The sequence below is a fragment of the Thamnophis elegans genome, chromosome 16, assembly GCF_009769535.1.
Source record: "Thamnophis elegans isolate rThaEle1 chromosome 16, rThaEle1.pri, whole genome shotgun sequence".
NCBI lineage: Eukaryota > Metazoa > Chordata > Lepidosauria > Squamata > Colubridae > Thamnophis > Thamnophis elegans.
Window position 1 is genome coordinate 31,542,273 of NC_045556.1, and position 72,089 is coordinate 31,614,361.

Sequence of the window (72,089 nt, forward strand, 5' to 3'; positions counted from 1 at the left end):
GAAAAAAAGGGCACCAGGTGGCAGATCAGGTGGAGGTGGCACAGAGCAGATGGTTTCCCTCGGGAGACCTTGAATAGTAAGCCAGAGGAAGGAGAAAGGGCAACTGAAAAACATCCAAGGACTTTGTTGGTGGCAAATCCTGGCTGAAGCTGAATCGTTCTACCTGCCTCCTAGGCGCCACCTGGTTTGCCTTTAATTTTTTTTTTAATTTTGCTTGCCAATTCTGTTCTCTTGTCTGTGGCAATTTTCAGTCAGCCAAGTCAGGTGTCAGGCCTGCAATTATATTCCTTTTAGAATTTTGGCCTGCCACACTTTCTCTTATTTCATTATGCTGTTTCATTAGCATAGTTGATGGGAGGGGGGAATAGACAGGAGTAGGATTGTGGAATGTATTGCTGTCATTCTTTACTAGAAGCCAAGGTCATCCTTTGTCTCCGCACTTTTACACCTCACTGGAAGCAGCAGGGTGGAGACACCAGCATGGAAGAAGATTGGACCATGTGATGGATTGGGGGTGTGGGGACAAGATCATGAACTTTTAACTGGGTGGGATTCTGATGTCATTTCCAGAATTGGGATTAACACAGATGTGCCTAAGATGTCTGATTTATTAAATTGGAACTTTAAGGATCATTTTGCCTTGAACTCTGATTTAATTCTACATGATACTTTGAATGCTGACATTATCCCAATTCTGGAAATGACATCAGAATCCCACCCATTTAAAAGTTGGTTCGGACTTCTTCATTCAGAGCTGAAGAAGCTTCTCGGGTGGGAGGGGAAATGCCTTCAAAGAAAAACAAAGAAAAGTCCAGTTGCCTCTTGAAAAAGCACCTTTGGATTGGAGAACCATGACCTGGATGATTGAGAAACTCCAGAGACAATGAATCCTAAAAAAACATCTTCCAGGGAAAACAAAATCCAGTTGCCTTTTGCAAATTTTTTTCCAAAAAGCATTCAGATTCATATTAACAGAGTTGGAAGGGACCTTATAGGTCATCTAGTTCAACCCTCCCACTCAAGCAGGAGACCCTACACCATTACTGACAGATAGAAGTCTAGTCTCTTCTTGAAAGCTTCCAGTGATGAAGCTCCCACAACTTCTGTGCCATGGGTTGATTGTTCTCACTGTCAGAAAATTCCTCCTTATTTTCAGGTTGAATCTCTCCTTGGTCAGTTTCCATCCATTATTCCTTGTCTGGCCTTTGCGGGCTTTGGAAAATAGCTTGACCCCATCTCTCTTCTCTTGGGCAGCCCCTCAACTATTGGAAGCTGTTATCATGTCTCTCCTGGTCCTTCTCTTCGCTAGACATGTCCAGTTCCTGCAACCGTCCATCATATGTTTTGGTCTTGAGGCCTTTGTTCATATTAGATCAATTCATATTAACAGAGTTGGAAGGGACCTTATAGGTCATCTAGTCCAACCCTCCCACTCAAGCAGGAGACCCTACACCATTACTGACAGATAGAAGTCCAGTCTCTTCTTTAAAGCTTCCAGTGATGAAGCTCCCACAACTTCTGAAGGCAACTTCTGTTCCATGGGTTGGTGGAGTTCACTGTCAGGAAATCCCTCCTTATTTCCAGGTTGAATCTCTCCTTGATCAGTTTCCATCCATTGTTCCTTGTCTGGCCTTCTGGTGGTTTGGAAATAGCTTGACCTCCTCCTCTCTGTGGCAGCCCCTTCGGCATATCCTTTTCTCTTGCTTTCCTAAACTCCTTCCCTTCTTCCCCCAGCTCTAGTGGCTCCCACGCTGGGTTGGAGAAGATGGTTAGAAGCAAATCTATATCCAGAAGCTCTACCTGATGATTCCTTGCCCTGCGGTTTGAACCTTCTCAGCAATTTCCCACTATTCTTGCCTGGTGCTAATGAGCATCCGGATTGCCTCCGGGTGACTCCTTCCGTTATTTATTTTGGGGAGGGAGGGGGGAAATAATCTGTATTTCCTCCGCCTTGTGCTCATTAATCAACTCTGCCTTTGGGTGAAATAGATAGTTATCGCCTTTTTGCTCCATTTCAAAAGCAGGACAATTTCCTCTTTTTTTTTGCCTTCTTCTCCTTCTTATGAATGCCAAACATTCCCCCCGTGACTTAGTCCTAGAATCACAGCAAAATGGCTTTCTGTATTTTTCTCCCCCCTTCTTCTTTCTCCCCTCTGGCTCTTTTCCTTTGATCTGATGGAAAAGAATTTGCTATTGAGAAAATTGTCTTTGTGTGTGTTTGTTTTTAAAAGGATGGAAATTGCTGAGTAAGTACGGATGTCCTGTCTGACCCTCACACAACCTTCTGTCTAATATTCTGCAGCTTTCTTGGCTACCAAATCTCCCAGTTCAGCCACAGGGTGGGTTGGGGGAGCTAGCCTCATGAACCCCTTTTCCAAAATAGGGGCAATGGGAGGACGGGGTGGTGAGAGAGTGGGCTTGCTCAGAGAGCAACGAAGAAGAAAAACACACACACCCTCCCGCAATCTTCCAGGGAATAAAACGCAAGCTTGAAAGCTCTGATAAATAAATTTGAATGTTGTCCTCTGGGAACGAATGTTCAAAGGAGAACAGGAAATGATTCCTTCCTCAAGGAAGCAACCCTCTAGCAGCTGTTCAACACCAGAAGCTTAGATTCACACTAGTCTTATTAACTAGGTTTATTTAACCCCCCCCAAAAATGGGTTAAGTTACAAAATCTTGGAAGCTGGAGAAGATGCATATTTCAACTGCCCATGTCTTGGGAAGTTTAAGGTGGACATTTGTTGATCTTCTTCTCCGAAGATGTCAGGAGATTCCTAGATCCTTGGGAGGGGAAATCCAGCCACTTGTTATGGCTTGCCAGCAGCCAGCAGAGCTGGCAGACAAGTCAGACGGTGAGGAGGTTGGGGAGGAACATGGGCCAGTCCTGGAATCTGGGGAAGGTTCTGACGAGGGCTCTGTGTCAGAGGCAGAGATGGGGTCAGCGCCGTCTGGCAGTTATCAGCTGCCTTCGGGGTCAGAGATCAGTGAGGCAGAAGAACAGCTGGAGCCTGTTCCCAGAGTATGCAAGCGCAAAATTGACAAAGGGAACAGCTAAGGAACAAGGGTCAACTTGGGAGTAAGTTCACAGGTGGATGGAGAATGGCCCCTCCCATAGGGAATAAAAGAGGAGCGAAAGGGGAGTGGAGTTTGCAAGGAGACGGTTAGTTCATTCCTGCATTCTGCATCTGAAAGATATCAGCCTGGCCACTCTCCAAGGTCAGTAATTGTAAACTATCTTGAAGGACTGTGGGCGAGGAAAGACTTTGCTGGAGAGGAATTCACGGTCAATTCAATAAAAGGGGTTTATCAGGACCAGGACTCGGCTTTGTGCTACGGGGGAAGCCTAGGTCAGGACACCATTCTCCTCTTTTTTCCCCCCTGGAAGTTCATTACATTTTGGGAAACGAGAGGACATTGTTGATCAATAGGATCATTTGCTTGCGATTTGAAGAAATACAGGAGTTGGTTTTGCAGGGATGTTGTTAGCGTGAACACCATGTGGGTTTTCCCTCTTATTTATGTCAGATCTGGTCCTCCTTTGTCACTTTTCTTCCTCCATCTTCCCTGAGTCTTTGCGCCACCTGGGATTGGGTCAAAGCTGGGGCTCAGGACTTCAGACAGCACCCCGGAGTTCTTTCTAAAGAAGATTTGGGTTAACGTCAGGGTTCCAAGGAACACCCCTAAACAAAAGAAGACTCCGAGACTTGAGATTCCTCAACATTCCGTTTTATTAGAGATGTCCTATTGGCACATCTGGGGAAACCCAAATCTGAAAGTTTCCAGGTTTTCCCCACCCAAAAGCAAGTCCAACTCCCTGCCCAGTACCCACAGGTCCATCACATGGTCCAATCAAGTACCATCCAAAACTGGAGATGCCTCCCTGTCTAATCACAGCTGCAGGGAAAGGTGGCCTTGACTGTCTGAGAAAGGAATGTTATTTTGACTACATAACACTCATACTCTGCCTAATCCCCTTTCTCCCAGTTTCCCACAGTAGAAAATGTGGCAGGCCTATATGTAAAAGATGGCTTCCAGGTGTGACACTCTTTCCATCTCCTTGTCAGCTACAGCCATCTTTTGACCTGCCACACTTTCTAATATTCTACTATGAGTTTTCTATGGTGGGAAATGGGAGGGTGGGACTGTAAGGAGTGAGATGCTATGTAGTCATAACAACATTCTTTCTAGAAAGCCAAGGTCATCCTTTGTCTGCACCTCACCGGAATTGGATGGGTGGACTCTGTCTTCATGGCAGTGGGAGATTGGACCATGGGATGGACTTGTGGGTGTGGGGGCAAGATCTTAAACTTTCAATTGGGTGGGGAAAACTGGGAAGCTTTCAGATTTCACATGGCTCTCTTAATAAATTGGAACTTGAGCAATACTTTGCCTTGGACTCTGATTTACTTTTGGATGCTATTTGGAACCCTGACATTACTCCTTTTCCATTCTGCTTCTCCCGTCCTCTCCTCCCTTTCATCTTTTCCCACAAAAAACCCCAGAAGTAGAATGTTCAGAACATCTGGGGGAATGTTCCTTCTCTCCAGCTCTTCCCTCCTGACCATCTCCTCGTTGACCCGCCTGGATTCAGAACCTCACCCCATGTCTGTCTTGCTTTCTTGTGGTCCAGGGAGTTTGCCCGTTGGAAGGTGAGGAACACTGCCATTGAACGGAGGGATTTACTCCGGAACCCCGTCCCCTTGATGCCTGAATTCCAGAGAAGCGTACGCCTGCTGGGCAGGAGACCAACAACACAGCAGTTCATCGATACCATCATCAAAAAATACGGCACCCACATCCTCATCTCTGCCACTTTAGGAGGTAAGCGACAGTGGGCTCTGCTCCTCTTTCAGGGCTCGGGTGTGACGGGTGACTTTTCGACCTGGGTTCACTTTGACCTTTGTGTTAGAAATACAGGTAGTCCTCACGCCACAACTGCCTTGTCTAGTAGCAATAGCATTCAATAGCACTTAGACTTATATACCGCTTCACAGCCCTCTCTAAGCGGTGTACAGAGTCAGCCTCTTGCCCCCAACAATCTGGGTCCCTGTTTTAATAACTTTGGAAGGATGGGTCAACCTTGAGTCGGTCAGGATTGAACACCTGGCAGTGGGCAGAGTTTGCCTACAATACTGCATTCTGACCACCGTGCCACTATGGCAATGGAATGGAATAGAAAATTAGAATAGAATAGAATATGGAAAGGAAAATAATAGAATAGACTAGAATAGAATAGAATAGAATATGGAAGGGAAAATAGTAGAATATGGAAGGGAAAAGAATAGAATAGAATAGAATAGAATAGAATAGAATAGAATAGAATAGAATAGAATAGAATAGAATAGAATAGAATAGAATAGAATAGAATATGGAAAGGAAAATAATAGAATAGAATAGAATAGAATAGAATATGGAAGGGAAAATAATAGAATAGAATAGAATAGAATAGAATAGAATAGAATAGAGGTGGCGCAGTGGTTAAATGCAGCACTGCAGGCTACTGCTAGATCAGCAGTTCAGTGGTTCAAATCTCACCGGCTCAGGGTTGACTCAGCCTTCCATCCTTCCGAGGTGGGTAAAATGAGGACCCGGATTGTTGGGGGCAATATGCTGACTCTCTGTAAACCGCTTAGAGAGGGCTGAAAGCCCTGTGAAGTGGTATATAAGTCTACTGCTATTGCTATAGAATAGAATAGAATACGGAAGGGATACAGTAGAGTAGAGTAGAATAGAATATGGAAGGGAAAATAGACTAGAATAGAATAGAATATGGAATATGGAATTCCATACGACGGGTTGCAGCATCTTGTGATCCCATTTTATGACCAGCTGACATGCATTTGGACACTGGATTCACTTAACAACCATGTTACCAATTTAACAACGGCGGCAATTCACATAACATTTTATCTGGTGAAACGAGCCAAAAATTCACTTAACCCATTTCTCACTTAGCAACGTGACGTGGTGGCTGAGTGGCTAAGACGCTGAGCTTGTCGATCAGAAAAGGTCGGCAGTTTAGGCAGTTCGAATCCCTAGCGCCGCGTAACAGAGTGAGCTCCCGTTCCTTGTCCCAGCTTCTGCCAAACCTAGCAGTTCGAAAGCACATGAAAAAAGCAGGTCAAAAATGCAAGTAGAAAATAGGAACCACCTTTGGTGGGAAGGGAACAGCGTTCCGTGCACCTTCGGGCATTGAGTCATGCTGGCCACATGACCACGGAGAGTCTTTGGACAGCGCTGGCTCTTCAGCTTTGAAACGGAGATGAGCACCGCCCCCTAGAGTCAGGAATATGAGGGAACCTAGCAATGTAAAAGTTGTGGTCAGTTTGGTCGCATGTTGAGGACGGCCTCAATACCTTCCTGATTAATGTATTTATTTATTAAACTTTCTCCAGTACCTTAAAAGCTTCCGCTATCATTGAAACAGATTGAGGAATCGTTACGGAAATATCTCCGAAGTCTTAACCCAAGAGGTTGACGGTTTGCTAGTTTTAATTAATTTTCTACCAAATGAACTGCTTTTCCTTGGAAACATACCTTGTTAGTTTCTTGACCTGGTCTCCCTCTCTCTATTTTTTTTTTTTTAAATATTCCAGACCACATCATTCAAAAGTCTGGTTTGGTCACACACCGTTGGTTGAAAAATGGAAGTAGAAAGTGGTAGAGCAGGAGAAGCTAATTGAAACAGGGTCAGTAAATCTGTTTCAACGGGTTCGGCAAATACATTTTGCCGTGGAAATAACATGAACCCAGATTTCAGTTCATACATCACAAAGTCTCCCAAAGTTATTTGGGAGGAGGTGTTTTTAACCCCCCGAGGACGGGTGGCGAGAACAACAGAAGAGTACAGCATTTTTGTGGTCTCAAACATGGCTGGAATGCATCTTAGCTCTCCTCATCGATGGATTAATGCTGATTTTTTCTTATTTTTCTCGGAGTGTTTGCAAGGAAACAGTCAAGCTCATAGAGCACCAAGGAGCCCACAATCCTTCTCCTCCCTCTCCTCCTCCTCCTTTGCAGCACTGAAGAGGTTACGTAGCTGGGTTATGAAATGTCTGCAAGGAAATACCAAGGTCAAAGAACACTAGCAACCAGTACTTCCTCCTCCTCCTCCTCTTCTGATTCTAATTCTTCTTTCTCCTCCTCTTCTTCTCCTTCTTCTCTTCCTCCTCCTCCTCCTCCTCTTCTTCTTAATTCTTCTTCCTCCTCTTCCTCTTCTTTCCTCCTCCTCCCCTCCTCCTCCTCCCTCCTTCTCTCTTCTTATCCCTCCTCCTCCTCCTCTTCTTCTCCTCCTCCCTAATTCTAATTTCTTCTTCTTCCTCCTCTTCTTCTTCTCCTTCTTTTCTCTTCCTCCTGCTCCTTTTCTTGTTCTAATTCTTCTTCCTCCTCCTCTTCTTGTTCCTCCTCCTCTTCTGATTCTAATTCTTCTTTCTCCTCCTCCTCCTCCTCTTCTTCTAATTCTAATTTTCTTCTTCTTCCTCCTCCTCCTTCTCCCAACCTCCCCGTAACACTGATAATGTTCCCCCAAATGGGTCATGAGATGTCTACAAGAAAACAACCAAGCTCAGAGAGCTCCAAGGACCCCCCAAAAGTTGCTTTAGTTCAGCAAATAAATGAGGAACAAGGGATCCCTTTGTGTTTCAGGTTCTGGCAATTCCAGAACTCTATTCACAGTTTTACTTATTAAGATTGTGACATGTACCTTCTTTAACTGTGAGTTAAATCCACAAAACGAGGCACCGTTTTGAACAAAGGGGCAGAGGGGAGAGCGTTGAGATAGCGAGTCATAATTTGGGTTTTGTTTATCTCTCTTTTCATTCCTTCCCATCACCTGGGCTGGCTTGTCCCTGGCCTTTCCAAATCATGCCGACCTTTGGAACCATGAAATATATTTTTAATTTCGCCCGGGTCCGCTGGTAAATTATTCATCCTGTGCTTTTTTTCCCCCTCCGCGCTCCTTCTTTTTACGACGCTCCGCTTTAAAATATGCGCAGGCATGGAAGGGAGAGCGAGCGAGGACGCCTGATGCAGGGGGGAAAGCTGCCAGGAGAATAATGCTGGAAGAAAAATTTCTCTTGACAGCAGTAAAAGTGGAAGACGCTCCCCGAGAGCATGTATTGTTCATGAATGAGAGTGTTTTCCTGTCTCGGTCCCATCCCAGAGCCGCTCCAGCAGCCTCAACTCAAGAGACTCAGCTGATCTCAGAGACGAGGACTTGCAAGGACGCCTTAAAATTAAGCACAAAAGTAACCCATTTGGAAATCATTGGCCGTTTGCTCAGCACCGGTGGGATCCTAGAATACCCCCGAGGACCATTTGTGGGAATCCAAAGGAAGCGATGATGATAATTCTCAGTGCATCAGACGCTCAAGCCTGTAAGGCAACTTGTTTATAGCAGGAGCTTCGCAGAAACGACAAAGCTGTTTAAGATGCTTTATTGGAAGCAGGAAGGAAGACATATATGTCTGTGGTGGTAGCTGCAGACCAAGCCAGCTCTCCCTTCTTCCTTCTCTCTCTCTCCTTCTCTGTTTTTTGCCTCTATCTCTGTATCTATCTATCTACCTCTGTATCTATCTATCTTCATCATTATCTATCTATCTATCTATCTATCTATCTATCTATCTTCTATCTATCTTCTATCTATCTATCTATCTATCTATCTATCTATCTATCTATCTATCTATCTATCTATCTATCATTTATCTCTACAGTATCATTCTCGAACTATCTACAATATCTGTACTCTATCTATCTACTAGTATCTCTGTCTCTGTCTCTGTCTCTCTCGTCTGTCTCTCTCTCTCCAGTATATCTCTCTTCCATCTACAATATCTTGCATCTATCTATCTACAGCTAGCTACCTGTCTGTCTCTATCTCTCTCTCTATCTCTCTATCATATCATACTCAAATCACCATCCATCCATCCATATCTATCTATCTATCTATCTATCCATCCATCCATCCATCCATCCATCCATCCATCCATCCATCTATCTATCTATCTATCTATCATCTATCTATCTATCTATCTATCTCTATCATATTATCCATCCATCCATATCTATCTATCAGATATCTATCTATCTATCCATCTGTCTATACTATCTATCTTTACAGTATCTCTCTCTCCATCTATCTACAATATGTCTGTCTGTCTATCGATCTATCGATCTATCTAATCATCCATCCATATCTGTCTGTCTGTCTGTCTCTGTCTGTCTGTCTGTCTGTCTGTCTGTCTGTCTATCTATCTATCTATCTATCTATCTATCTATCTATCTATCTATCTATCTAATCTATCTCTATCATATCATCCATCCATTCATCTCTCTCTCTCTCTCTCTCTCTCCTCCGTCTATCTACAATATCTGTATCTATCTACAATAGCTGTCTGTCTGTCTGTCTGTCTGTCTGTCTGTCTATCTATCTATCTATCTATCTATCTATCTATCTATTTATCCATCCATCCATCCATCCATCCATCCATCCATCCATCCATTTATCTGTCTATCCACTCCATCCATCCATCCATGCATCTATCAATTATTTATGTGAACTATCTATCTGTTCTGTCTATCATTTATCTATCAACAGGTCTCTCCCCTCCTCCCTCCCTCTATCTGGGCCTATTTTGATATTCACAGCCAAAGATCTCTAAATACCTCCAATGCCTTCTCCCAAGCCCTTGGTGATTTCTACTACCACGTACCCCCAACTGTTCCTGCCAATTTAACTAGCAGCTAGTGAGAACGCTCTGCAAAGCTGCTCCTGGCCTCTCATGGAAGTGGGTCGAGCAATGGTGGCCGGGCTTAAAAGGACAGGAAACACCCCAGTGGGATTGGGAAAGCCTCCTTTGCCGTGGCCCATCCAACCCTCCAGTTTTAATCCCACGGCCACTAAAAGGCCTCTCGGTTCTTAGTTACTATTCTAAAGATACTACTCCATTCCTCCTGCTAATTTGGAGGTTTGGCGAGAAGCATCTCGCGGAGAGCTACTTTGCATGGAATACACCGAAGGCAAGATGACTTGAATGTTTTAATAAATGAGAATTAGGACTTCAATAATGCAGTGGAAAAGCTATTAACCCTCCTTGATTGCTGTAGCTGGCTTTTATTTCCAGGCAATGTTTTCGCTCATTCGACTCAAGTTGCTTTTTTGCAAATGGTGTCGGGGAAAAGCGCCGTCGTTTTAACACCCGGTTCTCCACTGTTTAACTTTCTCATTCGCACGGTTCCAGCCTCCCCGTGATTCGTTGCCAAAGCGAACATTTGGCACTCTCCCTTGGTACTCAAAGAGTTTTGGCGGAATTGTATTGAGAGTTTTAATTTTAGCTCGCGGCTGGGCGTATCTTAACGCGTTGCGGTAATGCGTGCCGTTATTAAATTGTCCATTCAACTGGGTTTTTGCCTGATTTGCACAGAAACAATAGCAGTAACATAATCACCATCAGCCTCCCTCTAGAAGTAGGGGGCTGCCACCCCAATCTATTTAGGAAGGTTGTTAAAACAGGGTGATTCCAAGGAGCCTGTAATAAAGGGGAATCCTTATACCTCAGGGTTGCAATGAGGTGGTCCTTGGTGCTCTCTGAGCTTGGATGGTTTTCCTTGCAGATGTTTCATGACCCAACTAGGTAACTTCATCAGTGCTACAAGGGATGTGGGGTCACTCACTTTTAATAGAGTAGAGTATGAAATAAATAATAAATAGAATAGAATATAGAAAGTAGAATAAAATAGAATAGAATAGAAAATGGAATGGAATATAGAAAATAGAATAAACATAGAAAAGACAATGGAATGGAATGGAATATAGAAAATAGAATAGAATATAGAGAGTGGAGTGGAGTGGAATAGAATAGAATAGAATAGGAGTGAAAGAAAAAATAGAATAGAATAGAATAGAATAGAATAGAATAGAATAGAATTTAGACTAGAATATAGAATGGAATAGAATATAGAAAATAGAATAGAAAAGAATATAGGGAATAGAGTAGGGTAAAGTAGAGTGGAAGAATAGAATAGAATATAGAAAGTGGAATGAAGAATAGAATAGAATAGAATAGAATAGAATATGGAATGGAATGGAATATAGAAAATAGAATAGAATATAGAGGTGGAGTGGAATGGACATGGAATAGAATAGAATAGGAGTAGAGTAGAATAGACAATGGAATAACGAATAAAATAGACATAGAATATAGAATAGAATAGAATGGAATGGAATTAGAATAGAATAGAATATAGAATAGAATATAGAATGGAATAGAATATAGAACAATAGAATAGAAAAGAATATAGAGAATAGAGTAGGTAAAGTAGAGTGGAAGAATAGAATAGAATAGAATAGAATATAGAAAGTGGAAACGAAGAATAGAATAGAATAACAGAGTTGGAAGGGACCTTGGAGGTCTTCTAGTCTAACCCCCCTGCCTAGGCAGGAAACCCTACCCCACTTCATGGTCATGAGTCCCTTTTTTCAGTCCTGTCGTAAATGAACTGTGTAAGTTGAGGACTACCTTTATGGGGAATTGCTCCCCCATGGGTATTATTATTATTTAATTTTCTCTCTCTCTCTCTCTTTCTTTAATTTACAGTTGCCATGCTTAGTGTTTTTTATGGCTGAAACCATTCGGCAATATGTCATTATAGAATTATATTTAAAAAAAATAAAATAAAGGAAGAATAAAGCTATCTAATCATGGCAGGAATAAAAGGAGAAAAAAAAGTTTCATTCTCAGGTGAAGTCCCTGCTCACCATGGCGTGGCGTGTGGGTGAGTGTGTGTGGTGTTATCTACACACACACACACACACACACACAACACACACAGCACAAACTTGCTGAAATAGGGCAGCCTATTTCTCTCCTCTCTCCCTCCCTCCTTCCCTCTCAATCTATCTATTGATTGTCCTACTTCTACAAGTATTTTAAAGGGGGGAAATAAAAGCCCTCGCTTCTACCACTGCTAGCTTTGCAATTGCCGTTCCGTGTCAAAGCATGAAATTAATTATCCCCTAATGACCGGAGTGTTAGACCAACAGAAGATTTATTTTATTTTATTTTTTTACCCCCACGGTTTTTGGCACTGGCTATGCTAAATGCCCTAATTGAACAACCTCGCTGAATCCGTTCCAAATGAATCCTGTGAAAAATTACATTCGGCGCCTTCTTGGGTTGGAAATGTCGAATGATCCCCTCCCTTTGAAAGAGATAGCTCTTCGTGCTTACCTGCCTGTGGGTCGCCCCTTTATTTCTTCGTTTTGGGGGTTTAACTTAACGGCCAGAGGTGCGAGGCAGAAGGATGGAGAATGGAACAGAGATGCAGGTGAGGGAGGGAGGGGGGAGACGTGCGCCAAGGTATTTACGCCTCTCGGCCTGATTTTTAGATTTGGCAATGCTTGTTAGCTTGGTTTCTTGGAGGATGGAAGGGATTTGAGGGGTTTCGAGGAAATATCATCACTGGCAGAGAAGATGCATCAGCCTTGAGGTCTTCTGGTGTGAAAGTAAAAAAACTCTTGATGGCATGGCTTGACGTGACGTTGAAGTGTAAAATGGCTCGCAGCTCAAATCCAAACATCGATTGTATATTTGTTTTTATCTGCGTTGTTGCCCCGCCGGCGGACAGGAGAGCTGGCAGCAGAGTCAGATAGGGAGGAGGTTGGGGAGGAGCCCCTGGAGGGCTCTGCGCCGGAGGCAGAGACGGGGCCAGAGCCGTCTGGCAGTGATCAGGTGCCTATGGAGCTAGACATCAGTGAGGCAGAGGAACAGCTGGAGCCTGTTCCCAGTGTGTGCATGCGCAGAACTGCCAGAACAAAAGAACTCAGAAATCAGGGTCGACGTGGGAGTAAAGCCACAGGTGGACAAGGGACCCCTCCCAAAGGAAATAAAAGAGGAACGAAAGGGGGGGGGCTTTTGCAGGAAACAATTCAATGAGCCGAGGTGGTGCAGTGGTTAGAGTGCAGTACTGCAGGCCACTTCAGCTGACTGTTATCTGCAGTTCAGCGGTTCTAATCTCACCGGCTCAAGGTTGACTTAGCCTTCCAGCCTTCCGAGGTGGGTGAAATGAGGACCCTGTGGGGGTGATATGCTGAGTCTGTAAACCGCTTAGAGAGGGCTGAAAGCCCTATGAAGCGGTATATAAGTCTAACTGCTATTGCTATTCGTTCGGCCGTTAGATTAGTTTCAGGAGTGTGAAGATCTGTCTGTGAATCTCAGAGACTCTGTGCCCAGCCTTTCCTTGCACAGCATCTCATTGGGAAAATATTTACATGGCCGCTTTCCAAGATAAATAAGGTCTGTGGTCATAAATGCTTCTATGAAAAACTGTCTGCCAGGCCTTTGCTGAATGAGAATGAGAGGAATTCCACATTCGTTTAACAAAAGGGGTTCTGTCGGGACCAAGAATCTGCTTCGAGCTTTTTGGGGAAGCCTTGGTGAGAACAATCTGTTGGCACCAGCAGCAATTTGACTCTGATCTCCTCCCATCCTTCCTTCCTTTTTCTTTCCTTCCTTCTCTCCCTTGTTTCCCTCCGTCCTTCCTTCCTTCTCTTCCTTTCTGCCTCCTGTTTCCATCTCTTTTTTTTTGGTGCCTTGCCAGGAGAGGAAGCGCTGACCATGTACATGGACAAAAACCGACTTGACCGGAAATCAGGCAATGCCACCCAAAGTGTTGAGTCCCTTCACCAGCTTGCCTCTTCGTATTTTGTGGACCGGGATGGAACCATGAGACGCCTCCACGAGATCCAGATCTCCACGGGAGCAATCAAGGTAGAGCTTCGTTTACAAACGTAGTTAGTTTGATTTGAGCAAAATGAGTGCGGGATCCTTCCCAGAAGGTTGATCTCCTTTTCTTTTTCTTTTATTCAAATTTTGCTTCCACCACCCTGATCTTTCACCTTTTAATGACCGCCCATAATCCCTTGTGGGATGAAGTCTGGGCAACAGAATGGAGCTAACAGAGTATTTACTGGCCAGATGCCCTTCCTGTTGCCAATGTGGAGTTTTGTCCAGCATATATTTTTCGGAGTATAAAACACACTTTTTTCTCCAAAAAAAGAGGCTGAAAATCTGGATGCATCTTATACATTGAATACAGCATTTTTTGCTTCCCGAAACCCCGCCCTCTTCACCAAAATGGCGTGCATAGCCTTTAGGAGCCTTGCAGAGTGCTCCTAGGGGTTGGGATGGCAGAAATAAGTGAAAAATGGGGCGCTTTGTGCTCAATTTTGCCCCCTCCAGCTCCCAGGAGTGCATTATAAGCCTCCTAAAGGCTATCCATGCCCCCACTTTTTTTTTTACAAAAAACAGGCTCATTTTCTCAAAAAATGGACCATTTTCTGTTCGTTTTTGGGAGGCTCACCCCCCCCCCCCCCGGAGCACTCTATAAGCCTCCTAAAGGCTATTCATGCCCTTTAAAAAAAAACCACGGGCCATTTTTGGGAGGTCTGCAGAGTTCAAAAACTTTTTTAAAAAATTTGCCTCTTCAAAAGCTTGGTGCGTCTTATAAGATGGCATGTCTTATCCTCCGAAAAATACGGTACATATGTATGTATGTACGTATGTGCCTTATATCTCGAAGAGTTTATAATGTGTAAATATGCACGTGTCACAGGTATAAGAAAGATAACAGAATAATAGAGTTGGAAGAGACCTTAGAGGTCTTCTAGTCCAACCATCTGCTCAAGCAAGAAATCCTATGCTGGACAAAGGGTTGTCCAATCATCTTTTTTTAAGGACCCCGTAATCCCTTGTTGGGTGGCGTCTCGACAACTGAATGGAGCTAGCAGAGTATTTACTGGCCAGATGCCTTTCTTGTCACCATTGCAGAGTTTTGTTCAGCAGATTATATTCTCTCATTGTGCCCAGAAAGAGAAATATCTGCCTCTACCTAGGATCGAACTCATAGCTTCCTGCTTGTGAGGCGAGAGCTCCCCCTCTAGGCCACAGCACCACTCTTTCCACCCTGATGTCAGTGCCTAATTTGTCTCCCCTCCACTCAACACCTACATAAAGTCTAGATGTTCTGGTTGACCTTCTAAGTGGTCTTAGCAGAAAGCCTGAGAACATATTCTGAATTTTTTTTCTCCCGGAGGTGTGCCTGATAGTGTCCAAGTTGCAGGAATTGGGTATGGCTAGTCCAGAGAAAAGAAGGGGTGACATGATAGCAGGAGTTCTGTATTTGAGGGGCTGCCCCAAAGACTAGGAGGTCAACTTCTTTTCCAAAGCACCAGAAGGCAAGGCAACAAGCTTTTTCAGTTCTTCAGAAGGCAACTGGATTTTCCTTGAAGACGGTTCACTTCTCACCCAAGAAGGTCCTTTGGTTCTGACTTCAGAACCTCCATCAGAACCTGAAGACGTTTCTTGGATGAGAAGCAAAACATCTTTAAGGAAAAACAAAGCCCAGTTGCAAGAAGAAGAAGAAGAAGAAGAAGAGAAGAAGAAGAAGAAGAAGAAGAAGAAGAGGAGGAGGAGGAGGAGGAGGAGGAGGAGGAGGAGGAGAGGAGGAGGAGGAGGAGGAGGAGGAGGAGGAGGTGGTGGTGGTGTGGTGGTGGAGGGGGAGGAGGGGGAGGGGGGGGAGTGGGAGGAGGAGGAGGAGGAGGAGGAGGAGAAGAAGAAGAAGAGGAGAAGAAAGAAAGAAGAGGAGGAGAAGGAGAAGGAGAAAGAGGAGGAGGGGGAAGAGGAGGAGGAGGAGGAGAAGAAGAAGAAGAGGAGGAGAAGGAGAAGAAAGAGGAGGAGGGGGAGAAGATGAAGGAGGAGGAGAAGCTGTTTCACTTCTCATCAGTTGAGAATTAAAGGCCTCCTTCATTCTTGACAATCCGTTTCTCCTGCAGACCTGCTCAGAAGTCAGCTAAGTGGCTTTCTGGCGTGTGAGTGAAGGGAAAGCACTGTGCACCTAGTCAAAAACCTCAGAAGTGCTTGGTAACACAGTTCACAGGATGGGATAATGGCCAGGGCAAAAGGTCCTTCAAGAGCTTCAAAGTAATCTTAGTTGCACTGGCAAAGAGGAGGGAAAACTATTGGAGCTCCTTAGCAATTGACCTACAAAAGAGTGGATGGAAGAGAGTTTCCATAAAGGGATGGCCTTTGTCATCATATCGGAGATCAGGATTTTTTATTTCTGAGCCCGAGAGCGCTTGAAGGTGCCAGGGAGGTGTGCTGAAAGCATCCGAGGTTTGGGAAGAGGGGAGTTGGGTGCATTTCAATGGTTGATGTGCAAGGTTTGAAAATAGACATGTCCCTTTGATCTACTTTCTACAAGTTATTCTGCTCAGAATGTACCTTTCCCAACTGCCTCAAAAAGCAGCACAATGATGGTTAGAAGCATGGTCGCAACTTCAATGCTTTCAGCCAAACTAGCACAAAATACAGGGGGAAATGGAGAGAGAAAGGCAGAGGGGGAGACAGGGGGGAGAGAGAGGAAAAGAGAAGAGAGGGAGAGAGACATAGAGAAAGAAGAGAGAGCGTGGGAGAGAGAAGGGGGAAGAGAGAAAAGAGAGAAAGGGAGAGCAAGAGAGAGAGGGAGAAAAAGAAAGAGGGAGAATGGAGAGAGAGAAAGAGGGGAAGAGAGGGGGAGAGAGAGGGAGAGGGGAAGGGGAAGAGGGAAGAGAGAGAGAAGAGAGAGGGAGAGATGAGAGGGAGAAAGATGAAGAGGAGGAGGAGGGAGGAGGGGGGAGAGAGAGGGGGGTTAGAACTTATAGTCCACCATTTATGGAGATTCTCAACCATCAAGGCCATGGTTGCCCCAAAGGTGCTGAAGAACTGAAGAAGCTTCAGAGAAGAGTAGGGATAGCATAATAGCCATGTTGTCATATCTCAGGGGCTTCCACAAAGAAGAGGGGGTCAACCTATTCTCCAAACTACCAGAAGGAGGAAAAAGAAACAAAATAAATAATCAAGGACAGAAGCAACTCTGGAATTAGGAAATTATCTATCAGTGAGAACCATTAATCAGTGGAACGACTTGCCACAAGAAGTGTTGAGTGCCCCAACACTGGATGTTTTTAAGAAGAGATTGGGCAACCATTTGTCTGGAATGGTATTGAGTTTCCTGCATGAGCAGGGGTTGGACTAGAAGACTTCCAAGGTCCCTTCCAACTCTGTTATTCTGTTAAGAGTACACATACCTATCCCTTTTTAAGTCTGCAGCTAATCCTTTTGATCTGTTGCCCACCTTCCAATCCACGCCTTGGCCTTCTTGGGTTTTGGTTCCGTTCTGTCCATGCTTGACCGAAGTGGCTCGCTTGCTGCTCAGCCCACTGTACAATGGGACTGTCGTGGCACCCAGCAGCCAATGGAGCTGGCAGCAGAGTCGGGCAGTGAGGAGGTTGGGGAGGAACCTGGGCCTGATGTCTGGGGGGACGTCTCGGATGAGGGCTCTGTGTCAGAGGCAAGAGAGGGGTCGTGCTGTCTGACAGTTATCAGCTGCCTTCGGAGTCAGACATCAGTGAGGCAGAAGAACAGATGGAGCCTGTGCCCAGTATGCACAGGTGCAGAGTTTCCAGATGAAGGGAACAGCTAAGGAACAGGGGTCGACTTGGGAGTAAGGCCACAAGTGGATGATGCATGGCCCCTCCCAGAGGAAATAAAAGAGGAGCGAAAGGGGAGTGGAGTTTGCAGGAGACCATTCGTTCACTTCATTGGTTTGTGACCCTCTGAGACTCCTTGCCACGTTTTGCCAATATCGGCGTGTCAGCTCTCCAAGCCAGATAAGGTCTGTGACTGTAAATCCTCCCTTGAAAGACTTTGCAGGGTTGTGAATGAACAGAATTCCCAGTCAATGAATAAAAGGTATTGTTTTGCCAGGACCAGGAAGCTCTCAGGAAGCCTCAGTCAGAACAGGGACAGCTGCTATGATTTCTTTTCTTTTGATGTTCCCCAGGTCACTGAAACACGGACAGGTCCTCTGGGCTGCAACAGTTATGACAATCTGGACTCTGTGAGTTCAGTCCTTCTGCAAAGCATGGAGAGCAAACTCCATCTCCAAGGTAAGGGGGAAAAAGGGGAACCAAAGGCACAACTGCCCCAGAGTTGGTGGGAATGGTCTCTCTTCACTCTCTTAACATCTCTGTCCTTTACAAGTTTCAAGGAACTGGATCCAGGTGAGATACGGGGGGCTTTATCTTTGGCTGGCATCTTTCTTTCATGTCTACTGAGATTCTCAAATCATCCAAGTCGCAATTATCCCACAGTGCTTTTGCAAAAGGCAGCCAAGTTTCTTGGTTTTTCTTCCCTTGAAAACATTTCGCTCCTCATCCCAGAAGCTTCTTCAATTCATGAATTTCTTGGATAAGAAGCAAAAAAAATTTCAAGGGAAATTTAAAAAAAGGAAGTCCAGTTGCCTTTGGAGAAAGCTGTGCTGGGACATCATTGCTCTTGGATTTTGCTTGGTGTTTATTTACAATAAAGGAGAATATTTTTAGCTCATGGTTGAAATGAAGGGTCCCTGTGGTGCTTCTGAGCTTGGTTGCTTTCCTGCAGCAAGAGAACAAACCCCACTCCCTTTTAGCACTGATGATGTTATCTCATTGGGTTATGAAACGTCGGCAAGAAAGCCACCGAGCTTTCTCAGAGAGCATCAAGAAACCCACAGCCTCCTCCTCTTCCTCCTTTTCTCCTCTTCCTCCCTTTCTCCTCCTCGCTTTTTCTCCTCTTCCTCCATTCTGCAAACCCCACTCCCTTCTAGCATTGATGATGTTACCTAGTTGGGTCATGAAACATCTGTAAGAAAACAAGCTAGCTCAATGTCAGCGTTCCAAGTATCATGTAGATTAAATCAGAGTCCAAGGCAAAACGATCCTTAAAGTTCCAATTTAATAAAGCAGACATCCTACAGTCCTTCTTCTCCTCCTTCCCCTTCTCTTCCTCCTTCTCCTCCCCTCCTCCTCACTACTTCTTCTAGCAATGATGATGTTGGGTAATGAAACATCTGCGAGAACAAGCTAGCTCAATGTCAGCGTTCCAAGTATCATGTAGAATTAAATCAGAGTCCAAGGCAAAATGATCCTTAAAGTTCCAATTTAATAAAGCAGACATCCTACAGTCCTTCTTCTCTCCTTCCACTATTATTCTCCTCCTCCTTCCTCCCCTCCTCCTCCTCCTCCTCCTCCTCCTCCTCCTCACTACTTCTTCTAGCAATGATGATGTTGGGTAATGAAACATCTGCAAGAAAACAAGCTAGCTCAATGTCAGCGTTCCAGTATCATGTAGAATTAAACCAGAGTCCAAGGCAAAACGATCCTTAAAGTTCCAATTTAATAAAGCAGACATCCTACAGTCCTTCTTCTTCCTTCCCCTTCTCTTCCTCCTTCTCCTCCTCCTCCTCCTCCTCCTCCTCCTCCTTCCTCCTCACTCCTTCTTCTAGCAATGATGATGTTGGGTAATGAAACATCTGTAAGAAAACAAGCTAGCTCAATGTCAGCGTTCCAAGTATCATGTAGAATTAAATCAGAGTCCAAGGCAAAATGATCCTTAAAGTTCCAATTTAATAAAGCAGACATCCCCAGTCCTTCTTCTCCTCCTTCCCCTTCTCTTCCTTTCCTCCTCCTCCTCCTCCTCCTCCTCTCCTCCTCACTACTTCTTCTAGCAATGATGATGTTGGGTAATGAAACATCTGCAAGAAAACAAGCAAGCTCAGAGAGCACTAAGAAACCTCCAGTCCTCGTCCTCCTCCTCCTCTTCCTCCCTTTCTCCGCCTCCTTCATTCTGCAACTTCCACTCCCTTCTGGCACTGATGATGTTACCTAGTTGGGTAATGAAAGGTCTGCAAGAAAACAACCAAGCTCAGAAAGCACCAGGGCCTTTCAAATTATTCACAGTCAAATCTTGCCTCTAAGATGTGGCTCTGGTCTTACTGAGCTGAAAAAGGCGTGAAATTTAGCATGGCACATGAGATTCTTTGTCTTTCCTATTTAATGTTCTCGATGCAAACTTTCCTCCAGACATGTTTAGTCACAAGCTCCCTGTGGGATGCTAAATCCTCACATCTGTGCATGAGAAATCCTCTTTTTTTTCATTTTTGTTTGTTTGCTTGTGTCTTGCCTCTAATGCTTTCCTGAGGTTCCTGAGCCTGTTATTAAATCAATATATCGAAACAATCGAAATAACATGATAGCGCAAACCTCCAACTTGTTTCAAAAGCAAAGCAATCCATGGAAAAGTTAGACATTACAGGTAACCCTGACATTAAAACAATCTGTTTGTCAGGCCTGGAAGCCATCTTTTTCATTGGGCCACATTTGGCATTGGCATCCTTCAGTCTCCAAAGACGGTGCTGTTGTGCTCTGGGAAGTGGTCAAAGCTGGAGTGTCCTCTCCAGAGAACGAGCCCTGGGTAGATTAATATGGAGGATAGACTGTTACCCAAGCAGCAGATCCTCCCATCTCCACGTGGCTGAAATAGTCCAATGGAATGGCAGAGCCATTCAGCAGCATTGTAGGAGTTACCAGAACCTGGTTGTACACAGTCATGAACTGTTTCCGGGACTCCAGCTCCGGATTTTGCCTGGAGGTTGACTCCGGAAGCCTTTTCCAGTAATGGATGTAGCCACAAGGCAGTGGAGGTTTGTAACTAGAGTTTCCCTTCCGCTAGAAGATGGTTCTGCCGCTTGATCTGCCATTGGGGCGTAGAGCCTTCTTCCGCCTTCAAACCTGTTGAGCGTCTTCTCCCGTAACCCTGGGAAGGGGCCCTTACGATGTGCTCCCAGCTGGGCCAACTGGACCAAGGTTTTTTAAGGAGGTGTTACTCCTCCATCAATCACCCTTTGTCCTGGCTTGTGACAGGCAGAGCTTCCCAAATGTTGGGCCCAGGATGGCGGGTTTTGCCACATTTACTGCTGTGGGAAAATGGAGGGGGGGGGATGGGAGATATATAGTCAAAATAACATTCGTTTCTCAGAGAGTGAAGGACATCTTGTCCTGCACCTGGAGTGGCGTGACTGGGAGGCATCTCCAGTTGGGATGGTGCCTGATTGAGCCATGTGATTGACATGTGGGTTTGGACTTCCATTTGGGTGGGGAAAACCTGGAGCCATTCTGTCAGCGTATGAATATTCATGGACTGGAATAGATCAGCCAATGGGGACTGAGTGGTCAGCCAGGGAACAAGGTCAGCCAACGAATAGGCAAAGCAACTAAGTCAGCCAATGGGAGCTTAAACAGATCTGACTCTGTGCAGAGAATTGAAACAGAAACTTAAGCAGTCTGCTGCTGTGAGAAGTAAACTAGCAGCCTGCCTGGGCTTGTCTGCTGAAAGGAAGCTAATTGTGTTTGCCTGTAACTCTCCTGCCTTGTGTTTCCTTGGAAGAATCACTTGTTGGTATTGTACATTTATTCATCTTATGTATATAAAGAAGTTAATGAATCCAGCTCAGAATCAGTTATCTGTCTGTGCTTTCTAGATTTGAATTGATGCAACAAACTCTGACATTTTCAGATTCGGGTTTTCCCAGGTGTGCCAATATGTCACCTCTAATAAAATGGAATTTTGAGGAACTCTAGGCCTTGAAGTCTTCTTTTGTTGGGGTGTTACCTGAAACCCTGACATCATATAACAACCAAGTGAAGTTACAGCGGCACTCAAAAATGAGGACTTACAGCTGGTCCTTGAAAACACAATGGTTGCAGCCATCCCTACAAGCAAGTGACTGAAATTGGAGATTTGGTAACTTGCGTGTATTTTCAACAATCACAGTGTCCCGAGGTCATATAATTGTGATTTTGCAACCTTCCCAGCCTGATGACAACAAGCGTGAAGGAATCTGAATTCTCTCAAGGGTTGCATTGTTCCCTGAACAGCTTCAGTGATTCGCGTATCAACGCTGCTGAAAAAAATGTCCTAAAATCGGGCCTGACGTGCTGAACAGCCTCCTTGCTTAGTGATGGAAATTCTGATCGCCATTGTTTTTGGTCACCAACTTTGCAAAGAAAGATGTTGAGGTTTTGGAAGAAGATCAGAGAAGAGCAACTAAGGTAATCAAAGACCTGGAGACTCAACCATACTAAGAACGGTTGCAGGATTTGGGTCTGGCTAGTCTAGAGAAAAAAAGGACAGGGGGAGACATGATAGCAGTATTCCAATATTGGAGAGGTTGCTCCAAAGCACCCAAAGGCCAGACAAGTAACAATGGATGGAAACTCATCAAGGAGTGGAGCGACCTGGAAATACGGAGAGACTTCCTAACAGTGAGAACAATTAACCAGTGAAACGACCTGCCACCAGAAGTTGTGGGTGCTTCATCATTGGAGGTGTTTAAGAAGAGACTGGAATGGTGTAGGGTCTCCTGCTTTGGCAGGGAGCTGGACTAGAAGACCTCCAATGTCCCTTCTATTGAACCAATAGAATGGCTTGCCTTCAGAAGTTGTGGATGCTCCATCTCTGGAGTTTTTAAGAAGAAACTGGGCAGCCATTTGTCTGAAATGGTATACGGTTTTCTGCCTGAGCAGGAGGTTGCACTAGAAGACCTCCAAGGCCCCTTCCACCTCTGTTACTCTACTCTACTCTACTACTCTACTCTACTCTACTCTACTCTACTCTACTATTCTTTTTTTTATTCTATTCTACTCTACTCTACATTCTATTCTTATTCTACTCCTCTCTACATTCATTCTATTTTTTCTATTCTATTCTACTCTACATTCTATTGTTATTCTAGTCCTCTCTACATTCTATTCTAATTTTTCTATTCTACTCTACTCTACTCTACTCTACTCTACTCTACTCTACTCTACAGTCTATTCCATTCTATTCTATTTTTTCTATTCTACTCTACTCTACATTCTATTGTTATTCTATTCCTCTCTACATTCTATTCTATTTTTTCTATTCTATTCTACTCTACTCTACATTCTATTCTATTCTATTATTTCTTTCCTATTCTATTTTTTCTATTCTACTCTGCTCTATTCTACTCTACCTTCTATTCCATTCTATTCCATTCCATTCTATTCTATTTTTTCTATTCTATTCTACTCTACTCTACATTCTATTCTTATTCTACTCCTCTCTACATTCTATTCTATTTTTCTACTCTACTCTACTACTACTCTCTCTACATTCTATTCTTATTCTACTCCTCTCTACATTCTATTCTATTTTTTCTATTCTACTCTACTCTACATTCTATTCCATTCTATTCTGTTTTTTCTATTCTATTCTACTCTACTCTACATTCTATTCTATTTTTCTATTCTACTCCACTCTACTCTCTACATTCTGTTCTATTTATTCTACTCTACTCTATCTACCCTACTCTACTCTACATTCTATTCTATTCTACTCTACTCCACTCTACTCTGACTGCATTATAACTTTTATCTAAAACCATGTGTTGTATGCGTGCACAAGGGTGCATAGGGCCGTTCCTTCCTCCCAGCTTCCGAGTGGTTTCCAGTTGAAAATAATAGGTGTTGGTGAGCTGTGGGGATACCGTTATCCACCACAGTTCCTTGCAACATCTTACACCAGGTTGGCAAAGCGATCAGAGGAGATGGAAGTTGTTGCGATCCATTAGCAGCAGCCCTGTAAATAGTTACTAATGAAGGAGTTATACAGCAGCTGGGAGTACAAAGGTTTCCATTAATTATTCTGAGATGTAACTTCTAGATGGCGGAGGGAGTAGAAAAATTGAGGAGGTAAAAGGCAAACTTTTAAAGGTCGTTGGTAATGAGAAGGCTTGTTTATCCTTCTCTCCCGTGGACGACATTCCATCATTCTTGTCCATATACTTTTTGACTGATACGGAGTCACAATGTTGGTTGATTGTAGTTCTGGATTCCCCCTTCTGAACGTCACATTTTAGAAGGATCCGGGCAAAAGCTGACCAGGTTCAGATCACTTTAGATCTGCTTGAAGGCTGCCAAATGCAGTCGGGGTCTTCTTCAAGTGGTTGAGGGCAGCTTCAGACCACTCTGTTCTCACTGAGGCTTCCCAAGAGCTCATGCACATAGTTGCCAGATGAAGGGAACAGCTAAAGAACAGGGGTCGACTTGGGAGTAAGGCCACAGGTGGACGATGAATGGCCCCTGTTCTTTAGGAAGCAACCTCCTGGTCCCAACAAAAACTCCTTTTATTAATGACTGTGAATTCTGCTCCTTCACATCCAGCAAAGTCTTTCGAGGGAGGATTTACAGTCACAGACGTCATCTGACTTGGAGAGCTGCCAGGACGGTATCTGCAAAACTTGGCAAGGAGTCTCGGGGAGTCACGAACCAATGAACTAATGGTCTCCTACAACTTCACGCCCCTTTTGCTCCTCTTTTATTTCCTCTGAGAGGGGCCATTCATCGTCCACCTGTGGCCTTACTCCCAAATCGAACCCTGTTCTTTAGCTGTTCCCTTCGTCTGGCACCTCTGCGGCCTGCGCACACTGGGAACAGGCTCCATCTGTTCGTCTGCCTCACCTGATGTCCTGACTCCGAAGGCAGCTGATAACTGGCATGGGCTCTGGCCCCCTCCTCTGCCTCCGACACAGAGCCTTCCCGAGCCTTCCCCAGATTCTTGGACTAGCCAGTTCCTCCCACCCTCCTCACCTGGCCGCTGGCAGGCCACAACACACTCTTATATCATTTTGCATTCATTTTGCAACCAACCCCAACATACTGACATAGTTAAAGATAGTCTCTCTCTCTTCCCAGGTCATCTTTCTCAGTATTTGCAAGAGAAATTTGTGCACTTTTCATATTTTGTTTTCAAGTTCTCCAAACGAAGCAGCTACTTTTGGGCCAATTTCCCCTCGCCCAAGGGAGATTCTTGCTCCCCTTCCCATCTCCTTTTCCCTCCCCTTCTGTGTCCCAAATACCATTTCTATCGATCGGGTTGCAGAAAATTAGGTCAAGACAGCAAAATGATTTCCCAATGCAGGCGACAGAGATTTCTAATTCTGAAAGGCATCTCTTAAAGACTGTGACGACTTATTTTTTTATTCCCCCCTTAATTCCAAGTTGCCATGGATGAGGCTATAAATGGAACTTGTCACCAAGGACTGAGCTGTACGCGTTGGCATCTTCATCTATAAGGGAGCTCTCTTTTTCTGATGCTAATCTTCTACGAGCTGGAAAATCCATCCCCTTCCCATCCATCAAATGTTTCCTCCAGTCTTCCTATTTAATTGTTCATCGATACGCGGTGGCTCAGTGGCTAAGATGCTGAGCTTGTCGATCAGAAAGGTCCGCAGTTCGGTGGTTCGACTCCCTAGCACCGCATAATGGAGGGAGCTCCCGTGACCTTGTCCCAGCTTCTGCCAACCTAGCAGTTGGAAGCACGTAAAAAATTGCAAGTAGAAAAATAGGAGCCACTTTGGTGGAAGAGAACAGTGTTCGTGTGCCTTCAGCATTTCATAGAATTTATTCCCAATCATATAATATTCTGTATCTTCTTGATCTTTAATTTTAAAGGTTAATCTAACCATTTTGGCACAGTCATTTTTTTTTCAAATCACAGCTTCCTCTGGTGGGATATTCACATTTTTTCCAATACTTGGCATATATGATCCTTGCTGCTGTCAATAGTTTAGAACTAAATATGTGGCCCCTTTATCATAGCCCTCTGGTAGTGTACTAGGAGACATGTTTCTGGTTTCAACTCAATCTCTGTTTAATTATCATTTCCAGGCAGTTTTGTATTTTCTCCCAATATTCTCTTGCTTTAATACACGTCCACCACACGTGGTCATCGGTGCCTGGAGTCTGACTGCATTTCCAGCACTTAGCGGACAGGGAATACCGTATTTTTGGAGTATAAGACGCACCGGAATATAAGATGCGCAAGGTTTTGAAGAGACTAATTTTTTAAAAAAGTTTTTATACTGTGCAGACCTCCCCAAAATGGCCCAATTTTTTTTCCAAAAAAGGGCAAGAATAGCCTTTAGGAGGCTTGTAGAGTGCTCCTGGGAGGTGGGGGCCCAAATGAGGAAAACGAGTCCCCTTTTTCCACCTAAAGGCATGTATAGCCTTAGGAGGCTTATAGAGTGCTCCTGGAGGCTGGGGGGGGGGCAAATTGAGCAAAAATCAGACTGTTTTTCTCGCTCATTTCTGCCCTCCCTAGTCCCCAGGAACACTCTGAAAGCCTCCTAAAGGCTATGCACAGTCATTTTGGTGAAAAGGGGGGGAGGGTTCTGACAAAAAAAATTGCTGCATTCAATGTATAAGACACACCCAGATTTTCACCCTCTTTTTTGAGGTGCCTCTTGTACTCTACAAAATACAGTAGTTCTTTTCTATTCTAAGTAAGGGGAGAAGAGGGCATGAATCAGAGGCGGCGAGGACATCGTTCTAGCGCTGATAAGCAAACTGAAATCGTATAACAATGCACGGCTTTTTAATCAAGGCCTGTCACTGTGTCTGTGTGTGTGAATGGAGGCGTTCTTGCTGAGATCCGGATGGTTAAATTCTTCCTCCAGTTCTTGATAAACTCCTGCTCCTTTGGATAAGATCTGAATGATACGAGGGACAGCCTTCTCCTTTTTTTTTTGGCCTTTTTAGACTGTTCCTTTCTGCCCCAGTGAGGTTTGTCGAGTGACCTCTTTCCCTGCGGCTCAGGAGAGCGGGGAGACTGGGGATCACATGCTCCTTAGATGTTCCTCTTATACAGAAATTAGGAACAAAAACATATTCTGCCCATAACTGCTAGGTATCCTGGCCCTTTCGACACTACCTATCTCCGGTGGCCTGCTTAAGGTAACTACAGTCCATAACTATAGTGCAGGTGGCCAGTGTTGTGGTTCAACAGTGGCCAGCAGAACTGGCAGCAGATTCAGACAGCGAGGAAGTTGGGGAGGAACATGGGCCAGTCCTGGAGTCTGGGGAAGACTCGGACGAGGCTCTGTGTTGGAGGCAGAGAGGGGGCCAAGGCCATCTGGTAGTTATTTACTACCTCCGGAGCCTCCAGAATCTGACATCAGCAATATGTGCTTGGTAATTCTGCTTTACCTATAAATGGGTCTTCTTTTCAATCAGCTCCAGACCCCATTTTGTATCAAGTGTCTTTCTCCTACCTTGGAACGGAACCCGTGTCAGGCCTGCAGCCATATTCCTTCTGGATCTTTGGCCTGCCACACTTTCTATTATCCTATTTTTTGCCTTTTCTATGGTGGGAAAATGGGAGGGGGGAGTTGTACGGAGTTAGATGCTATGTAACCAAAACAAAGTCCCTTTCTAGAAAGCCAAGGTCATCCTTGTCTCTGCACCTGACCGGAACTGGATGGGTGGAAGCTGCCAGCCTGGCAGCGGGAGATTAGCAATAGCAGTTAGACTTATATACCACTTCATAGGGCTTTCAGCCCTCTCTAAGTGGTTTACAGAGTCAGCATATTGCCCCCACGGTCTGGGTCCTCATTTCACCCACCTCGGAAGGATGGAAGGCTGAGTCCACCTTGAGCCGGTGAGATTTGAACCGCCGAACTGCAGATAGCAGTCAGCTGAAGTGGCCCTGCAGTACTGTACTCTAACCACAGCGCCACCTCGGCTCAGATTGGACCATGTGATGGATTTGTTGGTGTGGGAGCAAGATCTTGAACTTTCAACTGGGTGGGGAAAACTTCAGATTTGGGTTTTCCCAGATGTGCCAATATGGCTCTCTTAATAAATTGGGAACTGTGAGCAATACTTTGCCTGGACTCTGATTTAGTTTTGGGTGCAGTTGGACCTTAAAATCAGATGGATATGTCTTCTCGTAGAAGAATAATTAACGAGGATTCGGGTGTTTCTGATGTTTCATCCGCCACACTGACGATTTAGGCCTGCATCTGCTGAGTGAGACATGCAGACCAATATTTCAAAGATCCGCAGGAAGGCTGGACTTTTGGCAGTCCCTTATTTCACCATCCTGGTTACCTCCGGGAAGCTGATGGGCTTTGACAAGCCGAGCTTCCTGAATGTGAAGAAACAGCTGCAGAGACACTACAGGCCTCGGGCCCTGCCCAGTGAAAACTGCCGACATGAACAGAAAGCATGGATTGTGAACGATAGCATTGCCAGCCACTCTGGGCACAACCATGGATGTCCACTTAGCCAAGAAAGTTGGTTTCTTGCAGCGATCCTTGCAAACATTCATTTTGTTCAGCTTCTGGGACCAGCGGAACTACCAAAACAGCAGCTGGAGGAGGCATAAAAGTCCGCAAATTTATAGATTGTGTTCTCACAAGCTCTTCAATGAGATCAGATACAGAACCTCACAAATTTGTCAAACAATGAGCCCCGTTTGATTAGGGGGATGGGTTGGACTAGTGTTAGACATTCTCTTTATATAGCACCACAGAGCAAACAAAGAGTACAGTCACCATGTGCTTTACTGCTCAGCTATTGAACTGTACCAGGAAACCGGAAACTCTACTCAGAACAAAAGAGCATAGAGTATTACCATAGATCCAAACCTGTAAATACTGCCATCTACTGGCTGAATACTACTGTAGTTGTTAAATGTCTATGGAGATTCTCAGTCATCCGGGTCATGGTTGTCCCAACTGTAGTTGTTGCCTAGAAATACATTCCATCAATGAACTCCAACAACTAGAAGACCTCCGTGGTCCCTTCCAGCTCCGTGATTCTATGATTAGAGCTTTCCGGATGTGAGGTTCAGCATGTTAGATCAATCTTGCTTGTTGGATTCTTTATGGTTCAATATTATTGTGGAAACCTCAAAAGCAGGTCAGCTTTACCACCACACAAGCTAAGCCCTGGTGAATCTGCTAGAGAAGTCAAGGGAGACTCTCTCTCCTTGTCCTATTTGATCTCCCTTTCTCTCTTCTTTCTCTCTTCCCCTGCAGGTCTCCAGGTCATCTTTCCTCAGTATTGCAAGAGAAATTTGTGCAGTCAGCACTGAGTTACATCATGTGCAACGGAGAATGGTGAATACATTTGCCGACGATAGCCAATTGCGGATGCCAATGTGCCGAAGAGTTTCCCCAGTGCAATTGTCCCATCACCGACATCCAATAATGGAATACCCTTGGCTAACATGGCCAAATCTTGGACATGAGGCCTACAAAGATCTAGAGAATTCAGGTAATTGTGGGGAAAGGCAAGAGTGTTTTGGTGGGATGTCATAGCAAGGGCTTTTGTTGTTGTTAGTCACTAAGTGATGTACCCACCCATCGCGACCCCATGGACAACGTTCCTCCAGGCCTTCCTGTCCTCCACCATCCTCTGGAGTCCATTTAAGCTCACACTGACCTGCTTTGGTGACTCCATCAGCCACCTCATTCTCTGTGTTCCCTTCTTCTTTGCCCTCCATCATTCCCAGCATCAGGCTCTTCTCCAGTGAGTCCTTCCTTCTCCTTAGGTGGCCAAAGTACTTGAGTCTTATCTTCAGGATCTGGCCATCTAAAGAGCAATCAGGGTTGATCTCCTCTAGGACAGACCGGTTGGATGGCCTTGCAGTCCGAGGGACTCATAGAGTCTTCCCAGCACTAGACGTTCAAAGGCCTCCATTCTTTGGCACTCAAGCCTTTCTTATGGTCCAACTTTCACAGTCCATCCCATTGCAACTGGGAAAAACAGCCTTGGCTATAAGCACTTGTGTTGGCATGGTGATGTCTCTGCTTGTTAGTCAGGTGTCTAGATTTGCCCATAGTGGTTTTACATCCAGTCAAATTAGCCCTTTGGAAGATACCAAAACTATGATGCTCAAAGAGGGTCCATGGAGATTCTCAGTCATCCAGGTCATGGATGTCCAAAGGTGGGTTTTTCAAAAGTTAACTGGAGTTTATTTTTCCTTGAAGAAGTTTCACTTCTCATTCAAGAAGCTTTTTCACACCTGAAGAAGCTTCTTGGATGAGAAACAAAAAAGTTTCTTGGAACGGATCAAGCTTCTTGGGTCAGAAGCAAAATGTCTTCAAGGAATGTCCAGTGCCTTTTGGAAAAGCACTCTTTCTCATCATTGGTGGTGAATCCTTGAGCTGGAGATCTCCTGAGCATAGTCCTTGGACTTTCTCTATAGGAAGTGGGTGTGAACTCTGGTTCTTTCTCATGGAATCCTAGGACTGGAAGGGGCCTTGGAGGTCTTCTAGTCCAACCTCCTGCCCAAGGGCAGAAGTTCCCTCTGGGGAATTCCTCAAACTGGAGATCCTGAGCATTAAGCCTTGCACTTACTCTATGGGATGTGGATGTTTAAACTCTGATTCCTTCTCATAGACTCTAGGACTGAAGGGGGCCTTGGAGATCTTCTAGTCCAACCCTCCACCACAGCCCAAGGCAGGAGTTTCTTATACCATCCCAGACAAATAGTTGTCCGACCTTTTTTGAAAACCTCAAGAATGTAGATATGCCCAATATTCCATTGCTGGGAAGTAAGATGATATATATGGTTTTTCCCGTCAAATGATCCCCTCTGGAATTACCTGCATGTAGATGTGTTTGTGCTGCATGATTTTCCTAGATGAATTTAAGTCCTTCATGAAGAAACTACCTAACAACCATTTCCTGACCATTGGGAGCATCCATCAGCACTGGGGGAATGACTGGGACCTTCAAAACCGCTACAAGCTCTTGCAGAGCTCCATGGAGGCCCAACGGCAGAAGATCCAACGCACTTCCGTAAACTCTTTGGCCTCAGCATCGTTGTCTGGCACAATCCACACACCAGCTGCCTAGGGAAAGGTACTGGCCTTCTGCTTTTAGCTGGTGGATGGGTGTCCTCTACTTGAGACCCACAATTAGGATCAGAATTCCTGCTCCTAAACATACCTGCTTAGTGACACAGCCAAGGTTAAGCAGATCCTCTAAGGCCATGCAGGTAGAGGGATGATGTTGAAGAGCAGGAACAGTGCTTAGACTTATATACCGCTTTTAAAGTGCTTTACAGCCCTCTCTAAGTGGTTGACAGAGTCAGCATCTTACCTCCCCCCCCCCCCCCAGTCTGGGTCCTCATTTTACTGGCCTTGGAAGGATGGAAGGTTGAGTCAATCTTCTAACTACTGTGCCAGCATAGCTTAGGATAGGATTGGGTAGGGTAGGGTAGGATAGGATAGTGTTAGGAATAGTGTTAGGGTTAGGGTTAGGATAGGAATATGATGAATTAGAATAGAATAAAATGAATTAGAATGGGAATGAAATGGGAATGGAATGTGAATGGAATGTGAATGGAATGGGAATGGGAATAGAATAGAATAGAAATAGAATAGAATAGAATAGAATAGAATGAATTGGAATGGAATAGAATAGAATGAATGGAATTCGATGGGTTGGGATAGGATAGGATAGGATAGGATAGAATAGACTGAATTGGAATGAATTGGAATGGAATGAATTGGAATTGGATGGGATGGGATAGGGTAGGTAGAATAGAATAGAATAGAATAGAATAGAATAGAATAGAATAGAATAGCCAGAAATGAATTGGAATTGGAATGGAATTGGAATGGAATGGACTGAATGGAATTGGATGGGATGGGATGGATAGGATTGGATAGGATGGATAGGATGGGATTAGGAGGATAGGATGGGATAGAATAGAATAGAATGAATTGGAATTGGATGGGATGGGATGGGATGGGATAGGATAGGATAGGATAGAAAAGAATGGAATGAATTGGAATTGGAATTGGAATGGAATGAATGGAATTGGATGGGATAGGATGGGCTAGGAATGGGATAGGATGGGATAGGATGGGATAGGATGGGGGATAGGATAGAATAGAATAGAATAACAAAAGCACTCTTGCCTCCCACAGTCTTCATCTTTACTGACCTCAGAAGGTTGAGGTTGGAAGGACAGAAGACTGTGTCAACCTTGAGCCGGTCAGGATCGAACACCTGGCAGTGGGCAGAGTTTGCCTACAATCCTACATTCTAACCACTACTCCGTCCACAGCTCTCTTTTTTTTTAAAGTTGAGAGTCCCATCCTAACAATCAGAGTTTGCTTGGCTCAAGTCTGTGTGGTTTTTTCCTCCCCTAAAAATAAGGAGCCGATTTTGCAACCCACCACCCACCCCCAATCGTTGCTAGAAGGTTACCAAATATCCTTTGCACCCATTAGTCCCGAGAAAGCATCGTCCCCCAGGGCATTTTGGGCTGCCTGAATGCTCTGGACAAGAGACAGACATATTTAATATGTGGGGCAGGCTTCCAAAGATTAGAGCGGGTAATATTAATAGTGGTGAGATTTCTTCCCCGTGCCATTCACAAAGCTCTAATAGAATAGCATGTTCTATATTCAGATTATGGCCTGAAGCAATACTCTGACACTCAACTACCCTTTATGGAAATGAAGGCAAATAGAACGGAAAGCAAAAAACAGAGGAGAGAGAAAGGGAGAGTGGGGGAGGAGGGAGGGAGGGACGAGAGAGAGAGAGAGAGAGAGAAGGAGAGAGGAGGAGAGAAGAGGAGAGAGAGAGAGAATTGTGTTTAACTTAGCTCAGTGGCTAAGACCACTGTGCTTGTCAATCAGAAAGGTCAGCAGTTCAGTGGCGCTTGTAACTGTCATAAATTGAAGATTAAGGGATGCGGTGGCTTAGTGGCTAAAATGCTGAGCTTGTCGATCTGAAAGATCAACAGTTTGGCGGTTCGATCCCTAGTGCCGCATAATGGAGTGAGCTCCCATTACTCGTCCCAGCTTCTGCAACTAGCAGTTCGAAAAAGCACGTAAAAAAATGCAAGTAGAAAAATAGGAGCCACCTTTGGTGGGAAAGGAACAGCGTTCTGTGCGCCTTTGGCGTTGAGTCATGCCGGCACATGACCCCGGAGGACGTCTTCAGACAGCGCTGGCTCTTCGGCTTTGAAACGGAGATGAGCAGCGCCCCCTAGAGTCGGGAACGACTAGCATCTATGTGCGAGGGGAACCTTTACTTTGCCTATTGGTTTGAAAAGGCATGCGTTTAAAAAAGAAGCTCTTTTCACTCTTGTTTTGCTTCTGGGTTTTTTTCCCCCTTCGCCTGGCACATCTAGAGTTTTGTTTGCAAAACAAGCCCAGTCAATGCATTAATTAAAAACAACGCCAGAGGTGACTTGGATGAAAAAAGGGAAGGAGCGGAGCTGAGGATTCGTTGCTGACCTGGTTTTATAATTTCTGAATGGGAAGCGTTGCATGATTTATAAAGGCCCTGGGCACAGCGGCTGACTGTAAGAAGCCAGGGTTGGAAGGGGTTGCCCTGCATATGTAAAAAAACAAACCACATTTTCCCCCCATAGGGATGTACCAGGCGCAATGGCTCAGACGCTGATGCTATTGACTAGAAAGTTCAAAAGCACATAAAAAATGCAAGTAGAAAAATAGGAACCACCTTTGGTGGGAAGCTAACAGCGTTCCGTGCGCCTTCGGTGTTGAGTCATGCCATCCGCAGGACCACAGAGACATCTTCGGACAGCGCTGGCTCTTCGGTTTTGAAATGGAGAGAGCACTGCCCCTTAGAGTCATGAACGACTAGCACTTATGTGCGATGAGAACCTTTTTACCTTACTGATAGCAGTTGCTAACAGATGAGAAACTGAGAAATGGAAGGGGGGAGAGAGGCTGGTGCCAAATTCAGACTAGATCTAAAAGACCAAAAAGCATATCGGGTTTATGGGTGTGGATGTGAGAAACTGGTCCAGGTTAGTAAGGGTGAGGTGATTTGGTCGAAAGCCATCCTTTAGGTTGATTAGAAGGCATGCAGTTGAGTTGGAGAAACAGAACTTGGGCTAACCCAGCCATGAGGTTCCTCAGAAGTACTTAGAGATGTGGTAAGAGGACGCTCCCTTATAGCCTATGCTTTTGTCACTTGTAGGACGATACAGCAGTGGCTCTCCCGTGTCCAATCTTTGCTCTACTGCAACGAGAATGGCTTCTGGGGGACCTTTCTGGAGAGCCAACGGAGCTGCGTCTGCCATGGGAGCACCAGCCTGTGCCAACGGCCCATCCCATGCATCATCGGCGGCAACAACAGCTGTGCCATGTGCAGCTTGGCCAACATCTCCCTCTGCGGCTCCTGCAACAAGGGCTACCGCCTCTCTCGGGGCCGCTGCGAGCCCAGAACGTGGACTCCGAGCGCAGCGAGCAGTTCATCAGCTTCGAGACCGATTTGGACTTCCAGGACCTTGAGCTGAAGTACCTCCTCCAAAAGATGGATTCCCGCTTGTACGTCCACACGACGTTCATCAGTAACGAGATCCGCCTGGACACCTTCTTCGACCCCCGGTGGCGCAGGCGCATGTCCCTCACCTTGAAGAGCAACAAGAACCGGATGGACTTCATCCACATGGCCATCGGGATCTCCATGCGCATCTGCCAGATGCGCAACAGCAGCCTGGACCCCATGTTCTTCGTCTACGTGAACCCTTTTAGCGGGAGCCACTCCGAAGGTTGGAATATGCCCTTTGGTGAGTACGGCTACCCACGCTGGGAGAAAATCCGCCTGCAGAACAGCCAGTGCTACAACTGGACTCTCTTGCTGGGGAACAGGTGGAAAACGTTTTTCGAGACTGTCCACATCTACCTGCGTAGCCGGACTCGGTTGCCTTCCTTGATGCGTAACGAGACGGGACAAGGACCTGTGGACCTATCCGATCCCAACAAGCGCCAGTTCTACATCAAAATTTCGGACATTCAAGTGTTTGGATACAGCTTGCGCTTCAACGCGGATCTGTTGCGTAGTGCTGTGCAACAAGTCAACCAGTCCTACACACAAGGTGGTCAGTTCTACTCCTCTTCCTCGGTCATGTTGTTGATGTTGGATATACGGGATCGAATCAACAGGTTGGCACCGCCGGTAGCTCCTGGAAAGCCCCAGCTAGATCTCTTCTCTTGTATGCTCAAACACCGTCTGAAACTGACCAACACCGAGATCATCCGGGTAAACCACGCGCTGGATCTATACAACACCGAGATCCTTAAACAATCGGATCAGATGACTGCCAAGCTCTGCTAACCCTGATTTTATGTACTCATCTATAAGAACTAATCCTTTTTTTTTTTTTTGCTGTAAACAGACACACTCGAACAAAAAAAAACGACAAAAGGAAAATCAAGCGACGTTTAAAACAACAAGAAAAAAAAAGATTGAAACAAAATACGGAGGGGGAATTAAAAATGTAAAATGTAATTAATAAAGGAAAGTGTGGGAGGGAAGAGAATCGGAGGTCCTCATTGACCGGGAAATGGATTGGGCGTCCGCTGTCAATGAGACGAGCGTGTTTGTTGAGCATCTAATCACACACAACACACACAAAGGAGGTCAGGATGTGAATTTCCACAAGGTGGTTGCTCCATTGGGTTTGGAAGCGGCAGAGATGGGTGGGGGAATAGATGGTCTTTGGAGAGCTCTTGTATGTAACTGTAAAGATTTCAGCTATGCAGGTGCCAAACAGAAGACGATAAGAGTGTGGAAGAAAGAGAAAATTCTGTGTACATGTACAAAGAATTGCCGTTTCTCCCAGTTGGGGGCAAATGGCCAAAGATAAACATATTTCTTTTGTGAAGTGTGGAGAGCAGTTTTATTCTCAATCATTTTGTCTGCCATCCTAAGATAAACTGGGTTTTTCCCCCCCTCTTCCATACTGAGATGAAGGAGTCAAATCGTGATTATAGGTTGGTCGGTTGTGCCGTAATCTCTTTTTAAAAAAGGAAGAAAATTGGAGTTAGGTGTATGCGGGGATTTGATTTGGAGATGGCATTATTGAGTTTCCAAACTGAATTGACTATCTGAATCAAGTTGATGCAGTATAAATGATCTCCTTGAGTTGGTGGCTTCTGGCATGGTCCCTCAACTGGATGGCCTTTGTCACATACATTTCCCCGCTAAACAAATTGACTGTCCAAATCAGGTGGATTTAATCTGATGATTAGATCTGAAAATACAGATTGAATGGATAAGAAGGAAACGGAAGCAAATTTCAATTCCAAATAGAGCTGGAAGGGACCTTGGAGGTCTTCTAATCCAACCCCCTGCTCAAGCAGGAGACCCTACACCATTTCTGACAGATGGCAGTCCAGTCTCTTCTTGAGAGCCTCCAGGGATGAAGCTTCCACAATTTCTAAAGGCAACTTCTATTGTTCTCACGGTCAGAAAATTTCTACTTCTAGGTTGACTCAATCAATCAGAATAGAGCTGGAAGGGACCTTGTAGGTCATCTAGTCCAACCTCCCACCCAAGCAGGTGACCCTATACCATTTCTGACAGAGGGTAGTCCGATCTCTTCTTGAAAGCCTCCAGGGATGAAGCACCCACAACCTCTGAAGGCAACTTCTGTCCATTGGGTTGATTGTTCTCCCTGTCAGGAAATTTCTCCTTAGTTCTGGGTTGCTTCTCTTCTTGATTAGTTTCCATCCCTTACTTATTATCCTGCCTTCTGGTGCTTTGGAAAATAAGTTGAGCCCCCTCTTCTTTCTGGCAGCCCCTAAATACTGGATACAAATTGTGCATTTGTATTAGTTCTCATGTTTTTTTTTCCTTTTTTTAAAAATGTCTCTAGTTTTGGGTATAATCCGATTTCAAGTAAATTCCCACGATTGTTTTCCTATCATTTGAAACAAAGGAGGATCTATTTTTTTACCTCCCCAATAGGATCATCAATATGTATGGAAGTGAATCTCATTGGATTCATGAGCTGACCAACAAACAATTAACCAGCATTAGTGATGTCCATAACCAAACATTATATTAAAATGCCTGTGGAGATTCTCAGTCATCCAGATCATGGTTGTCCCAAAGATGGTTTTTCAAGAGGCAATGGGACTTTCTTTGTTTTTCCTTGAAGAGGTTTCGCTTCTCCTCTAAGAAGCTTCTTCAGTTCAGACAACAGAGAATTGAAGAAGCCTCTTAGATGAGAAGCGAAACCTCTTCAAGGAAAAACAAAGGAAGGCCAGTTGAAAAAGCACCTTTGGGATTCCCAACATGGCAATACGTATCCAAAGAGGCAACCACATGAATGCCTCCATTTCGTCCTTGGGTCAAGATGTCTTCTGTGATTTCATAAATGGTGGCATATATGGGAGATCATCATGAAAATGTCATCGTTTGATTCTTCCCCATAAATGTTCATGACTTACATAGGTCAATTTCTATTTACTGAGAACAATGTCCCTGCAAGCAGCATAAATTAGATCTCTTACAACCTATGTAGTTTTGTTCCATTCTAGATAAAGAGGAATAACCGTAGCTATTGAAATGAGGGGTCTTTGGTGCTCTCTGAGCTTGTTTTCTTGGTCTTTTCTAGACCAAGACAAGTAAAAAAAAGGCCAGGGAATTTCTAGAAGCCTGGCACTCGGATACATAGCCATCAACAGACACATAGACATTAACAACATCTACAGACAATGCAAAAAAGTAACAATCAAGCAGTGGTGAGTTTCAAAACTTTTTCAACCTACTCTGTGGGTGTGACTCCTTTGTGGGAGTGGCTTGCTGGCCATGTGTTTTCTTCTTTCTTTCTTTCTTTCTTTCTTTCTTTCTTTCTTTCTTTCTTTCTTTCTTTCTTTCTTTCTCTCTCTCTTTCTCTCTCTCTCTCTCTCCTTCCTTTTGTCTCTCTGTCCCTTTTTCCTTTTTTCTTTCGTCTCTCACTTTTTCTTATTTATTATTTATTTATTTCTTCCTTTCTTTCTCTTTCTCTCTCTGTGGAGTCTGTCTGTCTGTGTCTGTGTGTGTCAGTGGTGGTTTCAAAATTTTTGGAACCTCTTCTGTAGGTGTGGCCTGCTTTCCGGGTTCACTGGTGGAACCTCTTCTAACCGGTTCGGTAGATTTGATGAACCGGTTCTACCGAACTGGTGCGAACTGGCAGGAACCCACCTCTGAATCAAGCGGCCCAAAAGAGAAGAAAACGACTCCAGCACCTCTCCATCGGCAATTGGCCCCCAGTTCATCATAGATTAACTCCAAAATTAACATCAGACCGACAATCAAGTAAGCAATACTGCCAAAGAATCCAACAGCCCGACCAAGGGATCTCCGAGACTACTGTCACCAACACTGACAGGACAAACCATTAGAATATAAATTGAGAGCAAACCCCATTCCCCGCTAGCACTGATAACATTACTAGTTTGGGTAAGGAAACGTCTGCAAGAAACAAGCAAGCTTCGAGAGCATCAATAACCTCTTTGTTCCATTCTGTCTTGAGTCCATCATCCATCCATCCATTAAATGCCTACTTATCAACCTAAATCAATCCACTGCAGGATGACACCTTGGTTGAAGATTATGGACCATAAGCTCCATCATGGTCCAGTGTATGTTGGTTGATTTATGGGTTTTCCTGACTACCCAGGGCTCAGACTGAGTGAGGTTGATTGGCTGAAGTCATCCAGCTTACTTCCATGGTTAAGGGAGACCTAGAACCTAGGTCTTTCATCTCTTAGTTCACCATCTTTAAGCACCATACCACATTGGGGTGAATTCTCTCTCTCTCCCTCTTGTCTCTCTTTCTGTCTCTCTCTCTCTCCCCCCTCTCTCTGTCTGTCTCTCTGTAGTCTCTCTGTCTCTTTGTCTCTGTCTTTCTCTCTCCCTCTCTCTGTTCTTCAGCACCTTTGGGCCAACCATGACCTGGATGATTGAGTTCTAACCCTGCCTTAGGCATAAAGCCAACTGGGTGACCTTGGCCCAGCCTGTCTCTGTCAGCCCTAGGAAGCAGGCAATGGTAAGCTCCATCCCAAATATTACCAAGATAGCTTCAGAAAATGTCCATGCAATCATCAGAACTCAACACTGATTTGAAATCTCTCTCTCTCTCCATCTCTCTCTCCTCTCTCTCTCCATCTCTCTCTCTCTCCATCCATCTCTCTCTCTCCCCCCTCTCTCTCTGATTCAAATACTGTCTAGCTGGTTATGTGCAGGAGCAACTGCATTGCATCTTATTGGTATGTCGATGTTAAAACAGCTGTTGAATGCCCACTCGGAGAAGGCCTGAGAGTGATGCCTGAGGTTACCATGGAAATGAGAGGAGTTCTTTAATTAGCACTTATAGGAAAGGCCTTGGATTCTATTGAGGGGAGTTGGGACTGTAGCAATTGTAGTCCCTTCTCCTTCTTAGTTTCCTCTCTCATTTTGTGGAGAAGAGCAGCAGCTTTCACATTGGTTAAACGCTACTGAAGAAAATTACATAGTAATAGCCATAGCACCCCTAAGTTTACAGAGTCAGCTTATTGCCCCCAACAATCTGGGCCCTCATTTTACCGGCCTTGGAAGGATGGAAGGCTGAGTCAACCTTGAGCTGGTCAGGATCGAACACCTGGCAGTGAGCAGAGAAAGCCTGCAATACTGCATTCTCACCACTGAGCCATCACGGCTTCTAATCCAACATCCGATTAGTTACAGCAATAACGTTTTAGACTTATATAACACTCCATAGTGCTTTGCAGCACTCTCTAAATCGTTTACAGAGTCAGCCTATTGCCCCCAACAATCTGGGCCCTCATTTTACGGACCTCGAAAGAACGGAAAGCTGAGTCAACCTTGAGCCACTCGGAATCAAACTCCTGGAGTGAGCAGTGAGCTAGCCTGCAGTACTGCGCCACCATGGCTCTCATTCTTTCTTTTGGCGTAGAAATCCACCCAGATCACCAAAATGGATCCAGGTTAAAAGTCCTGTAGAGGGGAAACCTAGACATTTCGCGATGGGTGGGAAAAATGCCCCGGAAATCATAATGATAGCTAGCTAAATTCCATGGTAGCCTCGCTATCATTAGGCGAATGGGTCCTACATAGCCAAGATTTTCACAAGGTCTCAACTGGCTCCTTGCCCATCTGTCAGCTTGTTCATGTCAACAAACCACAACAAGTGAATCACATCTCCCAGTTCCAAGAAAACAGAGCAAAGATGATTGATGATGACAGGGAGAAGTTTTTCTCTATGCGTATCTGCTTTCCAACACATGCACAAGGTAAGCTGCTCACTGAGATTCTTTTCTCCACATTCTGGGTTCAGGAGACCCTGGTTCTCCACATTCATGGAGACGAGGAAGGAATGGCCAGCGCAACTCCCACACCATTCAGACATTCTAGGCAAAGTCTCCAGGTTTAGTTCTAAAGACCACCTTTGTTTTAAGGGGACAACCGTCTTCAAGAGCAGGTCTGTTGGTTTTGGAGCACTTCTAGTTGATGAAGCAAAGACAAAAGCTTGAGGCATTTGCATTAAAAGGCCATCAAGAGGCTTTCTACAGATGGGTCAGAAGAGAAGGCTAATGGCATCACTTGTATGTTTGTATGTGCAGTGAGAGTTTATGCACCAGAGACAAATTCCTTGTGTGTCCAATCACACTTGGCCAGTAAAGAATTATGTTCTGTTCCATTCCATCCCATCCCATCCTCAAGCCAAGCTTCAAAAGAAATCCAGTTATTTATTAGAAGCAACATACCCCAAGTGAAGCCAGCGCTGCCCCCATATAATGTACGGCCCAATTATGACCCTGTTTGACCCTGATTCTCCCAGGGTCATAAATCACATTTTGGATGGACCACTTTTGCGGGCTGTAGAGGTCACACTCCTCTGGCTGTTGCAGGTAACCTGGGATACAGCCTTGAGAAAGGTATGCCTGGAACGTGCTTCTGGTTGTGGCTGTCCTGCTGCTCCATCAGTTTTCCCCCCCTCCTGACCTATGGCAACTCGAGAGCAGGCCAGGGATGCTTTGTGAGTTGACACCTCACCTATCTTATCCTATCCTATCCTATCTTATCACATTCCATTCCATTCTTCTTCTATTCACAAACAACTACCATGCAAGGAGCAAGGAGCACAGTCTGTAGTCCAGACCTGTGCTTCTTCCTTTAGAGGTTCTCATCGTCTCACAGCTCCAATTTGCTCGCTATCTCCTTACTCATCTTTGGAATCGGGGCCTTGCTACAGATATTACCGATCAGCTTTCCCTGGGCATTCTCCCCAGGAGATCCAGCCTTCTCAATAGGCTTATCTTGAGCAGGACGGCTGGGGAGCCAGGAACATCCTAAACTGGGAGGGAAGGATTTATGCCACAAGTCTATTTCAAGCCCAGTTGCAAATTGTACTGAAGGTAAGAGGTTGTGCTGACCATTCACATTATGCATCGAGCGATAGCAGATGGTGGGGCCTCTGCTTATAGCCTACATTGGAAGGGGGAGGGCTAATTGTTTGCCTCCCGCAAAGCAGGGCATATGGAAAAAGAGCTTTTTCACTCCTCCAACACCAGTTCTTTTGGAGAACACACTATCTGCAATACACAACCAGTCAGAGGTAGCCTCATTTCCCAGTTACAGCGCAAGTGTGTGTTTGTCTGTTTCATTAGTTTGTTGAATGTGTACAAGACAGCAGGATATAAGTATGAACATGGAGATGAGCAAAGGGAATGAGTAGAAATAAATGGGGATAGGAGGACAGGAACGGTAGGCACGCTGGTGTGCTTATGCAGGCCCCCTTTACGGACCTCTTAGGAATGGGGTGAGGTCCACGGGAGACAGTTTGAGGTTGAAGCTGTGGGGGTTAGAGGATGTGCGAGGAAGAGGAAGAGAAAAGCAATGGCAATTGTGTGGTCCTTCTATCCCTCTTAACTTGGTTGTTTTCTTGCATATGTCCCATTACCCAGGTAGGTAACGTCATCAATGCTAGAGAAGACAGTGGATTGTGTGGAGAGGAGCGGGAGGAGGAGGAGGAAAGCAATGAGATTTGTGTGGTCCTTGTAACTATCTTAACGTGGTTGTTTTCTTGTAGATGTCCCATTACCTGGTAGGTAACGTCCTCACTGCTAGAGAAGACCATGGGTTGTGTGAAGAGGAGGAGAAGGAGTAATATAGGGTCCTTGGAACTCATTGAATGTGGTTATTTTCTTGCGGAAGCTGCGTGACCCAACCAGGAGCTTCATCATTGCTAGGATGAGATGAATACCAATAAAGGGCATATTTGAAGTTCAGGGTTGAAATGAAATGAACAGTAGTGAAATATCTGTGAAAAATAATAATAACTCCACAAAGCTCAGAGAGCGGAAAGGAACCCACATTTCAAAGTAGGTTTCCAATGCCTCCTTCCTAGAGAGAATGTGACTGGCTTCCCAGTTTCTAGCTCGATGCCTTAAACAGATCTGCTGAGCTGCAGGCATGATAAAAGTCCATGATCCAATCTGATCAGCTGTGCAATTGCTATTTTCATGAGAAGTCCATTTCTCTCTGTGCATTTGTGTTTTTCTCTCTCTGTTTCTGTGTGTTTCTTTCTTTTCTCTCTGTCTCCATCTCTCTCTCTCTCCCTCTCTCTCCCTCTCTCTGTTCCTCTCTCCATCTCTCTCTCCATCTCTTTCTCCATCTCTCTTCCCTCTCTCTGTTCTCTCATCTCTCTCTATCTCCATCTCTCTATTTCTCTCCATCTCTGTCTCTTTCTCTCTCTCTCTCCATCTCTCTTTCTCTCTCTCTCTCCATCTCTCTCTTTCTCTCTCTCCATCTTTGTTTCTCTCTCCATCTCTCTCTCTCCATCTCTCTCTTTCTCTCCATCTCTCTCTCTCTCTCCATCTTTTCTCTCTCCATCTCTCTCTCCCCATCTTTCTTTCTCCATCTCTCTCTTTCTCTCTCTCCATCTCTCTCTTTCTCTCTCCATCTCTCTCTCTCCATCTCTCTCTTGCTCTCTGACTCTCCATCTCTCTCTCTCCATATTTCTCTCTCTCTCCATCTTCTCTCTCTCTCTCATCCCTCTCTTCTTGTCTCTCCATCTCCCTCTCCCATCTCTCTCTCCATCTCTCTCTCCATCTCTGTCTCTTTCTTTCTCTCTCTCTCCATCTCTTCTCTTTCTCTCCATCCCTCTCTCCATCTCCCTCTCTCCATCTCTCCATCTCTCCCCATCTCTCCCTCTCTTATTTCTGCTGGGCCCATCAATCTGCCTATTCCTATTTGGGAGCCTGACCTAAATCTGTCACTACAGAATAAATTTGTCTTAACACTCAGGTTTTTTTTTTTTTTTACTGTGAGATAACTGTGTTATTATGTAGGGGAAGCGTACATTAAGCTGCTTATAAAATACACACGAAAAACTCCTAAGTACACTTCTGACATCAGATAAGTTGTGGGGGCTGGAGACAGTTGGAGAATCAGATGGGCCATGTGTCAGAAGGAAATCCTGGTTCCACAAAAGGCAATTAAATATGGAATTTCTCTCCCACCCCACCTGTCTTCGATTGCCTGATGGCTCATTAAAAGTTTCCAAGTTGCTCAAATCCTGCCATAAGGAGAGAGCTTCTGAAATTCTTCTCATCCCCTGTTTCTGCTCCGCCTGAAGCAACCTCTGATGTCTACAAGAAATAGTTCAAGGCAACTAGAGAGCAGTTTTAGTATAGTTGAAGATTTAATTTACACTGTTCATAAGAAAATAGCAACAGGCCCACTGATATGGGTGATGGATTGGACTCCGTACACAAACTCAAAGTATTGTTGTTGCCTGAAGCAGGGGTCACCAAACTTTCAGACCTCAGGGACCACTAAATTCATAATTTTAAATCCCCTGGACCACTAATAGGACCTGCCTAATGACTGGCGGGACGGGCGTGGCTAGATGGACATGTGACTGGGTGGGCGTGGCCAACTCACTGTCACTCACATTGAGGGACGTCTTGCTGGCCTCTACTCGCCCCTCCCCTCCCAGCCACTCCTCACCTGCCTGGTCTCCTTAGGGCCCCAACAGGAAGCCGTTGCTGGAGCTAAGCAGCCACCAGGAGAAAGAGTTGGCAAAACAGCTCAAATTGGATCTGAACAAGAAGGAGGCTCAGCAGAAGCACCTCACTGAGGACTGGGAGCATGGGCTTCCCAAGCAGAGGGAAAACCTGCAGGAGTGCAAGACCAGGTGCCGGCGCCTGGAGGCTCAGCGGGCTGAGATGGTCGGCCAGTTCCAGACCATGATGCCATCCCACTGGAACAAGGCCTTCAGGCTCTTCGCCACCAGCGGTGCTTCCCTCCAGCCTTCGCCCAAAGCCCCCCACCAGGAGGCTGAAGCAGACCCCAAGTCAGAATTTCTACCCCCCCTCCGACCCTCACAAAAAGACCCCGAAGGGGGAGACTCTCTGCAGCAACATAAGCGTTCACTACACGTATCCATCCCAGGGGCCGTAGTTTGAGAACCCCTTGATTTAGTGCAATATAAAAATGCAAATAATTTTTCAGCAGACCACCCAAATTTTCTTGCAGACCATCAGTGGTCCACGGCCACCAGTTGGTGACCCCTGGACAGGAGTAATTGGCACAGCTATTTTTTTAAAAAAATAGTTTTGAAAACTCAATTTTGAAATTTGCTTTGCCACAGGACCCATAAGGAAGGCATGGAACCCAAAGGAATGGTGTGCGCAGCACATCTAAAGAACACGCAGAAAGGATGGCATGGTTAGAAAATGAAATTTTAAAAAGCTACGGAACCACAGAGGCACGCATGTTCTTTTAAAGGTGCAATTTATCCTTTAAACCTTGCAAAATGCCTGGCGTGATTTCCCCAAAGCTTAAATATGGATTTGATCTCCTCATGAAATCCCCATCGCTGGACGACTCTTTTTCCAGGACCTTTAAAACTTTAGATTGTTTTTTCCCAGCTGTCCCTTTCATTAATGTATAGTATAAAGTTCAAAAACACGAAATCAAATAATAGGAAAAGGTAACGGAGGGGAAAGGGGAGAATGTAGAAAAGAAGGGGGAAAGGTGCAGTAGAATAAGGTAGCAACATCAACCTCAACTTTTTTTACCTTTTACATAATACTATAAATTAATATACTATTTCTAAAACAACAAATCTATGAAGGTCGTGTGAAGTGTTGATACCACTTTACAATGCCTTAGTAAGGCCACACTTGGAATATTTAGTTTCGGTCGCCACGATGTAAAAAAGATGTGAAGACTCTAGAGAGAGTGCAGAGAAGAGCAACAAAAGGATTAGGGGACTGGAGGCTCAAACATATGAAGAACGGTTGCAGGAACTGGTATGTCTAGTTTAATGAAAAGAAGGACTAGGGGAGACATGATAGCAGTCTTCCAATATCTCAGGGGTTGCCACAAAGAAGAGGGGGTCAAGCTATTCTCCAAAGCACCTGAGGGCAGGACAAGAAGCAACGGATGGAAACTAATCAAGGAGAGAAGCAACTTAGAACTAAGGAGAAACTTCCTGACAGTGAGAACAATTAATCAATGGAACAACCTGTCTCCAGAAGTTGTGAATGCTCCAACATTGGAAGAAGACATTGGACAGCCATTTGTCTCAAATGGTATAGGGTTTCCTGCCTGAGAAGAGGGTGTTAGGATATCTCATGAGCTGCCCCAAAGAAGAGGGAAGCATTTGAAGGCAGGATAAGAAGCAACAGATGAAAACTACCATATTTTTCGGAGTATAAGATGCACCTTTCCTTCCCACAAAAAAGAGAGTGAAAATTTGGGTGCGTCTTATACACTGAATGTAACCTCACACACCCCCACCAGAGGCCGAAAATGCGAGGCATGGAGGCAGCGATGGTCTGTGGCCATCCCTGCAGCCTGGAACAGCTGATTGGAGGTATTCTGGCAGTCCGATCCACCCGCCAATCAGTTGTGCTGAATCAGGCTGCAACAAGTGCTGAAGCTGATCTGGCTGGTCAGAGTTTGCAGCAGCAATCACATTCAGAAAGCACACACAAGTAACTTATTCAGCAGGATTCAAATTAATAACTATCTACAGTACATTACCAAAAGCAGGTTTTCCAAGGTAGCAGTAAATGCAAGCAAAACACAAGCAAGTTTCACTTTCAGTTCTTGGCTAAACCAGGCTCCTCCCTGTCTCCTTGTTGCTCACACAGCAAATACTGTTTCAGAGTCCAAATAGCCCTCATTGGCTGACTTAGTTCCTATGCCTATTCATTGGTTGATCATGTGTTCCAAGCCAGGAAGCTAGCCAGCTGGATACCATGGATGCTGGTAGGCAGAAGCAGAATTTTTTATATTCTTATTTTCCTCCCCCAAAATTAAGATGTGTCTTATACTCCGGAGCATCTTATACTCTGAAAAATACGGTAATCAAGGAGAGAAGCAACCTAGATCTAAGGAGAAATGTCCTGACAGTTAGAACAATTAATCAGTGGAACAACTTGCCTTCAGAAGTTGTGAATACTCCGACACTGGAAGTTTGTCTGAAGTGGTGTAGGGTTTCCTGCCTAAGCAGGGGGTTGGACTAGAAGACCTCCAAGGTCCCTTCCAACTCTGTTATTCTATTCTAATCAGTAAAACCCCAAAATAAAGTTTCATATTTTTTTGGCCACCTCAGGCACAAAGTCCAGAAGTGGTTTCCAAGTAGAAATAAAAATACTTCTGCTTTTTCCTTCTTCTTTTATCAAAGCAATCAATTTAGCCAACTCTGCTAATTCCATCAACCTTTGCATCCGTTCGTCCATTGTCGGGATCGAACTGCCCTTCCACTTTTGTGCATAAAGTATTCGTGCTGCCGTCAACATATATAACATCAAAGTGTAGAATCTTTCGACTTTGAAGATGTTAGACCAGCAATTATCTACTCTGGTGCTCCATTGGGGGGGGGGGGATGAAATACAGAGTTATTGATATCTTGTTTGGGGTATTCAATTACTTTTCTTGTTCTTCTTGGAGTTTTCTTAGAAAATAAGCTGTTCTTTCTGCAGTTCAGAAATCTTGCTTGGCATTAATACTGCTTTGGAAAGCCATAGAACATAACAGAACAGCACAGAACAGAACAGAACAAAATAGAATAGAATAACAGAGTTGGAAGGGACCTTGGAGGTCTTCTAGTCCAACCCCCTGCCTAGGCAGGAAACCCTATAACTGTTTCAGACAAATGGCTATCCAACATCTTCTTAAAGACTTCCAGTGTTGAAGCATTCAGAACTTCTGGAAGCAAATTGTTCCACCAATTCATTGTTCTGTCAGGAAATTTCCTCAACCTTAATTCCAGGTTGCTTCTCTCCTTGATTAGTTTCCACCCATTGCTTCTTGTCCTGCCCTCAGGTGCTTTGGAGAATAGCTTGACTCCCTCTTCTTTGTGGCAACCCCTGAGATATTGGAAGACTTCTATCATGTCTCCCCTGGTTCCTTCTTTTCATTAACTAGACATACCCAGTTCCTGCAACCGTTCTTCATATGTTTTAGCCTCCAGTCCCCTAATCATCTTGGTTGCTCTTCTCTGCACTCTTTCTAGAGTCTCCACATCTTTTTACATCGAGGCGACCAAAACTGGATGCTGTATTCCAAGTGTGGCCTTCCCAAGGCCTTATAAAGTGGTATTAACCCTTCACGTAATCTTGATCTCTCCCTCTGTTGATGCAGCCTAGAACTGTGTTGGGTTTTTTGGCAGCTGCTGCACACAGCTGGCTCCTATTTAAATGGTGGTCCACTGGGATTCCAAGATCCCTCTCACAGTTACTATCATTGAGACCACAATTAGTAAGACCACACCTGGAATCCTGCAACCAATTTTGGTCACCACGCTACAAAACAAATATTGAGATTTCGGAAAAGATCAGAGAAGAGCAACTAAGATGATCAAAGCCCTGGAGACTAAAACATATGATGACGGCTGCAGGATTTGTATTTGGCTAGTCTAGAGAAAAGAAGATTTAGGATGACATGATAGCAGTATTCCAGTATTTGAGGGGCTGCCACCAATGAAGAGAGAGTCAAGCTATTCTCCAAGCATCAGAAGGCAAGACAAGAAACAATGGGTGGAAACTACCCAAGGAGAAAAGCAACTTGGAATTAAGGAAGCAACTTCCTAACAGTTTCTACTATCCAACTCTGCTGAAAAAGCCTTTGCTGCAGAATTACAGGCTTAGTATGAGTCACAAATGAAAATGCACAGTTGAAGAGAACTAATAAGAATGTAATTCCCAGATCTTAAGGGTGGTTATGCTAAAACTCAGACAATCTTTTCAAACATGCCGATTAACTTCTTGATAGGAATTGTTTTGAAGGGGAAATGTTACACGGGTGGGGATGTGTTTTAAATATTTAATTTCATTTTTAAAAAATGAATGCACATGTTGACAAGCTCAACCCTTCCAAGCATTAAGACTACAAGAAGACAGAGCAAAAATAAACAAAGGAAGATGATCCTTCTATATCTATCTATCTATCTATCTATCTATCTATCTATCTATCTATCTATCTATCTATCTATCTATCTATCTATCCTACCTACTACCTACCTACCTACCTACCTACCTACCTACCTACCTACTACCTACCTACCTACTTACTTACCTACCTACCTACCTACCTACCTACCTATCATCTCTATCAATTATCTATCTATGTTTATTCTCCCCTTCCCCCCTCTCTCTTTCTCCCCCTCTCATCTATCCAGCAATCATTTATTTGTCTCTGTCTATTCTCCCTCTCCCCCTCTTTTTCTTTCTCCTCTCATCTTATCTAGCAATCATCTCTCTCTCGCTCTCTCTCTCTCTCTCTCATCTATCTATCAATCATCTATCTGTCTCTTCTATTCTCCCACCCTTCCTCCCCTCCCTCCCTCATCTATCAATCTCTATCTATCAGTCTCTGTCTTTTCCTACTCTCCCCCCTCTCTTCTCTATCTCTTTCTCTCATCTATCTATCAATCATCTATCTATCTCTTGTCTATTCTCCCTCTTTCTCTCTCCCTCTCTCCTCTTTTCTCTCTCATCTATCGATCAATCATCTATTCTATCTATTCTATCTATCTAATCCTATCTATCTATCTATTATTGTATCTGTCTATTCTCCCTCTTCTCTCTCCCTCTCTCTCTCATCTATCGATCAATCATCTATCTATCTATCTATCTATCTATCTATCTATCGATCTATCTATCTATCTATCTATCTATACTTCTATCTATCTATCTATCTATCTATCTGTGTCTGTCTATTCTCCCTCTCCCTCCAGGTGTGGGAAAACCTGGAAACTTTCAGATTCAGGTTTTCCCAGATTTGCCAATAGGACATCTCAATAAAATGGAACTTTGAGACATTCAAGCCTCGGAGTCTTCTGTGGCAAGCTAATGGACATATTTGCAACATTTCCCTGCTACTATTATGTGCATAATTCTACTCTGCCCAGAATCCATCGATGTCAGAAATCCAGTATAGAAATAAAACATCCAAACATATTTTTTTTTAAAAAAAGCAGGACCAAAATTACATTAAGGTCATAGCTTCCCATTCTGAATCAATGATACTATTATAGTGTGCTAGTATCTCTGTCTGTGGTTATGCTTGGCATATGCGAATATTTAAAGCATCACTAAAATTAAGAATAATGATTCTGCTTTGCACAGGAATATTACCTAAATGAAGCAAACGAAGCTGTCTTTGCATGTTTATTGCAAAGTGGAGGAGGGAGGGGGAAACTGAACCAGTTAGGGAAAATGGCATGTAATTTGGAAAATCATTCATAAACAAGATATAAAATCTATTTCCCCTAAATGCCCAGTGAAATTCACTGAAAGCAGAGAGTAATTCTCAGCATTGGATATGGAGAGAGTCTGGTAGTAATATTTAGTTCTATTTTTCTACGACGAAATGCCATTGGAGTAAATGTTTGTAATGCTTTTCCCCAGCTCATCCTCTCTAGAACAGACATAATCTTCCATCTCTCTCCCTCTCCCTCTCCCTTTCTCTGTCTCTCTTTGTGTGTGTGTGTGTGTGTGTGTGTGTGTGTGTGTGTGTGTGTGTGTGTGTGTTCCAGCATAACTCTGGAACACCTTGAGCAATTTCAACCAAACTTTGTACACAGATTACCTACCCCTGGAAACAATAATGGGATTTTGGTTATTCTAGTTTTCTCTAAATATTGTTGTATTATCCCTTCTGGAACCGTCTCATGTTGATACAATGAATTGTAGAAGTTCTCAATTATTTCCCCCCTTTTTTTCATTTAAACGTTGTATATTCTCTTCTTCATCCACCCATTGACTTATCAGCCCTTTTTTCTCTCTTTCCCTTTTCATCTTGTAAGCCAGCCAACGTCCTGGTTTATTAACATTTTCAAAAAAAAGTTTTGTTTTGCCGATCTTATTTTATTTGACAAGTCCTCATTTTCTATCAGGTTCAATTTTGTTTTTGCCGTTCCATCATATTTTTTTACTTTTTTATTTTGTGGGTTTTTCTGCAGCTCTGTCTCCACATTTTTGTACTCTGATTCCAACTTCTTTTGAGTTTGCCTGTTCTGTCTATTCTTTTTCCCTGAGTATGACATTGCAAGGCCTCGGTATATGCTTTACGAGTGTCCCATATGGAGGCCAAAACGTATGAAGAATGGTTTCAAGAATTGGGTATGCCTAGTCTAGTGAAAAGAAGGACTCGGGGAGACATGATAGATGTGTTCCAGTATTGAGGTGTTCCTACAAAGATGGGGGGGGGTCGACCTATTTTCTAAAGCATCAGAAGGCAAGACAAGAAGTAAAGGATGGAAACTAATCAAGGAGAGAAGCCACTACAACTAAGGAGAAATTTCCTGACAGTGAGAACAATCAATCCATGGAAACCTTGCCTTCAGATGTGGTGGGTTCTCCATCACTGGAGATTTTAAAGAAGAGAATAGAAAGCCATTGTCTGGAATAGTAGGGTCTCCTGCTCGAGGAGGGGGATAGAAGACCTCCAAGGTCCCCTTTCAACTCTGTTATTCTATTCCATTATATTCTACTCTATTCTACTCTAGTCTACATTCCATTCCATTCTATTCCTTATTTCTCTATACTCTACTATACTCTACTCTACTCCTATCCTATCCTATCCTATCCTATTCTACTCTAGTCTACATTCCATTCCATTCTATTCCTTATTTCATTCTACTCTACTCTATCCTATCTTATCCTATTCTACTCTAGTCTACATTCCATTCCATTCTATTCCTTATTTCATTCTCTACTCCTATCCTATCTATCCAATTCTACTCTAGTCTACATTCTATTCTATTCTATTCTATTCTTCTATTCTATTCTATTCTATTCTATTCTAAAATTTCCAAGATCCCTTCAAACTCTGTTATTCTATGTTCTATCTAGGAACCAGTATTAATGGGTAAGTCCAGTTCACTTGAATTGCTTGAGCCAAGCATCCCTTGATAGTTTCCAAACTTCTAAATATCTTCACTGGAAATACGAGTGATACACAAAAAAGCCATTGGTTCCATTTAAAGAAACACCATAAAACTTTCTTGCATTTGTATGGAGATCTGTGCTTTATTTTACTTGAGCTGGTTTTATAAGGCAGACCCTTACAAGGCTTGTAAATTGTCTTCTATTTTTACAGCAGGAAAAAAGCCCAAAGACCACCTCTATTCAATCAAAGCCATCTACAAGGCTCTCAAAGGATTCCCTCCAGCTGGACTGGGGACAGGGCCTTGTCGATTGGAATATGGGCCTTGTGGTCCAAAACATGGGATTTGTGGTCTGAAGACAACTGGAGAACAGTGATTGGGGAAAACCTGGTTTATGCATTCAACACCAAACACACAATTCACCTGAAAACATTCCAAAAATTATGTTATTCGGTTTTCATTATGGACTCTAGCTGGAAAATCTCAAAGTGTTTCATTCGAACAAGTGCATTACCATGATAAAATGAGTATATTGTTTTAATTTAAAACCAGTGAGAAGCCTCAGTGAAATAAACTATATTCTTGTGAACTGATTTATCGGATCTCCTGGAAATGGATTGCTGCATTCTCAAAAACGTTGTTTAGTGCTGACCTTGATAATGTTTCTGTACATAGGGAGAGAGAATTAACTCCCTCCATCCCTTCCTTCCTCCCTCCCTCTCTCCTTCCTCAATCCTTCCTTCCCCTTCTATCTCTTTCCTCCTTTCCTTCATACTTTCTATCTCCCTTCCCTTTCCTTTCATACTTCCAATCTTCCTTCCTTTTCTTTTCCTTTCTTTCCTTCCTATCATTCATATTTCCAATCTTCCTTCCTTCCTCATCTCCTTCCTTCCCTTCTATCTCTTTCCTTCCTTTCCTTTCATACTTCTACCTTCCTTCCTTCCTTCCTTCCTTCCTTCCTTTCCTTTCATACTTCCAATCTTCCTTCCTTCCTCATCTCCTTCCTTCCCCTTCTATCTTTTTCCTTCCTTTCCTTTTTTCATACTTTCTATCCCCTTCCTTCCTTCCTCATCTCCTTCCTTCCCCTTCTATCTCTTCCTTTCCTTTCATACTTTCTATCTCCCTTCCTTCCTTTCCTTTCCTACTTCCAATCTTTCTTCCTTCCTTCCTGACTCATTTCTTTCCTTCCCCTTCTAACTCCTTCCTTTCCTTCATACTTTCTACCTTCCTTCCTTCCTTCCTTTCCTTTCATACTTCCAATCTTCCTTCCTCATCTCTCCTTCCCCTTCTATCTTTTTCCTTCCTTTCCTTTCTTTTCATACTTTCTATCACCCTTCCTTCCTCATCTCCTTCCTTCCCCTTCTATCTCTTCCTTTCCTTTCATACTTTCTATCTCCTTCCTTCCTTTCCTTTCCTACTTCCAATCTTTCTTCCTTCCTTCCTGACTCATTTCTTTCCTTCCCCTTCTAACTCCTTCCTTTCCTTTCATACTTTCTATCTTCCTTCTTTCCTTTCTTTCTTTTCCTTCCATTCATACTTCCAATAACCTTCCTTCCTTCCTCATCTCCTTCCTTCCCCTTCCGTCTCTTTCCTTCCTTTCCTTTCATACTTTCTATCTCCCTTCCTTCCTTCCTTCCTTCCTTCCTTCCTTCCTCATCTTTTTCCTTCCTTTCTTCTATTCCTCATCTTCTTCCTTCCCTTCTATTTCTTTCCTCCTTTCCTTTCATACTTTCTATCTTCCTTCCTTCCTTCCTTCCTCCTTCCTTCCTTCCTTCCTTCCTTCCTTCCTCATCTTTTCCTTCCTTTCTTCTATTCCTCATCTTCTTCCTTCCCTTCTATTTCTTTCCTCCCTTTCCTTTCATACCTTCTATCTTCCTCCTTCCCCCTCCCTCCTCTCTCTTTTCCTTTCTCTTCCTCTTTCTCTGGTGCAAATACAGGTCAGCTCATCATTCAGCAGAATGTGGGAACCCTCCAAATGGATAAAATGCACTTGTTCAGTACAGTAGTTTGTGTAAGTGTTAACAATGGGAAGGGATAATTGAATATATTCCGCATCCACTTGCACAGACATTTACTCAAATATGCATAACAATCACACTCTGAATTGTTCATTCAGAAGAAGCAGAGTTCACACATTATTTTTTAAATTGGAACCAAAAAAGAGAGAGTTTGCAGCTGCCTTTGCTTTCCTTTCCAACTTTTTCGACATAGTCAAGATACTCTCTGGGTGGGAACCACCAGAAAAATAATAATCAAAAATAGAGATAGACAGCTAAATAGCAACTGATGTGTGTGTGTGTCTCTGTGTGTGTGTGTGTTGTGAAGGCCGTTTTGTTTCTTTTAGAATTTCATTTTCTGGGCACAGCATGCTTGAAGGTCAAATCCGAAAAGAGCTAGGAATTGATTTTTATTTTTAGAAGTCTGCCCCAATTACTACTTTACATCCCAAATGGACTGAGTGTTAATACACACACAGCCACAGCTTTTCAATCCCGCCCCTGCCAATGCAACCCGGTGTTTTGCAAATTAAGTTTGCAACTCGGAGCCCTGATTTGGTGCTGCTTAGAATTTTGACAGGATTATACCTTTCCTAACAGGTCAAGGGCTTTGTGACTGGCAGAGCTGGTTTGAAAGCTGGGGAAAGTCAACAGCCTACCTACGCGACAAAGGCAGAAGAAAACAGCCCAAATCAGATGGAATAGAATAGAATAACAGAGTTGAAAGGGACCTTAGAGGTCTTCTAATCCAACCAGGACTAGGCAGGAAACTCTACACTGCTTCAGACAAATGGTTATCCCGTCTGAAAACAAACCATCCCATCGATTAGAATAGAATAGAATAGAATAAGGAATGGAGTGGAGTGGAGTGGAGTGGAGTAGAGTAGAGTAGAGTAGAATAGAATAGAATAGAATAGAATGGAATGGAATAGAATAGAACAAGGAATAAAATAGAACAGAACAGAATAGAATAGGGAATGGAATGGAATAGAATAGAATAGAATAGAATAGAATAAACTGTTCCTTCTACAGTTCAGAAATCTTGCTTGGCATTACTACTGCTTTGGAAAGTCACAGAACAGAACAGAACAGAAAACAGAGTTGGACGGCACCTTGGAGGTCTTCTAATCCAACCCCTGCTTAGGCAGGAAACCCTACACCACTTCAGACAAATGGTTATCCAACATCTTCTTTAAAACTTCCAGTGTTGGAGCATTCACAACTTCTGGAGGCAAGCTGTTCCACGGGCTAATTGTTCTCACTGTCAGGAACTTTCTCCTTAGTTCTAAGTTGCTTCTCTCCTTGATTAGTTTCCACCCATTGCTTCTTCTCCTGCCCTGAGGTGCTTTGGAGAATAGCTTGACTCCCTCTTCTTTGGGGCAGCCCCTGAGATGAGATATTGGAACACTGTCCCCTAGTCCTTCTTTTCGTTAAACTAGACATACTCAGTTCCTGCAACTGTTCTTCATATGTTTTAGTCTCCAGTCCCTTCATCCTCTTTGTTGCTTCTCTGCACTCTTTCTAGAGTCTCCACATCTTTTCTACATCGTGGCAACCAAAACTGAATGTCCTATTCCAAGGGTGGCCTTACCAAGGTGTCATAAAGTGGTATTAACACTTCACGCGATATTGATTCTCTCCCTCTGTTGATGCAGCCTAGAACTGTGTTGGCTTTTTTGGCAGCTGCCGCACACAGCTGGCTCCCATTTAAATGGTTGTCCACTAGGACTCCAAGCTCCCTCTCACAGTTACTGCCATTGAGCGAGGTACAGGCAAGAAAGATGGAGAAAACGCTGTTATTCAGAGATGGATGGGGTGCATAAGCAGCCTTTCTTCAGGGAAAAAAAAGAATGAAAGATATTTCAGAGGCCAGGGAGGGGGAGTCAATGGTGGTGGGTGGGTATTAATCTCCCAGTGGATTAAATAAATAAATAAAAAAAGACAGCAAAGGACGAAGCACCCACATCTGTTCAATGGAATGTCACAATTTTGAACTGGGAGGTAAGCCGCATTTAGCCTTTCATAATATTTCTCCAGGGAGAAATTTAAAACCCACTTCTAAAGAGGAAAATAATAACTCGTCCTAATCAAAACAGCATCGTCAAGACAACAGACTGCATGATAAAGTAAGCGAGCGTCGGTAAAATCCTGCCATCCTGGATTTTAAGTCTACAGCATCTTCTTAAGACTAACTTGAAGGTCGGAGGGATAAAAATGCCTCAGGAAAATTAAAATATCTTTTAACGTAAGACGGAAAAGAACTATTGGGCAGCTTTCTCCTTGGGGAAGATCTCTTTCAGGGACTGTCTTAAAAAGGTGTCGGTCCTCTTTGGAATTCTCTTTTTATTTGCTCTCGGAAGTTGCTTTTTTTTAATCGAACACAGAATATCGGAATTGGAAGGGACCTTGGAGGTCATCTAGTCCAACCTGCTGCCCAAGGCAGAGATCTTATATTATTTCAAACAGGTAACTGTTCTTAAAGTCCTCCAGTGTTGGAGCGTCCACAACTTCTGGTTGCAAGTTGTTTTGCTAGTTTATTGTTCTCACTGTTGGGAAATTTCTCCTTAGTTCTAGGTTGCTTCTGTCCTTCACAAGTTTCCATCCCTTGTTTCTTGTCTTGCCTTTGGGGTTGGTTTTTTTTTTTGGGGGGGGGAATAGGTTGACCCCCTTCTTCCAAAGTAGGTTGACTTCCTTTCCATCTGATAGCTTCAGTAACAATATATCTTTATTACGGTCATAGACCAGCAATAGACATCATTTTTACAATATCTTATATTGAACACACACACACACACACACACACATATATACACACACACACACACACACACATATATACACACACACACACACACACACATACATACATACATTTATTACATAATATTACATACATTGTATATACATACAATAACATATATATGTTCTGCCCCCTCCTCCGTCCAGTAACGAAAGCCGAGACATGCTTAACTCATACTTACTACTTAGCTAAAATAACAGAAGAGCATCTATTCGGGTCTTACACGGGAAAAGACCAGAATACAACAAGACCAGCATACCTACACCCATGAAAATCTACAAACACACACACACACACACACACACACACACACACAGAGAGAGAGAGAGAGAGATACACAGAAAGAGAAAGAGAGAAAGCAAGAGAGAGATTAAAATAAGCATATGGCAGGATAATGGTTCATTAACCACTCGTCTACATTTTTCCAGACTAGCTTCCTTTTGCTCTGCCATCCTTCTCTCTAAGCCAATGACGATCAAACTGGCAGAAGCTTTCCTAATAAAACAAAACTTTGTGGAACGTTCTCAAAGAAGAACTGAAGAAGCTTCTCTTGGATGAAAAGCGAAACGTCTTCATGGAAAATACCGTTTTATAATACCTTGGTATTATACCACTTTATAATATAATACCACTTTATAAGGCCTTGGTAAGGCAACACTTGGAATACTGAATCCAGTTTTGGTCACCAAGATGTAAAAAAGATGTGGAGACTCTAGAAGGAGTGCAGAGAAGAGCAACAAAGAGTATTAGGGGACTGGAGGCCAAAACATATGGAAGAATGGTTGCAAGAACTGGGTATGTCTAGTTTAATGAAAAGAAGGACTAGGAGAGACATGATAGCAGTGTTCCAATATCTCAGAGGCTGCCCCAAAGAAGAGGGAGTCAAGCTATTCTCCAAAGCACCTGAAGGCAGGGCAAGAAGCAACGGATGCAAACTGGTCAAGGAGAGAAGCAACTTAGAACTAAGAAGAAATTTCCTGGCAGTGAGGACAATTCATCAATGGAACAACTTATTTCCAAAAGTTGTGAATGCTCCAACACTGGAAGTTTTTAAGAAGATGTTGGATAGCCATTTGTCTGAAGTGGTATAGAGTTTCCTGCCTAAGCAGGGGGTTGGACTAGAAGACCTCCAAGGCCCATCCAACTCTGTTATTCTATTCTAAAAATAAAGCAACTCCAGTTGCCTTTGGAAAAAGCACCTTTGGGTTAGGACAGTGAAGTACATAACCCATGTTGTTTCAAAAGGAGACTGTTACCAATGTTCCTGCTCTCTATACCACTTTTTTTTAAATCATTTGGATGTCCAAAAGGTGCGTTTTCAGGTTTTTGGTTTTCTAGAAAGTCCAGTTGCCTCTTGAAAGAGCACCTCTGGGCCAACCATGAGTTCGATAACTGAGAATTTCCATGGACACCATTTTGCATGTCGTCTTTCTACAATGCTCCCTATCTGTTAATGTTAAAATATTCATGGCTGGGAGCAGAGGTGGGTTCCCACCAGTTCGCACCTATTCGGTAGAACCGGTTCGTCAAATCTACCGAACCAGTTAGAAGAGGTTCCATCAGTGGACCCAGAAAGTAGGCCACACCTACAGAAGAGGTTCCAAAAATTTTTGAAATCCACCATGGTCCTTGGATGATTATTCTACACTATCATGCTCCTATTTATAAAACTCAGTGCCTCTGTGAAAGGTAAGGATGACTACTGCATTTGTGGTGCAATCAGAACATTGCGTGTGTTGAAGTTGTTTTAACGCAAACCAAAGATGCCTTTTAAAAAACAAGTTTACATCATATTCTTATGCATGCCAGTGCTGTGTGTGTGTGTGTGTGTGGTAATTTAAGGTGGGTCTGACAAGTGTCATCTGCATCTTCATATCCGGTCACATGGGCGGCAAGCCACTCCCATCCGGTCACACGGGCGGCAAGCCACTCCCACAAAGGAAGCCACACCCACAGAGTAGGTTCGAACAATTTTTGAAACCCACCAATGGCTGGGAGAGACATGGCAACAAGGTCAGCCAATGAATAGGCCAAGCAACTAAGTCAGCCAATGGGAGCTGAAACAGATCTGAGTCTGTGCAGAGAATTAAAACAGAAACTTAAGCCGTGCTGTTCTGAGAAGCAAACTAGAACTTGTCTGCTGAAGTGAAACTAACTGCTTGTGTTTGCCTGTAACTTTCCTGCCTTGTGTTTACTTGGAAGAATCACCTGTTGGTATTGTACATTTATTCATCTTCCTATGTATATAAAGAAGTAATGAATCCAGCTGAATCAGTTATCTGTGGGTGCTTTCTGGATTGATTTCTCTGCAACAAATGACAATTAAACCTTGTCTTAGGTCTGTTTTCTACATGCCTGTCATTCATGTACCTTCCAAGATGTGCTGTTTATTCACTCCCCTCTTTCTCTCTTTCTCTCTGTGTTTAACCGAACTGAGGAACACAACGGAGGTACAAGCTCTCTGTGCTGTTCATTCATTATCGTCCTGGCAGGCAAGGCTCCAGTTCTCAGCCGTATGACACAGGGAGATAAGTTGCAACAATAGATACCCAAACAATTAAGCTGCACCTCCTAGGTGTCTGGAAGTCGTGATCCTCATGTTTTCACACTTTGGTGCCAACCTTAGAGGGGAGGCTGAATTTCCTCCCTCCAGGGAGGACAAGCACAATGCCTGGAGTTATAAAAATCTGTTATAAAATCTGTCCCTTGTTCCCTCTGCTGATAGTCCCTTTACTCCCCAGACCAATGATCTGCAACAAACGATTGCAATGATTTTATGGACTTTTGATCCATTGTCATCTTCTCTTATCGAGCCACCCAGAGTTGTAATCCTAATTTGCATTAACAGAGGGATACAATCAAGTTCAGGGGGGTACTAATACCACTCTATAAAGCCTTAGTAAGACTACACCTAAAATACTGCATCCAGTTTTGGTCACCACACTATAAAAGAGATATTGAGACTCTAAAAAGTGCAGAGAAGAGCGTCAAGCTATTCTCCAAAGCCCTGAAGGCAGGACAAGAAGTGATGGATGGAACTACATCAAGGAGAGAAGCAACCTAGAATTAAGGAGAAATTTCCTGACAGTGAGAACAGTTAATCAGTGGAATGACTTGCCTCCAGAAGTTGTGAATGCTCCAACATCGGAAGTTTTAAAGAAGAAATTGGACAATCATTTGCCAGAAATGGTATGGGGTTTCCTAATTGTGCAGGAGGTTGGACTAGAAGACCTTCAAGGTCCCTTCCAACTGTGTATTCTATTCTATTCTATTCTACCCCCCACACACCACCATACCATACCATACCATACCATACCATACCATACCATACCATACCATACATACCATCCTTCTGTTTTGTTCTGTTCCATTCTGTCCCTTCCCTATTCCCTATTCTATTCTATTCTATCTACCCACCCACCACACCATACTATACCATACCATCCTTGTTTTGTTCTGTTCTGTTCCATTCTGTCCCTATTCCCTATTCTATCTACTCTATACTCTACATTTTCTATTCTATTCTATTATTTATTTACTCTACTCTACTCTACTCTACTCTACTCTACTTACTCTACTCTACTCTACTCTACTCTACTCTCTACTCTCTTTTTCTATCTCTATTCTCTCTGTTCTAATTCTAGCCGTCCTCTATTCTTCTATTCTATTCTATTTTTCTATCATCCATTCCATTCCATTCCATTCCAATATATTTACAGGCTACAATTCCCAGCTCCAGATATAACAGAAAAGCATTTGAGGTGGATTAAATTAAACCCAATTTTTTTTTTCAGTTTACTAGATGATATAGATATACATTTCTTACATGCCTCCCATAAGCCAAAACACTCAGCGAGGCAATTCAAGATATTTTAAGGAGTAGCTCCGAAAATAAGTCTCCTCACTTTAAAACTCAAAACCCAGAATCAAGCATGCATTTTCTTCACCATTCTAATAGGGAAAAAAAAATAAAGCAATTAAAGAAATTGTTGGAGAAACTAACTTAAAGTTACCAACAGAAATGAAATCCTGGCCTGTAATTTTCATAGGATGAGTTGGAATCAAAAGCTAGGTTCCCCCCCACACACACAGACAGACACAGACACACACTTTCAAAAAGCTTTTTTTAACTCTCTTTCCTGATATTAACTCACTGTCTTATTAGCAACCACAAAACTCCCGTGACTTATTTTTTTTTTCTCCCTTGGCTGTGTGTGCCCTTAAATTGTGCAATTAAGATAAAACATGCGATTAAAAAAAAAATCAGCTGGCGAAGTATTTAGAGAATGAGAAGGTGAAGAAAAGGGGACAGTGACTCATAATTTTTCTTGAATAAACTGCATTGAGATATTGCTTTTCGGGTCACCGTATGCTATGCTAAGGGAGAAAATAAAATGTTATGCTGATAAGACCCTGTAATGAGTTGAACCTGCAGTTGAATTCAGCATCTTGAAAAGAGAATATGAGCCGAGAAGGATCGAGAAACGCAGGCAAGGGTACCGCAAAGACTCATGGGAAATTCCTAAAGATTTGTCACATGTACAAGATGTTTAAAGCAGCGGTCACCAACTGGGAGTCCGCGAGAAAATTTCGATGGTGCGCAGACAAATGATTTGCCTTTTTATATTGCACTAAATCAGGGGTCCTCAAACTATGGCCCCTGGGACAGATACGTGCAATGAACGCTTGTGTTGCTGCAGAGAGTCTCCCCCTTCGGGGTCTTTTTGTGCGGGTTGGAGGGGGGCAGGAATTCCGACTTGGGGTCTGCTTCAGCCTCCTGGTGGGGGGCTTTGGGCGAAGGCTGGAGGGAAGCACTGCTGGTGGCGAAGAGGCTGGCTCAAGTGGGACTGCATCATGGTCTGGAACTGGCTGACCATCTCAGCCCGCTGAGCCCCAGGCACCGACCCCTGGCTTTGCCCTCTCGCAGATCTTCCCTCTGCTTGGAAAGCCTATGCTTATAGTCCTCAGTGAGGTGCTTCGGCCGAGCCTCCTTCTCGGTCAGAATTTGAACTGAGCTGTTTTGCCAACTTTTCTCATGGTGGCTGCTTCGCTCCAGCAACTGCTTTCTGTTGGGGCCCGGGTGGGCAGGTGAGGAGTGGCTGGGAAGGGAGGGGCATGTAGAATCCCGCAAGGCACCCTGGATGTGTGAGTGACGTTGAGTTGGTCAACCCACCCAGTCACATGACCACCTAGTCACATCCACCAGCTAGTCATTAGGCAGATTGTGTTTGTGGTCTGCGGGATTTAAAATTATGAATTAGTGGGCCTGAGGTCCGAAAGGTTGGTGACCTGTTCTGACCCCCCCTCCTCCATCCAGTAACGAAAGCTGAGACAAGTGTAAAATGGAATGTCCTTTAATAACAAGACCAGACTTTCAGTGGCTGAAAGCCAAATAAACAAACAGATAAGGACTTTAGCAGCAAGTCCTACAAACCTTGGCAGCAATGCAAACAAACTCTGGCAGCAATCCAGCCTGCCAAGTTCGTTTCTCTTTAGTCCCAAATGTTGACTTCTGCAAGAAGGGCATGGCACAAGCAGTCCTTTTATAGTCTGGGAGAGGAGCTTAATGACCATCAGCTGAGCGTAATTACCTCCTGTAATTACATAGTTGTTCTTGATGCCGAGTAGCCCTTTGACGGTGTGCATCCGGAACAACTCATAGGTGGTTTCTGGATCACTCTCTCTTGTCTCCCCACACTGATCCAAGGCTCAGGCACCACCTGGTGGCTAACCAGTCTCTCTGCGCCCGCTCAGAGTCGGAACCCTGTCCAGGGTCCTCCCATCCTCCAGGGCTGACTCATAGGGCCCCTCGCTATCAGAGTCTGGTGGCAGCTCCAACAGCTCCTGCCGGGCCACAATAGTGACCCCTGTTTTAAAGAGACTTGGTCGATCGATGGTCCATCAGCTTTTGATGCTTTTAGGATGCCTGCAAAGCATTCTAAGACCCTATTGGGTTTTTTGTTGCCAGAAATATCCATGGGAGAAAGACACTGTAAACATGGAGATGGCTTAGAAGGATGGTTTAATGGTGAACAGGGCCACATGGGTTTGAAGTCCTGGGTAGTTGACCACATGGAGGAGATAGATAGATAGATAGATAGATAGATAGATAGATAGATAGATAGATAGATAGATGATAGAGATAGATAGATAGATAGATAGATAGATAGATAGATAGATAGATAGATATAGATAGATAGTGTTGTGGCCCAGCAGGAGCCATTGGAGCTGCCACCAGACTCCGACAGCGAGGGGCCCTATGAGTTGGCTCTGGAGAATGTGGAGGACCTGGACAGGGTTCCGACTCCGAACAGGGCGCAGAGAGGCTGATTGGCCACCAGGAGGCGCCTGAGTGGGGAGGAGACAAGGGTGTGTGATCCTGACGTCAGCAGTGAGTTGTTCCTGGATGCCCAGCACCGAGAGCTAATAGGCATCAGGAAAAGTTGCACAGTTACAGGAGGTAATTGCACTCAGCTTCTGGTAATTAGGCTCCTCTCCAGACTATAAAAGGAATGCTTGTGCACAAGCCCCTTTTGCAGAAGTCAATGCATGAACTAATGTTGGAGAACAGTACTGTGCCTGGCAGACTGGATTGCTGCCAAGGCTTATCTGTGTTGGATTGCTGCCAAGGACCTGTCTGTCTGTTAATAAATTCCGTAAATTATCTTTGGCTTGGAGTGTGTGGTGTGGGATGAGGGGGGTCAGAACAGAGATAGATAGATAGATAGATAGATAGATAGATAGATAGATAGATGATAGATAGATAGATAGATAGATAGACAGACAGACAGACAGACAGACAGACAGACAGACAGACAGACAGACAGACAGACAGACAGACAGACAGACAGACAGATAGATAGATAGATAGATAGATAGATAGATAGATAGATAGATAGATAGATAGATAGATAGATGTCCTCTCTTGGGTCTTGCCTTTGAGTTCCTGTTCCTGTGCAAGAAATGTATCCTTTTGACTATCAGACTCCACGGGGTGGGGGTCTTAGCTAACATTGTAGGCTGTCTGTGTCCCAGGCTTGGTTGAATCTTTCTTGGTGATGCAATGAAGAGCAATTTCCTTGTGGCTGAATGGCTTGGACCTGAAGGATAATCTATCATCCTGGAGCTGAGATCTTTTGTCTTGTAGATAAGCTGGCACCAAAATATCTGCAGGGTCTGGGGACTTTCTTTCTGTTTCCTTATAAGTTTTTGTTTTTCTTTTAGGGAAAATAGCAATAGCCCTTAGACCTATATATACCGCTCCATAGTGCTTTACGGGCCTCTCTAAGCAGTTTACAGAGTCAGCCTAACGCCCCCAACAAGCTGGGTCCTGGGTAATAGTCTGCTGTTTCAGAGGTTAATACAGCTAAACCCAGACTTCTTACTTAAGTTTCTGTTTCTAAATAAGCCTCATTGGCTGACCTTGTTACCATGTCTCTGCCGTTTCATGAATATTCTGACACCGGAGACTCAGAATAGTGCTGTTTCTTGATTTCCGGAGCCTGGGGAGGGAGAAAACGCCATACACACACACAACGTGCTGTGGTGCAGGAGGCCAAGTAAGCCATACTCCCCCTTGGTTGCCCACCCAGCAACCAAGCGGAGAACTATTTGTTAATTCCCTGAGGGGTCCCTCAGGAAAAGGGCGGCCTATAAATCCTAATAAAATACTAAAAAAAAAAAAAATACTAATTTTTTTCAATTCCACCCCTGTCTACCGTCCTTTCCAAATATTTCCATTGCTGTATGAAGAGTCCATGAGAACAAAACTGCCTTCCACTTCCGAAATGGAGATGAGGTCTATGGCGAAATGCATTTGCCTTTCATTCAAAGCCGTCCAGGCTGTGTGTTCTTTCTTTTGCTTTTATTGATTAATTGTGTAGCAGCAAACTCCATCAGTCTTCAAGGCCCTTTAATAGCAGTTTTCCTTCACCTTTGTCTCGTGTTCCATCCTAGCTATTATCTCCCGGGCTCTGCATTGTTATTGAATGCAACGTATTTTTAAAAGCCAAGGACACCTTATAAATGAACAAAAGGGGAATGTGTTTTTTTTTAATGTAGCTTCTTGCATGAAATAAGTACTTCCACGGCTAACAAGAACAGAGCCAAAATGTTTCCTAATGGCCTTTTTTTTTCTCTGAACTTTGTTAAGGCTTTGCATCTTCTCCTTTAACGAATCATGGGGTTGGAGGTCATCTAGTCCACCCCCCCCCCAAGCAGGAAACCCTAAATCATTTTGGACAACTGACTGTGCAATCGCTTCTGTGCCTTCCATCCTTCCGAGGTGGGTGAAATGAGGACCCAGACTGTTGGGGGCAATATGCTGATTCTGTAAACCGCTTAGAGGGGGCTGAAAGCCCTATGAAGCGGTATATAAGTCTAACTGCTATTCTTAAAAACCTCCAATGTTCGAGCACCTACAACTTCGGAGCCAAGTCGTTCCACTGGTTCTAACTGCCAGGAAATTTCTCCTCAATTCTAGATTGGTTCTCTGCTTAGTTTCCATTCATTGCTTCTCGCTCTTCTTTCTAGTGCTTTAGAGAATAGGTTGATTCCCTCTTCTTGTGAGCAGAGGAGTGGAGGACTCTTCTCTTGAAATATCTCTGGACTTGCTCGATTGTATTAATGTCGGATATACAGTGTGGATTCCAGACAGATGAGATGTATTCAAGAATAGGTCTAGCAAAGGTTTTATGCCCTAGTTTGCTATACGATATTACTGGAGGAGAAGCTTTGCAAGATTAGGTTAACAACTCTTAATGCCTTTTTGGCAATGTTACTACAATGAGCTCTGGCACTTACATCGTGAGAAATGAGGACCTCCCAGGTTCTTGACAGAGTGTACCCCACGCTAAGGGGCATTGCATGAAAAGGCATACATCAAATGGTAAGTGGCGAGCATGAAACTGTGAGAAAAATCCACAGAAGTAATGAAAGACTGGATAAAACAAAGTGAAATAAAAATTGGCCTGTAAGGTTTTGAAGGATCAGATGATGGAATATATGTCCAGATGGGGCCCTGGGGAGGAGGAGATAAGACCAGGTGTGGATGGAATGGAGATGAGAGAAGCTGGAGTAGTATTTGATAAATAGGATGTTGTAGCAGACAATTTTGTGTACTACGCTTAGGTCGGACTGTAGGTAGGGCAAATCTGGTTGTCCAAGCCCAAAAGATTTAACTGCCCATTTTTCAAATTGTTCCCAGCCTTCCTCTACCATCAATCAGAGTGTCAATCTTCTTTGCCCACAATCCTGTTTTCCATCCTTAGCCCCATCCACACAGTCACCTTCAGACCATTGGAAGCTTGTTGATTTCCTTCCATGAAGCATTCTTTCTCTCCCCAATTAGCAGATAAGAAAGGTGTCTCAACGGGGGAGGGGAGGAAGCAATTCAGATGCATTTGTTCAGAGAGCTCATGGAACAATTAGGTGCTGAAGAATCCAAGCTGAGAACCGATAAACCGCTGGGCTGATCCAATCTTAGGTTCTCGGGAAGAAAAAACCTTCAAGGATGTTTCAGAGTTAGACGCTGTTTGAGAGATAAAAGTGCCAATGTTCTGCTTGTCAAAAAGAAGGACATCTTTGATGGATCGCTGTGGAGGTGAATGACCTGCTGTGGTTCTCCGTGGGTACCTTCTTGGTTCGTGTAAGAATGATAACCGGAGATGCGCCTGGATCTTATCAGCTTTCTACCCTTGAGTTTTCAACAGGGACATTTGTCCATCTTGAAAACATCCTTCCTGTTGTTGGAAGCAGCAGCTGACTTCAACCACCAAGGTGCTCAAGGACAGCCATCATCTCACTTAAAATTGCTACTTTCACACTTGGTAGGATTCAAGACTCTCACTGATGTCCTGAGGTCAGGGAAACAAACTATAATAACTCCGTCTGCTTTCTCTGTGTGTGTGTGTGTGTGTGTGTGGGTGTGTGTGTGTGTGTGTGTGTTGCATTTGTGGATAAATAAATAAATATCAGCACAAATGCAACACAAATGTAACAAGGCAACATAAAAAATGGATTTCTGCCTGGATGGCTCCCAGAGTGAAACGATAGACAGAAAAGGGAAGCAGTATGCTTCCCATCATTTGGGCATACCAGGGGTTGTGACACTAATACATAATACATACATACACACATATATAAAGGGAAGGGAAGGAGAGAGGGAGGGAGGGGGAGAAGAGATGAGAATGAGAGGAAGGAAGGAGATGAGAAGGGAAAGTAGGAAGGAAGGAAATGAGTATGAGAGGAAGAAGGGAGGGAAGGAAGGGAAAGAAAAAAGGAGAGAAAGAGGAAGGTAGGAAGGAAAGAAAGAATGAAAGGAACGAAGGAAAGAGAGGGAGGGAGGAGATGAGAGGATGGAAGGAAATGAGTATGAGAGGAAGAAGGAAGGAAGGAAAGGAAAGAAGGAAGGAGATGAGAAAGAGGAAGGTAGGAAGGAAAGGATGAAAGGGTGGAAGGAAGGAAGGAAGGAAGGAAAGAGAGGGAGGGAGGGAGGAGATGAGAATGAGAGGATGGCAGGAAATGAGTATGAGAGGAAGAAGGAAGGAAGTAAGGGAAAGAAGGAAGGAGATGAGAAAGAGGAAAGGAATGAGGGGGGAGGGAAGGGGGAAGAAAGGAAGGAAAGAAGGAAGGAAAGAAAGAAAGAAAGAAGGAAGGATCAGAAGGATCAGCTCCTGGAACTCCCCAGCTAGTCTGCTTGTTGGGGAATTCTGGAAGTTGAGGTCCACTTATCTTAATGTGGCCACAGTTGAGAAACATTGGTCTACAGCAGTGTCCCCCAACCTTTCGGGATTGGCAGCCCAGAGTGGGGGGGGAGAGGAGGGGAGAAAGGGGATAGTTTTGTGGCAGGGGTAGGCACGTGTGCATGAGCACCTGTTGGTCATGCAAGTGGGGCTGAGTGTATCTGCAACGCTCATACAAGTAAGGCCCCAAGCGCCATGAGCCTCCCTGAGGCTCACATGAGTAAGTGCATGCAGGCACACCCACCCACCCAAATGGCCCAGTTGCAAAGAGGCCATGGCCCAGAGATTGGGGGTCCTTGGTCTACAGAAAAAGGAGCCCAACACCCTAAATGAGTTGCCAAGACTCTTAGTCACACAGTTGTGTATCTTTTCTCTTATCACCTTGGAGAGCGCATCCCTGAATGTTGGGGGAGAACACTGTGCATCTTTCCGTTGCCTAGTTACCTGGCTAGAACTGATGACAAATGCCTGGGGATGGGCCGGTTGTTTTGTCCAACTTCCACACAAAGAACATAGAACAATAGGTTTGGTGGGAACCTTGGAGGTCTTCTAGTCCAACCCTTGCTCAAGCAGGAGACCCCTATCCCAGGGATTCACAGCCTTAAACACTCAAAGAGCCACAAGGGTCCTAACCAGAAGCCCCCGTTCAATTCTGGAGCCGACCGGAAGTCACCATAGAGTCTCCTCCTAGCATGGTGATCTTTTTCCTCTACCGGTCCTAACCAAAAGCCCTATCAATTGTGGAGCTCACCGGAAAGCCTGCCCCTGGCCATAGAGTCTCCTCCTTTCCCCACCCCCAAAACCAGAAGTTCCTCCTAAAATTGTGGTGCCGACTGGCGTCAGGGAGCCGCAGCAGAGGGATGAAAGAGCCACATGCAGCTCCGGAGCTGCAGATTGCTGACTCCTGTCCTATCCCATAAGGCTCTGATGGCGAACCCACATGGCCTGGCCTGTTTGTTTTCTGGGCTTCTGGCATGCATGCACGCATGACGATCAGCCTTCCTTCACGCGCAACAGTGCCAAAAACCAGTGTGCCCAGCTGATATGCGCCGGAACCTGGAAGTTTGGCTTTTCTGCCATGCAATCTTTTTGACCTCGTGGCAGTGCCAAAAACAGGCCTGCACGGACATGCACGCTGGCCAGCTGATTGTTGGGGCGCATGTGCACTAGAAGTTCCGCTTTTCCAGAGCACAGCCCCGCTGACCATCCGTGCGACGTTTCCATGCGATCTTTTCGGCACCCGGTGCCAAAATGGTTCCCCATCACTGCCATAAGTCTTTCCCCCTGTCTTCTGGTCCTTCTACTATTTCTTCCTATCTCCAACCCCCTTCTCTTTTTTCCTGTTCCAGGGCTTACAAAATCAGGTTTATTGAGCAGAACAAATGTTGTAATTACGCTGGTGATTTGACGATACGTCAAAAGCAAACAACAATAGTTTATATTAGATGCTATTTGGCTTCAGAAAAAAAAAAGCCAGCGTTTGAGAATCACGCCATATGCTTGAGGTGAGGTTCAAATTCCACTTTTTCTCTGGCCTGGGTCCCGTCTTCGTCTTACATGGAGCGGCAAAATTTGTCAGCGCTCATCATTCTCATTGGTCTGGAACATAAGTTTGTCCAGCTTGCGGGATGCGTGGGTATATTACGAGCTGAGAAATAATCACCTCAGAATGTGAGAATAAAGCTGGTAAATTGTGCCTAATTGCAATTCAGGAGGAATCCTTTATGCTTCCTACCAGAAATTCCTCTTGGAGCGATTCTTTTTTTTAAAAAAAAAAATTGGTTTGTCAGATATGTACAAGTTAGCAGGTATAAATATAAAAATGGACATGAGCGAAGGAAATGAATACAAGGACAGTAGGACAGGAATGGTAGGCACGCTGGTGCACTTATGCATGCCCCATTTATGGACCTCTTAGGAGTGGGGTGAGATCCACAGTACACAATTTAAGGTTGAGGCTATGGGGGTTTGAGATGTAACAACGGAGTCAGGTAGCAATCTAGGCATTGACCACTCTGTGACTGAAGTTGTAGTTTCTGCAATCGAGTTTGGAGTGGTTTACCTTGAGTTTGTATCAATTGTTTGCCCATGTAGTATTGAGGTTAAAGCTGACGTAGTCATTGACAGGAAAGATGTTGTAGCAGACAATTTTGTGTACTATGCTTAGATCAGACCATAGGTGGCGTAGTTCCAGGTTGTCCAAGCCCAAAATTTCGAGTCTGGTGGCATAAGGGATTCCATTTTGAGCAGAGGAGTGGAGGACTCTTCTCGTGAAACAACTCTGGACCTGCTCAATTGTATGATGTCCGATATACAGTGTGGATTCCAGGCAGACGAGCTGTATTCGAGGATTGGTCTGGCAAAGGTTTTCTACTGTCTTCTTTCCCTAGCTATCCAAAAGGTCCTTTTTTAAAAAGCAACTGGACTTTGTTTTTCCTCAAAGGCGTTTCACTTCTCATCCAAGAAGCTTCTTCAGTTGTGACTCTGAAGCTTCTTAGATGAGAAGCAGAATGTTTTTTTTTAAAAAAAAACAGAGAGTCCAGTTGCCTCTTGAAAAAGCACCTTTGGGATAACCATAGATGACTAGAATCTCCATAGACATTTAGCTATGCCAGAGCTGAAGAAGCTTCTTGGATGAGAAGTGAAATGTCTTCAGATAAAAACAAGGAAAGTCCAGTTGCCTCTTGAAAAAGTGCCTTTGGGACAACCACGACCTGGAGGACTGAGAATCTCCATAGACATAAACCTCCAAGGGGTCAGCGACCCTGTAAAAGGATGCAAGTCTGCCAGTGTGAACTGAGGTAATTGAATGTGAGGCAACTGGCAGTTGGAAAAGGTTCTTTTCAGGTAGGGAGGGGGAGTAGAAGACTCCTTAGCATCAGAGTGTGTTAATATAAGGTAACTCCTTAGCATCAGAGTGTGTTAATATAAGGCAACTGGCAGTTGGAACAGGGTTCTTTATAGGTAGGGAGGGGGAGTAGAAGGTCTAACTCCTTAGCATCAGAGTGTGTTAATATAAGGCAACTGGCAGTTGGAACAGGGTTCTTTTCAGGTAGGGGGGGGAGTAGAATTCCTTAGCATGTTAATTACTGAATAATACTAATGATCTGATGGTTATTTTGAAAAATCCTTTCTCAGTGAGCACCTAGAAGCCAAGAGGAATATACCAGTGGTGGGGTTCAATTTTTTTTTACTACTTTGCAAGGAATATAAATCCTTCCATTCCCCAACATCCAGTCAGAGCTGAAAAAGCTTCTTGGATGAAAAGTGAAATGTCTTCAAAGAAAAACCAGTTGCCTCTTGAAAAAGACAACCAGGATCTGGACAGTTGAAAATCCATACAGATTTGTCCCACCTAAGAGTTTTCCCATTGGACCTTCTCTTATTTTTCAGCTGAGACGAAAACCAAAAAAAAACTGGATAATTTTGCAACATCAGAACCCAAGCAGTGGTTGAGATAATGACATTACTTCTGCAGTTGTTTATGGTCCATAGATCAGAGAAACCAGCAACTCCTGGATCCCTGGGGAAGGTGATTAAGGCTCTACCCCATCAACTGCTTTTCTTCCAGAGAAGGTAGCAAGGACCGTCAATAAAAACCACTGCCTTCTCCCAGGTTAGTGCAAATCGGCTAGAAAATATTTCATCCATCCCACTGACGGAGCCCCAAAGCATCCGGATGAATATGTGCTTAACTATTTATAATTGACCTTTGCACAAAAGAACATGAAATTTTTATAGCCCAAAGCTTCATTTATTAACTTTACTGGAGTGTAAAATATTGCTGTTTGCTATAAATTTAAAGCAGGACAAACAATATATATGCTAATTTGGCGGCATCACAGTCATTCAGCGCAGATTTGCTGGCTCATTCTCAGACAGCAAAAGAGAAGGAATGAGGGTGAGAAGAAAGAAACGAAAGGGGGGAAGGGTTTGAAAAAAGCAGAAATGACAATTGAGTTGTTTGATGCTCTCTCTTCAAACAGGGGAAGGCTGAAGTGGTGGATTAATGGTGTTTGTCACACCTGGACCATTTGTTTCATAGCAGTATTCCAGTATTTGAGAAGAAGCTGTCACAAGGAGGAAGGGGTCCACCTATTTTCCAAAGCACCAGAAGGCAAGGCAAGAAACAATGGATGGAAACTAATCACGGAGAGAAGCAACCCGGAACGAAGGAGGAATTTCCTGACAGTTAGAACAATTAATCAATGGAATGACTTGCCTCCAGAAATTGTGGATGCTCCATCGCTGGAGGTTTTCCAGAAGAGATTAGACAATCATTTATCTGAAATGGTACAGGGTCTCCTGCTAGAGCAGGGGGCTGGACTAGAAGACCTCCAAGGTACCCTCCAACTCTGTTATTGTTCTAACTGAGGCTTCCCAAGAGCATGAAACAACTCCCGGTCCCGACAAAAACCCTTTATTAATTGACTGTGAATTCTGCTCATTCACATCCAGCAAAGTCTTTCAAGGGAGGATTTATGGTCACAGACCTTCTCTGGCTTGGAGAGCTGCCAAGCCGATATTCTGAAGAATTTGGCAAGGAGACTCGGAGAGTCATGAACCAATGAAGCGAACTAATGGTCTCCTGCAAACTTACTCCCCTTTCGCTCTTTTATTTCCTCTGGGAGGGGCCATTCATCATCCACCTGTGGCCTTACTCCCAAGTCAACTCCTGTTCTTTAGCTGTTCCCTTTGTCTGGCCACTCTGCGCATGTGCACACTGGGAACAGGCTCCAACTGTTCCTCTGCCCCAGTGGTTTTATGGTTTTATGGTTTTTATTATATGCCGCCCCTTTTCCCTGAGGGGACTCAGGGCGTCTTACAACTATACTAGGGAGGGAATACAAGACAGTAAGACATAAAACAATACATAAAGTAAAAATAGTACACAACATTCATCATTCGGGTGGGGACGGATTACGATCTTTATCCCCAGGCCTGACGGGATAGCCAGGTCTTGAGGGCTGTGCGGAAGGTCTGGACGGTGGTGAGGGTACGAATCTCCACGGGGAGATCGTTCCAAAAGGTCGGAGCTACTACTGAAAAAGGCTCTCCTCCGTGTAGTTTGCCAGTCGACACTGACCGGCGGATGGAACTCGGAGGAGGCCTAATCTGTGCGATCTAATAGGTCGCAAGGAGGTAATTGGCAGGAGGCGGTCTCTCAAGTACGCAGATCCACTACCATGAAGGGCTTATGGGTGGTAAGTAGCACCTTGAAGCGCACCCAGAGATCAACAGGTAGCCAGCGCAGCTCGCGGAGGATAGGTGTTATGTGGGCGAACCAAGGTGCACCCACGATCACTCGGCGGCCGCATTCTGGACAGCTGAAGTCGCCGGGTGCGCTTCAAGGGCAGCCCCATGTAGAGCACATTGCAGTATTCCAGCCTAGAGGTCACAAGGGCACGAGTGACTGTTGTGAGAGCCTCCCGGTTCAGGTAGGGTCGCAACTGGCACACCAGGCGAACCTGGGCAAATGCCCCCCTGGTCACAGCCTGACAGATGGTGGTCAAAGGTCAGCTGTGGGTCCAGGAGGACTCCAAGTTGCGAACCCTGTCTGAGGGGTATAATATTTGGCCCCCCAGCCTGAGTGATGGAGCACTAGCCAAATTATTGGGAGGGAAACACAACAGCCACTCGGTCTTCTCCGGGT

The 72,089-nt window shown here is 44.2% G+C and overlaps 1 protein-coding gene across 1 annotated transcript; it reads left to right on the plus strand.

Annotated features, from left to right (window-relative positions):
• Positions 1–2,232: 2,232 nt before the first annotated feature.
• Positions 2,233–34,834, plus strand: BRINP1 (BMP/retinoic acid inducible neural specific 1). Its single transcript, XM_032233216.1, is given in 13 exon segments — positions 2,233–2,246; positions 4,634–4,824; positions 13,600–13,769; positions 17,881–17,986; positions 28,759–28,782; positions 28,785–28,926; positions 28,928–28,967; positions 28,969–28,996; positions 30,369–30,521; positions 30,524–30,565; positions 30,568–30,589; positions 33,695–33,936; positions 33,939–34,834. Coding segments are annotated over 13 exon segments (2,070 nt in total).
• The last annotated feature ends 37,255 nt before the right edge of the window (positions 34,835–72,089 follow it).